The sequence below is a fragment of the Rosa chinensis genome, chromosome 1 (genome assembly GCF_002994745.2).
Source record: "Rosa chinensis cultivar Old Blush chromosome 1, RchiOBHm-V2, whole genome shotgun sequence".
In the NCBI taxonomy this organism is placed as follows: domain Eukaryota; kingdom Viridiplantae; phylum Streptophyta; class Magnoliopsida; order Rosales; family Rosaceae; genus Rosa; species Rosa chinensis.
In genome coordinates, this window is record NC_037088.1 from 16,216,705 (window position 1) to 16,288,793 (window position 72,089).

At 39.8% G+C, this 72,089-nt stretch overlaps 2 protein-coding genes, 1 long non-coding RNA gene and 1 pseudogene across 6 annotated transcripts; all 4 read right to left on the reverse strand.

The window, feature by feature from the left end:
* Window positions 1-14,175: 14,175 nt before the first annotated feature.
* LOC112182935 lies at window positions 14,176-15,351 on the reverse strand (annotated as a pseudogene).
* Window positions 15,352-38,666: 23,315 nt separating this feature from the next.
* On the reverse strand, window positions 38,667-45,259 carry LOC121051597. Its single transcript, XR_005806180.1, has 3 exons — window positions 44,739-45,259; window positions 44,652-44,655; window positions 38,667-38,679 (listed from the first exon to the last, which is right to left on the reverse strand). It is a non-coding gene; the product is annotated as an uncharacterized LOC121051597 (long non-coding RNA).
* LOC112177630 (F-actin-capping protein subunit alpha) lies at window positions 40,096-43,889 on the reverse strand. Of its 3 annotated transcripts, XM_040512275.1 has the most exons (9): window positions 43,660-43,889; window positions 43,385-43,463; window positions 43,151-43,228; window positions 42,550-42,624; window positions 42,430-42,465; window positions 41,739-42,284; window positions 41,573-41,626; window positions 40,603-41,347; window positions 40,096-40,501 (listed from the first exon to the last, which is right to left on the reverse strand). In XM_040512275.1, exons 1-6 carry the CDS (start codon window positions 43,872-43,874, stop codon window positions 42,177-42,179), a joined length of 591 nt encoding a protein of 196 aa, XP_040368209.1. In that variant the 5' UTR covers window positions 43,875-43,889; the 3' UTR covers window positions 40,096-40,501; window positions 40,603-41,347; window positions 41,573-41,626; window positions 41,739-42,176. The 3 variants fall into 3 exon arrangements, with proteins under 3 accessions (XP_040368209.1, XP_040368206.1, XP_040368204.1); XM_040512272.1 differs by lacking the exon at window positions 40,603-41,347 and having other exon boundaries at window positions 40,117-40,501; XM_040512270.1 differs by lacking the exons at window positions 40,096-40,501; window positions 40,603-41,347 and having other exon boundaries at window positions 41,466-41,626.
* Window positions 45,260-53,913: 8,654 nt separating the features above from the next.
* LOC112174563 (cytosolic sulfotransferase 15) lies at window positions 53,914-56,195 on the reverse strand. 2 transcript variants are annotated; one of them, XM_024312363.2, is made up of 2 exons: window positions 55,938-56,195; window positions 53,914-55,080 (listed from the first exon to the last, which is right to left on the reverse strand). In XM_024312363.2, the coding sequence occupies exons 1-2, from the start codon at window positions 56,046-56,048 to the stop codon at window positions 54,202-54,204; spliced, it is 990 nt and encodes a 329-aa protein (XP_024168131.1). In that variant the 5' UTR covers window positions 56,049-56,195; the 3' UTR covers window positions 53,914-54,201. The 2 variants fall into 2 exon arrangements, with proteins under 2 accessions (XP_024168131.1, XP_024168123.1); XM_024312355.2 differs by lacking the exon at window positions 55,938-56,195 and having other exon boundaries at window positions 53,914-55,334.
* Window positions 56,196-72,089: the final 15,894 nt, after the last annotated feature.

A 72,089-nucleotide genomic window follows, 5' to 3' on the forward strand; every position in this document is an offset into this window, starting at 1 on the left:
CAGTCCCCAGCTTCTAGAGCTTCTGATGTTGTCTTGGCGCGGCGCATGGCGGCGCGTCAACAGTGATCTGGGGGCAAGCCGGGGCTCATATGGTAGCCTGCTTGGCTGTGTTCCCGTAGGTCACTCCTTTGGCGGGAGTTGGTACCGCTAGTGGTAGCATGAGCGTGGTTCATTATAGCTAATTATGCTTGCACATGTCTATGTAAGTACAGTTACATTCCCCAACAATCAAATTCCAAGTCCATATCCGATCTCTATGAGATGTGAAGCTATATATCCTAGTAAACCTCCAAATCTCCGATGAACCTAATAACCCTACCTCTACGTCAATGTGATGAGTAGAATAGTTGCACAACCTTAGTGGAGTATCATTCTTCCAAAACAGAGCCAGACCACTAGAATCGCGATCCTTTGGCGAGCAGATGCAGCCATCAAATCCCATGCGAGTACACAATTCCTCAAGTAAACTCGGATCAGTAAGTGTCTACGAGAGGAACACTATGCTGGGTTTTTCTTCCTGACCAAAGTAACCAGAGCCTCTCGTGTTTTAAAGTTCACCAACCCCCTACAATTCCATGCAATGATCTTAAATTTGAGCATCGATATGATTCAGATAAACTAAACTTTAGATCAGTCAAAGACGGCGAGGAATGACGCATGCATGACTTAGGGTTTCTCAAAGGAGAGAACTTTTTAAGAAGCATCAAATATAGTACATCTTTTTGGATGATGAACCTCCATTCTCTAATATCTAGTTTTGTTGTTCGGCTGTTTGTACCAATTTTAGGGAAATTGGCTTGTAAACCCTTAGCCGATAGATGAGGAAAATATGGTGCTTTTATTGTTGGTATTTTTTTTTTCTTTTATCGTTGGTATTTCAATAAAATTTAATTTTTTATTAGATTTTATGAGATATTAATTTTCGGAAAAGAAATTGAAAGGGAAGGAAACAACAAACAATAACTAATTCTTCAAGTAATTAATGCCGATATTCAATTGATTTTGAAGTCATTAGAGAAAATATTGCATAATTAAAAGCAAATTAATTATGATTGCGCCGCAAGAAGAAGGTAATTATGGTGCCATTAAGGAATGAGGTAATTATGGTGTCATTAAGTCTGAATTTCTTTTATATTTAATTGTAATTCCTTTCCTAAACCTTATGTTTGTAATTGTATAAATACGACCCTCTAGCTCCTTGTAAAAGGTCCATGCCAGCACAACAAACTTCAACACATCTACAACTTTCAGCAATACCATTTGTTGTAGCTTACTCGAAATTTATCTACTTTATTACTCTCTTACATTCCGCATTTTTTTCTCACACGTCACGATAAATGAATGTTTGATAAATTAAAAAGCTTGATTAAATAATAAATTTCTCCGTTCCTAACTCAGGACCAGTGTACGTTACTAAAAACCTAGCTAAATTCATAAGATAAATAATTTTTCTAGACATCCTTAAGGATGCAGTGAATATATAATGTAATAATCGATAAAATAAATGAAAAAAAATGTCAAAAAATTAATAATTGATGAAGTATGTAAAAAAATAAAATACATAATAAGTAAATGTTAATGCTCAGATATCGCCATATGATGTCGGCTTCCGATAACGTGGACAATGGTCCAATCTTCCGATATATGTGTAGTTCACGAAATCCTACTAATCTGTCAAGAGAAATACAACAGCGTCAAGAGGGGAGACCGCAGTTGGCGGTCTTCGCTCCTCCGATGCTAAAGTTAAATGATGTACTTGTATTGACAAATCTAGCGGTAAATAGCTATTGAACGTGTAATCAATGAAGAGAGGGAAGTGGACCTTTTATAGTGAAATAGTGAGTTACCCCACTCTTTTTTTCGATGTGGGACTGATATCCTTCAGTTTGCTGAGTTTTGGTTCTTTCTGCAGAGACAACTTTGGGTGGCACGTGTCAGCGCGTCAAGGCATATTTCGGCCTAGACCTGGCTTGCCGATGAAGGTTGTCTTGCTGTGTTTCCGGAGATTACTCCATTGAAGTTACTCCTCCAAGGTGACATGGTTAAGTATGAGTGCAGATTATGGCAGGTAATTGCTATCTATATACAAGTCCCCCAAGTCCCCAGTCAAGGAGGGATTTCTTGGTTGGGGAGTTACCACAACTAAGGCGGAACCTTTAGTTATATGGCGGGCATAATCAGTGCGAGTGCGTCATCAACCATGGATTTTGTCTGAGCGAGCGCTTTTTTGCCCTTTCGGGTGGGCCCCTGCTAGGCCCTCTAGGGAGTCCCCCACTCTCCGGCTAAGAAAGACCTCCGTTTGGTCGGATGATTGTTTGTTGAGGGGAGCTGTGTGATAGCATGAGGTGGTGGGTAGCTATCCCACTCTTTCATAGCCTTAGTGTCGGGAAGTTAACTGCCAGATCAGTGGTTGCCGTAGGCTGTGTTTAACTGTTCCCTTACTCTTTCTCGGAGGATAAGAACTTGACTGCACCGCCTCGTTATGGTCGGTGTACTGATGATAAATGGGATATCCCTGGTTGGGAATGTTCCGCTAAGTGTAAATTGTGTCGGGTGAGTGACCGTCGACTATTATAGGAAGTCACGATGTCTGAGACATGTTGTCCAGTAGTTGTCGGTTGATGAGTGATGGTATGATTGCCTTGCAAGTTTGTTGGAGCAAGGTAAATGTTAGCTGTGAAATGACATTGTTGGTGGTAACACTTGTGTTGTGGCGGATTGTTGACTCGTTGCTTGATGATTCATAGCGGAGGATGGGGATATTTAGCAGAGAATAAAGCTAAGTAGCGGAGGAGAAGGCCAAATAGCGGGAGAATGAGGCTATTTAGCGGAAGAGAGGTGTCTACTGAGGCGTCGTCTTGGTTAGTGGGGGTACGTGGCGTGATCATGGCAGGAGGTTACTTTTCAGAGATGGGTGGGATTTGTCGTCAAAGTTTGTATTTAAGGGGGGAACGAAATCGAGTTTTACTCACTTAAATCTATTATGTTCCTTTGTACTCTTTCTGAGTGAGAGAGAATCAGAGAAAACAAAAATCTGCAAACCGCGTTGATCGAGTGGAGAATAGAAAGAAGAAAAGAATTTGAAGGAGAGAAGAGGTGGTCGAGCTAATTTTACGGTTGGTCTGCTTCGTCGCTCGTCGGCGTTTGTTTCTTCGAATTTGAGGAATGCTCTGTTTCTGGGTATTTTGTTTTTTTGTGTTCTTGTTTTGGTTTGGTTTGTGTGAATGCATTTGCTTTGTTTGTTCGGGTTTTGTGTTGTTCTGTGTCTGAGGGTTTCTGGCTTGATCTGCTTGGTCTCTAACACCCTTGTCGCTTTTGCTAACCATGGTAGGTTGAATGGGAAATGACTCTTTGTTCAGAGATTCCCACAGACAGCGCCAATGCTAATGCTCATAATATCGCCATATGATGTCGGCTTCCGATAACGTAGACAATGGTCCAATCTTCCGATATGTGTGTAGTTCAAAAAATCCTGCTAATCTATCAAGAGAAATACAACGGCGTCAAGAAGGGAGACCGCGGTTGGTGGTCTTCGCTCCTCCGATGCTAAAGTTAAACGATGTACTTGTATTGACAAATCTAGCGGTAAATAGTTATTGAACGTGTAATCAATGAAGAGAGGGAAGTAGACCTTTTATAGGTGAAATAGTGAGTTACTTCACTCTTGTTTTCGATGTGGGACTGATATTCTTCAGTTTGCTGAGTTTTGGTTCTTTCTGCAGAGACAACTTTGGGTGGCGCGTGTCGGCGAGTCAAGGCATATTTCGGCCTAGAGCTAGCTTGCCGGTGAAGGTTGTCTTGATGTGTTTTCGGAGATTACTCCATTGAAGTTACTCCGCCAAGGTGACATGGTTAAGTATGAGTGCAGATTATGGCCGGTAATTGCTATGTATATACAGTAAAACACTTTTAACAATTTATATGTTCTTGTTCAAGTAAATCCGTATTTGTGTGTCTGGCCCAAACCCTAGGTTACTTGACCTAGAGGTAATAGGGTTTGATTAGAAGAATCTAGATATTCCTATTCAATGTATGCTTACCTTTCCTTGTATGATTTGGATTCTATGCATTGTAATCCTCTATATAAAGAGGCCTCTATCATCAATGAGAATATACAGCGATTTTCTCTCAAATATCAATTCCCTAAAATACGTTATTAGCACGAGTCCTAACCCTAACCTTAAAAAACCAAAAACCCTAAAAGCCGAAAAATACTTCACCGGATTAGCCTCGCCGGTGCTACCATTGCCCTGTCGCAACTCAACGCTAACCCCACTTGGTTAGCCTCGATGCCCCTACAGTGGCTACAAGCCCTGCTTGCCTTCTGTCCCCGCTAACACTCGTTTTTCCCCTCACACGCATGCATCCTCACGGCATCCCCGCTGCATCTCTATAACATCCTCACGGCATCTCTGTAGCGACCTCGCGGCATCCCCGTGGCATCTTTGCAGCATCCTCGCGACATTCCCGCAGCATCCCTGCGGCATCTCTGCAGCGGCCTCGCAACATCACCTCAGCGGCCTCGCGACATCCCCGCAGCAGCCCCTGCAACTACCTCTCAACATCCCTGCACAACCCAACCTAGCTCCTACCACCACCTTTGGTCACCAGATTTCGGCAACTTTTCAAGGTAAACTTTTCTAAAAGTTCCTATTTTTCATTCTTTTCTTCTTTCTCGGGGACTTGCAACCTCCCTTCTTCTACCCCCCTTTCTTCTTCATAGAGGTGACCAAAAAGCCGAATTATAGGGGTTCATGCTTACTCTAAGCTTGGAGCTTGTAGAGTCCTCCAAACTTAGAGTTTGTTGAGATAAAAACGATCGACCACAAACATCATTGTTTCGATCTAATCCAACCCCTCTTGGAATCGAATTCCTTGGAAGCAACTACGCTCAGAAATTTTTATTGTTTTCGTGGTAGCCTATTTCGCTCCGAAACTAACCCTATTTTCTTGTTGTTTTTCAGGATGAGTAACCTGAACAAGTTGAGCTTTGCTCTACTAGGGACAACAGGCACAGGATACCATAAGTGGGTCCGTGATGTGCGCCAACATCTTAAGGTTGATGGGATTCTGAGTACGATCCAAGAGCCAAGTCAGGACGTGCTTACTCCTCAACAAGCTGCTGCTTTTGAAGCAAATAGACCTACGAGAGAGGCCAATGAAGCTAAAGCCATCATTTTCATGACAAGGCACATGAATGACGTGCTCCAGAATGAGTACCACAATGAGGATGACCCAAGGAAACTATGGGTAGAGCTCGAGCAACATTTTGGCAACGTCCATGACTCCCTACTTCCAGACTTAGAAGTGAGATGGCACAGCCTTCGCTTATGTGATTTCAAGTCCGTACTTGTCTACAATTCGGAAGCACTTCGTATCAAGTCTTTGATGGAATTCTGTGGGCAGAAAATCAATGATACGATATTGATCGAGAAGACTCTCTGTACTTTCCCCATCTCTGCATTGATGGTAGCCAAGAACTATCGAATTGATGTCAATGCTAGATGCATCACAAGATTTCATGAGCTTATTGGTTCCATGAAGTGGCTGAAAACACGATAACATACTTATGAAGAACTATAACTCTAGACCCGTGGGAGCCAAGTCAATTCTGGAATCTAATTATAGTCGCGCCCCTAAGTGAGGTCACAAGGAGCGAAACCCTAAGGATAGGGATAATTCTCGCCCTAAAAAGGAAGGAAACTGCCAAGATAGGTGTGCACGGAACCGTGGTGGTAAACGTGTGAAGAGAGAGAGAGGCCAAGCCTCCGGTTATGGTAGTGATGCCACAAAGGAAAGAAACCATCCCCAAAACACTTCTAAAGCACCTCGATCAAGGGAACCTTACCATAAAGATGCTTGTCTTAGATGTGGACTACCTGGAAATTGGGCAAGAGCGTGTAAAGCATCCCAGAATGTTGCAAACGCATACAAGATATATCGTGAAGAAAGGGAGGCAAATTACATGGAACAAGAAGATCAAGATGGCGATTTCGATCTAAGGGTGGAAGACTTCAAGGATCAAGACCCAGAAATTGGCGATTTTGATTAAGTCTTTTTATTTTCCAAGAGATGTAGGCAATTGCCATATTATTTTTGTAGTACATGCCAATGGTTTAATCTTTCTTCAAAGTTGGCGTACTCAATACAAATGTGATGTCGACGAAGGTATTGAGATTAGTGGTACTTAAGAAAGCCTTGCTCCACCGATATCTCTCTCCTCACCTAGTCACATTTGCGTTGGAATTACCGAAAGAAGTTAGACAACTACCATTGTTTTGCATTAGCTAGTTTTTGGATTAGATTTTCTCTAGTGAAAGTGACAATGATGTAATACCATTGGCTTATTAATAAAAGTTGAGTTCTTTTCTTTATGAACCCTTTTTAATTACGAGCTTTTTCTTTTAGGAATGGATTCTAGAGAACTACAATGTCTTGTGGATAGTGCGACTACGCACACCATTCTACGCCATAGGCAATTATTCTTAGAGATGTTTCATACATATTCCTCTGTGACTACGATGGCTACGCCATCAGGTTTAGTTCAAGGACATGGAATTGCCCAATTCTTATTGCCAAATGGCACCTTGATTAAAGTCGCAGAAACTCTCTACGCTCCTAAGGCAAGTTGAACCTTATTGAGCTTCAAAGATATTTGAGCCAACAGATTCCATGCGGAAACGCATACTAAGAACGGAAAAGAGTTCCTTTGCATTATCTCTAATGATTGCGGATGAAAGTGCATCTTAGAGAAGCTTATGTGTCAATCCACTGGACTTTATGTCACTACAATTCGACCAATTGAATCCAATAATGTCATAAGAGAAGATCTCTTGGATTCTGACACATACTGGCTTTGGCATGACCGACTAGGACATCCTAGTCATGATATGATGCCTCGTATACTAAATACTTCACACTGACATCCATTCTTCAGAGTGAGAAGAAGCAAGAATCGAAAATTGATTCCCGGACTTAGCAAGACAGCAGCCACTGCAGCATATGGCGCTGCAGCTGTCTTGCAATGCCAAAGGGCGGCCCAAGTCCCTTGTTACAATGCCATAAATGGCGCTACCCATGGCCATGACGCCATGGATGGTTCTCCCCATGGTCAAGACGCCATGAATGCCACTTTCCATGTTTCCAACACCATGATGGGTGATGTAGTCACACATTTTGCTTGTAATAGCGCTACAAAAGCTCAGGCCCAACCAAAATCCTTGTTGGTTTCTTCTAAGTCCCCTCGCTCATTTTTCTAAGCCTGTTCATTAGGGAAATTAGGATCGAGACTGTCCTACGCAAAGGATCCCAAAATACTCATTTCATTTTTACAGAGAATCCAAAGGGATATCTGTGGACCAATTCAACCATCTTGCGGACCTTTTAAATATTTTATGGTATTGGTTGATGCGTCGACACGCTGGTCACATGTCGCGCTGTTGTCCACTCGAAATGCTGCTTATGCTAAACTCCTCGCCCAGATTATCCTTCTACGGGCTCACTACCCTGACCATCCTATTAAGTCCGTTCGACTTGATAATGCTGGGGACTTTACATTGAAAACATTCGATGACTATTGCATGTCACTGGGAATTGATGTAGAGCATCCAGCTCCCCATGTTCATACCCAAAATGGTCTCGTAGAAGCCGCTATCAAACGACTACAAATGATAGCACGAACATTGGTTATGCGCACCAATCTTTCTATTTCTGCTTGGGGATATGCAGTATTGCATGCAGCCACACTAATTCGTCTATGACCCACTGCAACCCAATCTTACTTTACGTTACAGCTAGTGACTAGTACGAGCCTGATATCTCGCACTTACGCATTTTTGGTTGTGCCATTTATGTGCCTATTACGCCGCCACAGTGTACTAAGATGGGTCCACAACGACGAATGGACATCTATGTTGGCTATGAATCTCCAACTATCATCCGCTATCTTGAACCCTTGACAGGCGATCTCTTTACCACTAGATTTGCGGACTGTCACTTTGATGAGACAGTCTTCCCATCGTGAGAGGGAGATAAGAACACAGATGTTCAACAGGAACGACAGGAATTGTCGTGGTCTGTCCCCACTATGTCTCATCTCAATCCCTCAACCACACAGTCCGAACTTGAAGTGTGAAGAATAATCGAGCTCCAAAACGTAGCAGACACTTTGCCTGATGCATTTTCTGATATTGCCAAAGTGACGAGATCACACATACCTGCTGCAAACGTGCCTGCAAGGATTGATGTCCCGAATAATGGACATAACACCACTCCTGTGACACCAGGAGATGACGTCATTGCCCAGAATGGTAATGATGTGGCATCTATGGCCGCAGGTCCCGCAAGGAAGCGCGGTAGATAGATTGGTTCGAAGGATACTCGCTCTAGAAAGAGAGCGAATGAGGCACAAACAAATCCTTTGATCATCGATACTCAAAATCCGTCCCATGAGAATGTTCCGGGTGTAATATCAATACAAACAGACAAGGATCACAATCACAAAGTCTATAGATACAAAACATGTTTATGTGAACTGAATGGTACTAACCTTGAGTATTCATGTTGATCAAGTCGTTCATGGCTAAGGTCTTCTGCTTTTCACCAAGAGCGAGTTCCTCTCTATGGGTCAAGGTTCCGTATACTCAGTGATAGTGAAAGCAGGGACCAGAGCCTTTATATAGAGAACCTGCAAAGATATCTCCCTTAAAGAATATCTAAAAAATATATTCTCTATAGATTTCCTTATGACATACCATATACTACTTACCATAAGTAAATAGCTATAGGATTCTCAAATATTCAACATTCCAGATTACATGTTGAAGTACAAGATTTGATTCATAATACAACCCCATTATTTGATCTCCAAGTAAAGCATACAATCAGTGTTAATTAACTCGATGATAGTGATGTGTTCACAAATTTTCCTTACATTCTCCCACTTGAACCATCACTGTCATTAACACTAAACTGCAGGCAATATCAGTAGAACAAATAATAAGCTTAGTGTGCACAGATGGATTGTAAAATTAATCAGCTCCTATTTCAAGACATGGTCAAAATGCAGCACATCATTCTGAGCAAAGGAAAGAACACATTTAAGTGAAATGTATCACTCCAGAACTACAAAAATGAGAACTGCATTCTACATATGTCACCAGCAAGATATGTCAACAATATGTGCATATACTCTGTAAAATCTGAAACCTATATGTATATGCAAGTTTTCCATTCTTGATGAGTTTGAATTTCAAAATCCTTTATTTTGCACAGTTTCTTGAGTTGACATCAAGAACATGTAGTGCAGATATCTGTAACTTTAATGCCGTGAATAACTTCACAACTTCCATCCACAAAACAAAATAGCTACTTTAACTGTAATGCATAATCAAAATAAGAATAGAACACTGCAAACTCAAACTGAACTGAATAATGCCATGGACTTTCATTAAAATATGTCAAAGATTACAAAACAAAATCTCATAAAACTGAAACTTTATTACAAGTGAAAACTGAAAATCAAACTTACAAAACTTCTTAAAATTCAATTTTGCTCCCACTGATTCTATGCATCTAATGTAGGTAGAACTCCTATATTAGCTACATGCTTTTGGAAAACTGCTATTCGCAATGCCTTAGTAAAGGGATTAGCAAGTTGTGAATCAGTGCCAATCTGCACAATATTGATTTCTCCATGTTTCACTTGTTCTCTCACGCTATAATACTTCAAATCAATATGTTTTAAATTTGTCGACCTCTTGTTCTTCTTGGTGAAGAACACAGCAGCAGAATTATCACAAAATATCACTAATGGTGTAGAGATAATGCTGTCAACAACTCTAGTCTGTGTGAGGAAGTTTTTAATCCACAGACCTTGACACACACCCTCATATATAGCTATGAATTATGCCTGCATGGTGGAAGTGGCTGTGAGAGTTTGTTTCATGGTTTTCCAAGCTATAGCACCTTGTGCCATCATGAACACATAGCCTGAAGTAGACTTGGAATTTTCCGGATAATTTCCAGCAAAATCTGAGTCTGTGTATCCCTGAATTTCAAGGTTCTTGCTTTGTCTGTATACTAGCAGGTAAGATTTTGTCTTTTGTAAGTACCTTAGTACTTTCTTTCCAGCAGTCCAGTGTCCATGGCCTGGATTTGATTGGAATCTGGATAACATGCCTATTGCATAAGACAAATCAGGTCTTGTACGCCTCAATGTCAGAACATATACCTGAGAATGCAGAGATCTATGTAAATTACACTAGTGTACATGGGACGTGGCAAAGAAACTCCATCATCATTGATGATGTATTTGCGTATTCAGTGGCGCGTGAGATTATTGAGACCAATGACATCGAACCACGCTCCGTTGATGAATGTCAACGTAGAGCCGATTGTCCTAAATGGAAAGATGTGATCCAGGCAGAACTTGATTCTCTAGTAAAAAGAAAGGTATTCAGACTAGTTGTGCCAATACCGCCCAACACCAAACCAGTTGGTCACAAATGGGTATTAGTTAGAGGGTGTAATGAGAAAAACAAGATTGTAAGGTACAAAGCTCGCCTTGTGGTGCAAGGCTTCTCACAACGCCCTGGAATCGACTACAAGGAGACCTATTCTTCCGTAATGGATGTCATAACGTTCCGCTACCTTGTCAGTTTGGTAGTTTCTGAAAAACTGAACATGCAGCTTATGGATGTGGTTACTACGTATCTATATGGGGATCTAGATACAGAAATATACATGAAGGTCCCAGATGGACTTCAGTTACCCAAATCAAGTGGCTCTAAACCACGGAGCACGTTTGCGATTAGATTGAAACGCTCACTATATGGATTGAAACAATCCGGACGGTTGTGGTATAACCGTCTAAGTGACTACTTGATTGGTGAGGGATATGTCGACAATGAACTATGCCCATGTGTATTCATAAAAAGGACAAGTTCAGGATTTGCAATAGTAGCGATTTATGTCGATGACATGAACATAATTGGCACCCTTAAAGAGATAAGGGAAACCGCTGAACACTTGAAATCCGAGTTTGAGATGAAAGATCTTGGGAAAACACGGTTTTGCCTCAATTTGGAACTTGAGCACCGTGAAGATGGTATCCTGATTCATCAATCAGCTTATACTCAAAAGATGTTTAGGCGTTTTAACACTGACAAAATTAAGCCTTCAAGCACCCTAATGGCAGTGCGTAGTCTTGATCCAAAGAAGGATCCATTCCGTCCAAAAGATGACGACGAAGAAGTGCTAAAGGCAGAAGTGCCATACCTAAGTGCAATAGATGCATTATTGTACTTAGCACAATGCACAAGACCGGACATCTCATTCGCTGTGAAATTGTTAGCTAGATATAGCTCTGTGCCAACATGACGTCATTGGACTGGTGTTAAAAATATCTTTCGATACCTAAGTGTACGATTGATATGGGCTTGTTCTATCCCTACAGAGAGAAGATGGATTCGGACCCATCAACTGCTAGGGATGCCATACATGGTGGACTATGTTCCCTCTCCCCATCCCAAAATGATGTAAGTGTTTTGGAAGGCTTTGCGGATGCAGGGTACCTCTCTGACTAACACAAAGGTCGCTCCGAAACTGGCTATGTATTCACCATGGGAAAGACCGTGATATCCTGGAGGTCTACAAAATAGACCTTAGTCGCTACCTCTTCCAATCATGCAGAGATTATTACTCTTCACGAAGCAGTTCATCATGAATATATATGGCTACGATCCATAGTTACACATGTTTGAAGTAATTGTGGTCTGAAGTCTACCATAGATGAGCCTACTAGTATTTATGAGGATAATGCTGCTTGCATCGAATAAATGAAGCAATGCTACATCAAAGGCAACAACATCAAGCACATATCGCCTAAACTCTTCTACAATCAGCAACAACAGAAGCTCCTCAAGATCAAGGTAAACCAGGTTTGATTTGAGGACAATGTGGCAGACTTGTTTACTAAGTCATTGCCCCAAATCCACATTCGAGAAACATGTGGCAAGAATTGGCTTGCGGAAATTATCTGAACTCCCATGATCATAGTCATCAGGGGGAGACGCAGACATCAGGGGGAGATGTCTACATGTAAATCTTGAAATGTGAAGGGTGTGTTGTGCTCTTTTTCCTTTTCGACCGAGGTTTTTTTTGTCCCACTGGGTTTTTGTTACTCGGCAAGGTTTTCAGTGAGGCAACGAGAGAAGCACCACATTTGGGCTACACAAGGGGGAGTGTTCAAGTAAATCCCTATTTGTGTCTGGCCCAAACCTTAGGTTACTTGACCTAGAGATAATAGGGTTTGATTAGAAGAATCTAGATATTCCTATTCAATGTATGATTACCTTTTCTTGTATGATTCAGATTCTATGCATTGTAATCCTCTATATAAAGAGGCCCCTATTATTAATGAGAATACACAGCGATTTTCTCTCAAATATCAATTCCCTAAAACAGTTCTCAATTTAATTAATTGTCAAAATATATTTTTATAGTCCTTTGCTTTTTCCTTGCATGTGTCTTAACCGAACTGAACTTCATTCTTAATTTATTGCAATGCATGAACTAAATCTGGTAAATTGTTTTTCATTTTGTAGCAAGTAGTTATTTAAAGTTAAAACTTCTTGAAATGTCTCATTTGAATAAACATTTGGTATAGCATAATTGTCACCTAGATCTTGATATCTACAATAGACAACCTAATCAAGTTAGACTATAATTGAATTAGGAATAACATAGAACTCTCTCTAAAGTAATAAATATTCATTTATCACTATTCATTTAGTAATAATATAATAGCCCCTCTAAAGTAATAATTTTTTGTAGTCCCAACATTATTCATTTATAGAAGTTTTACTGTACTTTCCAGCCCTCTAGGTTAATTGTGCTTTAATTATGGCATTTACTTTGTTGCTTTTTTACTTCACACTCGAAGATTTTCTTGAATCTACATAAAAAATCACAAAAAAAAAAAAAGTAACATTGGTAAAAATGCCAAAAGTCCTTGTAACAAAAGCAAGAGAACCTAGTGGCTGAGAAGGTTCCTTGAAGTTAGAATTAAGTAGAATTCATATCAAAATCTCGCTTGGTCATTTGACTGCGAATTGGCATACTTGCGCAATCTAAAAGAACAATTGAACCGAAAATTCTTCGAGCTCTAATTTAAAGCGAGACGATTTTGAGGCAAACATTGGTTAGGTCTGATAAGTTCTTACTGTGTCGAGCTACGATTTGGTCTTATTGTTATGTCATGGTTATGGCATTATTCTCTGGGTGTAATTTTTTTATCATCAGTAGTGCTAACAAAAGACCCTTACACGACGTAGTCTGATACTTATAGGACATAGTATGAAAAAGGGTTCAACTTTCCTTATAGTAAACTATGAGGATTTATGAAAACTCTCAGAAATGTTTTCATTAACTTCTGGAAAGGGGCAGTTAGTGCGGTTGGAATTTAGGTCCATTTTGGATCATGGTGTTTGTAATCGTTGATTTTCTTAGGGTTTAGTTTATTTTCCTTCCTTCGAACGTATGATTTTGGTCCTTTATTCCTTCTCTGGATATTTATGCTTTGTGACTGAATGAAAATTATATTTGTCTATAAAAAGAAAACAAGAATTTGCTTCTTTGCTACGTTCATATTTGATATACTTCATTTTAAAACTATTGCACCACCAACCAATTTTAACACACTGTTTTGCAATGTAACTAGTTCCAACTGTTCACCACCAAACTGTTTTGCTTGTGATCCTGTTCACCACCAAAATTTGATGAAATAGATGTGGACATTTAGATGTCCACATCTATTTCATCAAATTTTGCGAAGTAGAGTAAATGCTCTATTATAAAGTTGTAAGACGCCTCACCCTAGAGTCATCAGAGCATTATATTTTGAAAGGTTGGTTTAATTCAACCTAGCTAACTTTATTTTCGATGGATTTGAGGTGCCGGTGCCTATTGTGTGCAAGAGGCTAGGAAAGAGATAGATAACTTTAATATGCTACTTCTATACCTAAAGACACCATGTATACATTAATACATTAAAGTATATATGTTACTTCTATACTTAACCCATACAATAACGTTAAAATGATATTTAAAAAATATTTAATGCAATAATACATATATAAAATGATACTACAACATTTTTGTAGTGGTAGCGAGAACATTCATGTGAAATGCATATATGTATTAATGTATACATACCTACATGATACATGTTATTGTTGAAATGCTCAATATAATACACCCAAATTTTACAAATAAGAATGAAAAGATATAGACAAACCATAATAGTGAAACCTTGAAATCTACCTTTGTTAACTCAGGGAAGCACATTGAATTTCAAACCTGAACCTCACAACTTTTCTTCAAGGACTTTGGACAACCTTTCAACCATATTAGGGGTCAAATAGTTCATCCAATCCCCCACCTCGGCTTTTCTAAATAGGTTCTTATTCTCAAAGTTCTTAATAGACTTGCCACTTCTATTGACCTCCAATTTCTTCATGTTCTGAAAACCACAAAGCTTTGCTATTTCCTCAATCTCACCACCTCTCTCCTCCTCCAAACTAAAAAGGAACCCCAGAAAATTTGCCAATTTCTTTAACTGAAACACACCATTTTCCTTCATGTCCTCATACTTCAAACACAAAACATTGTCAGGTCTGTTCAAGCTCTCTTTCCAGTACCCCAACATGTGCTCCCAAAGCGGACCAAACCCAACTATGCCCTTGCAATACATATCAAAGGCCTCATCGAGAGAGATCGGAGCTTGAGATTGTGGCTTCACTTTGTTAATGAAATGCCAAGAGGACACAAATGTATCAAATGGGTTTCTGCAAATGTAAACAATCTTACAGTTGGACTTTTTTATTGTACTCAGAGAAGGATAAGGAATGTGTGTCCCAAACAGTCTTGGCTCAGGAAATTTGGAGAGGTCAGGAAGTGGGTTGTTTGCATAGAGCTTGTACTCAAGGAAAGGCACAACATCATGAGGATTGGAAGTGAGTAAAGGATGGGACTTTGAGACTGCGAAATGGCGTCGGTTTACAATAGCGAAAGTCAAGGCTTTTAACCATGTGGTGCCTGATTTTGGAATGCTGGCCAAGACTATGTCTGAGTCACTAGTTTAGAAGTGGTTTTGGAAAGCGAGTATGGACTGGATTTCGGCTGATTGGCACCAGAAGCCTTGGAATTGAAAGAGGTGAAGGGTTCTCCAACCTTTCTCTTTTGGGAGAGAAAGAAGGAGTTTCTTGCACTCATCACTGAGTTTTTCCTCTTCATGATCTAATGGTGGGTTTTCAGTGATGGCCATTGATCCAACTGGTGGTGGTAGCTAGAACCATAGAAGATGGAGGAATTAGGTCATAAACATCCCCATATATGTAGTAGTCTAAGTATCTTAGAAGCTTCCACGTTTCCATTATGGTCCTGTTTAATTGAGTACGCGCGTTCCAACCAGCGCATGTTTATCTATAACTGTTATGTAGGGTACCGCGGCGCCAGCTTTCGAGAGTTAATTTATGTGGCCAACTATTGTCTATTCACGACTCAGTTTCAACATACCTATTGTCATTGTTGTTTTTCTCATCAACGGGGGCGTTTATTAACAAGTAATGACCAATTACTAATGAGAATGAAATTAAGGGGAGCCATTCTCATTCTCCTTGCATTATAAGGAGGAATCATGCTCGACTCTTGTTTCCTTCTCTCTCTGACCTAGAACGCGCTGCACACTTTATGTCCTGTCCAACGGCACGCCCTAGTGACCCAAGGAGATCGAGTGTTCATTGGTACATGGCTCAGCCGGTGTAGACGCTGCGAGGGGACGGAGACGCTGTCAGATCGTCGAGAGGGTCTAATAAGGATGGGCGGCGGAGGATAGATGGTCGGCAGGCAGGGCGGGATTCGTTTTACCCCTGAGAGGTGTGCATACTACTTGAACTACTTGAAGGGTGGTTTGAGTGGTTGTTGCTGGAGTGGAGGCCACCTGGTGGTAATTACAATGTGGCGACGGGGCTGGGATTCTTTGTGCTCAGATCAGATCCATTGGATCCCATCTGGGAGATGCCGGCATTTCTCACTGACGCAACGGGGATGATGGGAGGATTGTAGGATGGCGCTTGATTGCTTAGGGTGAAGTAGGTGGAGGCGGTGGCATTGCCCATGGTGGGAAGGTAGGGGTGATGCAGGTGGTATGAAGGCGTCATGCCTTCTGCAGCGGTCAAACTTGGCTTGGGCTTGGGCTCAAGACTCAGGGTATTTTTATAGGGAAAATATCCGTTTACCCAAACTTGAGCTACACTAAGCCTATGAGCACCCAAACATTTTATAAGATTGCCTACTTACCCAACAAATTACATATTTTTTGCCCTAATATCCAATTAAGTTATTTTTTTAATTATTTTTTGGGACAATTTTGTCCTCTCTCCCTTTGTCACATAGAGAGAGAGAGACTTTGCCAGACTTCGTTCGCCGGCTGCTAGAATCCTGTGACTGCTATCGGAATTCGATGACCGGTTACCGGAGTCTTATTTTATTGCCCCCTAATAATACCCAATAAACTTTCTATTGGGTTTTTTTTGGGGGGGGGTTGATAAAAGTCTCTGACAACCGTTTTGTCAATTTGTGGCAACCTCCGAGGGATTGTCTACAGTACATTAATGTACCGATACATCAAGTAGACTACGTTCAATACAGAGGTAGACTAGCTCAGTACATGGGTAGATATGCATGAAGTTAGTCTACCCTTGTACCGAGCTAGTCTACATCTGTATTGAATCTAGTCTACTTGATGTATCGGTACATCAATGTACTGAAGTATTTTCCAACCTCCGAACCCTTAATGGAGTCCGGCGTCCTGTTTTATTGCCCCCAATAGTACCCAATAAACATTTTATTTTCCCCAATAAACTTTATTGCCCCCCTAAAAAAATTTATTGGGGGGTAATAAAAGTCGTTGGGAACCTCCGGCAACCTTCGGCTGGTGACTGGATTCTGGCTACCAGTGACCCGTGTCTCGTGATAGGTGACCGGCGTCCGGCAAAGTCTCCAATGACTTTTTAATTATTTGAAGGGCACACTTGTCGTTTTACATTTAAATTGGGTAAGTGGTGTCACACCCCTGATTTTATACACAATAAAAATCAATATATAACTCCATAATTATATATGCGTGAATGTTCAGCCATTAATACAAAATACTTCAAAATTTTTTCCCTTTTAACCCAAGTACATATTGATGCCCTGAACGCACAATTCCAATATTGACTCGCTCCACAGAGTCACATAATACACGAGCTTACGAATTAAATTGTCAACAACAAAATAAAACGTAAATGCTCCTCAGAGCTCACTACAAGCGGAAGTCTTTATAACGGTAAAGTCACAAAATTGACTTCTTACCGTTAAGCTGCAAGCACGCTACCTTAGCATCAGCCACGATTAACCTGACCTGCAGAAATAACCCATACACCGTTGGAATGGTGTACCGGGTTGCCACATAACAAACCCGGTAAGGTTTTGCAAGCCCTTATGAGTAAACTCAAAACCACAAAGCAAAACACATTTCTTAAGTCGCCTAAGCCTAAACACGATATGCACATATCTCACACCTACGGCCATCAATTCCATAACCTTCCATATCGTGCCTACATAAGTCAACTGGTGACTAAACTACATGCTTAGATTCTCAACCTAGCATCCCATTATACAAATTCAATCAAACAAGACTTGCTCAAGCAATGTTTGACGTCATTCTAACGCACTACGGCGAATTCCAAATCACACTCATTCCCCCCCCCCTAGGAGCTTTTGTCATCAACATGACATCAAATGTGTAAAACAATGAATCACCTTCCTATCCTCACCACAGAGTACAATTCATCACCACTATGGCTCTTAAGATAAATCAAACCATCAATCAATACAATCAAGAAGAAACAAAGCAATCACAATTCAAAACAAGCAAAACAATTCATAGTAAACCGTGCATATAATTTAGTTCAGTAGGTCACATTAAGTCAAGCAATTCAAGTCAAAATAGTCATCGTAATCTCACACTCTGACGTCTGTAGGTAGCCTCGACCATCACAGCAGTCTTCTCGATTATTGTTTACTTAATAACAATTCAGCTCCATTACCGAGCAGTTATCATACTGATCATCGCACAGATTTCACCGATCATCACACAGATAGTCATCATCCTACTGATCATCACACAGATAGCGATCATCCAACTAATCATCACACAGATATCGCCAGTCATCACACAGATAGCGATCATCACGCATATTCATCACACAGATATCGCCGGTCATCACATAGATAGCGATCATCCAACTAATCATCACACAGATATCGCTGGTCATAACATAGATAGCGATCATCCAACTAATCATCACACAAATATCGCCAATCATCACATAGATTGCGATCATCACATAGATTCATTGCTAGTCATCACACAGATAGCAATCATCACACAAATATTCCTACACAAGCTACACAGATATTTCTACACAAGCTACCATATCTTAAATCTCACTTAAGACGGTCGGTCATATTAGACCCATGGTATCTCAACACATGATATCCTACAAACACAACTCAATACACAATTTGATCAGTCATCACACAGATAGCAATCATCCAACTCATCACACAGATTCCACCAATACATATATATATCACGCCAATATATATATACATGATCATCCACTCAAGAATGCCACTAATACGACTATTATCACAGTTAATCCCATAACTCCAAGACAATATGGTAAACCCGTTCGTGAATGAACCTCGTGCGATTACTCACCTCGAAACTCCTGCTGCGTCTTCAGTACAGAATAAAGCAGCAAACCCACAAAATGACCGTCAAGAATACTTCGTCAAGTACCTAATCACATACCTAAACACAATCGGTTTCCATTTAGTAACAATTCACAAACAATTTTAAAAAGTTCGAAACCCCTGTTTTGAACTAAAATCCCCAAAGTGACTCCAATCGAGGTGAAACCACATCCGAGACCACCCAATGTCTCCAGAATACATGTACGATCGATATGCCGAAACCACAAGTCGATCGAACGCTCGAATCCTCACGGATAGAAACATCGAATAGTCCGAAACTGTAAAAACCCTAACATGCTCATACGATCTCCAAAAATTACAAACAATATATCAAAATGCTCGTATCGACGAGTAGATCAAACTCGAGAACATAAACTATCCCTGAGGTGGCCGAAAACCGCCGGAAAACACAACCACAATGGCGGCACCGCCGGCTGCCCAAAGTCAAAATTTGACAAAACTGCCAACACCAAAGTTCTTCATCTCAACTCCAATTTAAACTTTCATAACTACACCAAAGTCCAATTATAAACCAATCGATTGAATTTTACCTTAGAACAAATCGGACCGATGGAAACCCTAGAATTTCAATTCCAAAATTCGACCTCCACGAGTTGAACGGATGCAAGCCACATTGGGGGAAGCATTTACGTCCTCCGAGCTCCAAAATACCTCAAGATTCACCGGCAAAGGTGGCTGGAATCTCCAGTTTCGACGAAGGCGATTTCGTCCCCGACAAGGCTTCTTCTCGGCCTTGCAGCGCCCACCACAGCTCGTCCCACGCTCGATGGTTACCATAGACGTGTAGAGGAGGTTGAGGCGAAGAAAGCCCACTTGGAATCGCGTCCGATGGTGGCCAGAGGAGGAAGAACGAAGCCGGCGAAAATGGAGGTTGCGCACGGGCTCGGGAGAGAAGAGGAAAGCTCGGGTTTCCTTTTGGGAAATCTGGGCTCTTTTGAAATTTTCGGAAATTTTCGTCATTTTATACCAAAATGGAAAGTTTTTCCGAAGCAATTAACTTCTTCATACGAACTCCGATTCTCGTTCCGCATGTCCACAAACTCGTATCGACGCGCTCTACAACTTTCGTGAAGGAAGTTTTCGGAGAATCCCAACGAATAAAAAGTCAACCCTTGCGCCCCCCCCCTCCCCCCTAAATGACGCTTCCTGAATAATTATTCGCCCGAAACACTTCCGCTCCATCCACGAGCCACGAAACCGTCCGATACCCACAATTTAAATTCTGGAAAATCCTTGGAAAATAAATACGAATTTCCGGGGCATCACAAGTGGACATATAAATCTTTCAGTGGAGTAAGCGTGCATTTGTTGGGCCCAAATTGGCTAAATGGTCAAGAGCCCTTTTATTTTATATGTTATTATTTTTTACTTGAAGTTAAACGTAGCTTCTTGCAGGCAATAAGTTTCTACAGTCATTTGGTAGGGCAAAGTGGGCTTTGTCCTGCCTTGCAAACTCAGTGTGCCTTGTCTGGTCTAGCGAGTTAGCGAGCAGTTTACTTGATCAAATGGATGCAACCTCTTATTAGAAGGATGGAGCAGAGTGTTGCCAGAATTATTTCTGTGCGACAACATAGTAGGAAAGCTGTGCTATTTGTAATGATGTTTCTTCATGATAGAGTTATCTTTCCGTTATGTCACCGCTTTGTTAAACCAAATGGAATAGTTAGTAGAGCACTCTTTGCTAATTAGTGCATGTTAGAATATATAAATTTAGTGGTGTTATTTTAGGACGTCCTCTTGATGGTTATTGTAATTTGGGTTTCAGGCTCTATGTCATTCCCTTGTATTCTATGGTTTCATTAATCAAGAGTTGAGGGCAGCCATACAGCCCTCTTTTCAAAAACAATAAGGAGGAATAAAATAATATGGGACTCATGCATGCCAAAATTTGGAATGATTCCTCTCTTTTTACTCCATAACAGGGGGTGATAGTAATTCCTCCTCTTTGGTGAATCAATTTTTTCATTCCAAAACTACCTGTACAAAATTCAATTTATATGATGGGAAAAGTTGTCTGTGTATGTCAATAGTGCATTCTTGCCATACGCAGGTGAATAGGTGATGGATTTGTATAATAATTCTAGTTTTAATGGTTTAACTGGTGGTAATAATTATGCTTGTTCCATGGGGTGGGTCTAACAAGTTGGTTAAATATGCAATTATCACCATAATATAATGTTTGTCCAATTTCATAATTCATTTTCCTTAGATGTAGTTGATTGTCTATTAGGATGCAATTGTTTTTCGAACATGTTTTTATGTTCTTTTTTTTTAATGAGTGATTGAATATGAGGGTATTATAGTAATCAACTTCATTACAATTCCTATTCCTACACTTTAGTAAACAGTTAAATGATAACCATTTCTATTTCTAACAAGTAAACACCGGAATGTGAATGACTCCTTGTCTCTCTCGTTCATTCTCTCTGCTATTCCTTCTCAATCTCATTCAAGTATAACGTAAACGCCCCCCCTAAGTTTTTCAACTTCCAAAGAAATTATGGTTAAGCTTAAAGTTTATTTTATTTTATCTTTTGTCAAATTTTTATTAGCCAAAAGATTATAAAATTATGAAATTACAAAGTCAACACACTCAAGGACTAAGCCAAAAGTTGATATAAGGCGGGGCATTCACTAGTTAACATTTAAAGATAGAATTTTAAAAAGGGTGTGGCTATTGCCACCAAATTATTTTCTGAGTTCACTCTACAAACATTTGAATTCTTGAAAGATTATAGTACCCAAGTGCAAAATGACTAATAAGTACACTAATTTTTTAAAATCTAAATCTGTAAGGAAAACTATATACATAACCAATTAATTAAATACAAATACTACTTAATTTCTCATTGAATAACATTAATCTTCATATTCTCCACCATCTTTAAGGATACCTAGTTGGTGTGTCTGGCCCAAAATCTAGTTGGTATGTCTGGCCCAAAATCTAGTTACTTGTCTAAGTTATAATAGGGTTAGTATTACAAATATTCTCTAAGATATCTTATTCATTGTATGATTCAGTTTCCTTGTAAGACTCGTATTCTCTGGTTGTAATCCTTTATATAAAGAGGCTCATATTATCAATGAAAGCACAACTCATTCTCTCCTAATTTCTGATTCCTTAAAACACGTTATCAGCACGAAACCGTAACCCTGAAACCCTAAAATCATAAACTTCAAAGCCTAGCTACCTCCATCGCATACCTTAAAGCCCTCGATCCCAGGAGTCCAGAACCGACCAAAAAAGCCCCGAACTTGCTGTGTTAGCCTCGCTAGCGCACCCCTATGTCTACCTCTGTGCGCGCCCCTCCACCCCTCCGCCTTGCCGATTGGTTTCGCTTCCCCCTCCTCCCCTAGCCTCGCCTATCGCACACCCTGCAAGTTAGCCTTGCCAGCCTCAGTCCCCTCCTTCACTAGCCTCGCTAGCCACAGCCCCCTCTTCCGTGCACCAATGTGCCTGTAGATTAGCCTCGCTGACCCCTCGGTTAACCTCACCAGCCACAACGCTCGCACACCCTTGCCGCTAGCCTTGCACACCCTAGAGATGACAACCAGCCTTGCCATCTGCCGAGCAAATTAGCCTCGCCAGCCTCACACCTGCACAGCCACAGTGCCCCCGTGACCCTGTAGCAACCAAGTACGCACACTTGCGATCAGCAGCCCCAGCCAAGCCTCCAGCCATGCACCTGCCTGCTCTGGCCAGTGACTATCACCTTCGGCCATCGGTGTCTTTTTTCGGCCACCTCCGGTAGCCTTCTTCCGGCCAATTTTCTGGCTAATTTTCAGGTGACCCCAAAACAAAGTAAATTTGCTTTCAGTACTTTCAATTCTTTTCTTTTCTACCTCCGTTCTTCTACCCCTACTTCTTCTTTTGTCGGGAGATCTAAGCCAAACTGTGGGAGTTCATGCTATCTCCAAGCTCGGAGCTTATTGAGATCTCCAAACTTAGATTTTTTTGAGAATATACGATCGACCACATACGCATCATTGTTTTGATCTAATCCAATACATATTGGAATCGAATTTCTTGGGAACGATTACTCTCATAAATTCCTAATTTCTTGGAAGTGACTATGCTCAGAAATTTTTATTGTTTTCGTGGTATCCTTTTCCGCTCCGAAACTAACCCCTCTTTTCTTATTGTTTTTCAGGATGAGTAACTTGAACAACTTGGACTTTGCTTCATTGGGGACAACAGGCTCTGGATATCACAAGTTGGTTAGTGATGTCCATCAGCATCTTAAGGCTCAAGAAATCCGGGAAACGATTCTTGAGCCTAGTCAGAACGTACTTACTGCTGCCCAAGTTGCCGCTTTGGAAGTGAATATAGAGCTGAGTTGGAGGCAAATAAGGCAAAAGCCGTCATCCTTATGACTCGTCACATGGATGACTCGCTCCAATGTGAGTACCTAAATGAAGAAGGCCCTAGATGGTTTTGGGTCCCACTCGAAGAGCGATTTAGCAATGTTCGTGGCTCCCTAGTTCCTAATTTAAAAGTGAGATGGCACAATCTCCGCTTCTGTGATTTCAAGACTGTTCTTGACTACAACTCGGAAGCCCTTCACATCAAATCTCTAATGGAATTCTGTGAAAAGAATATCACTGATGCGATGATCGAGAGGACTCTCTCTACCTTCCCCGTCTCTATAATGATGGTTGCTAAGAACTATTGGATAGATGTCAATGCAGGACGCATCACAAGGTTTCATGAGCTAATAGGAGCCATGAATGTAGCTGAGAAGCACGACAACATCCTTGTGAAGAACTATAACTCTACACTCGTGGGAACCAAGTATATTCCAGAGTCTAATTATAGTCGCGCCCCTAAGGGAGGGAGCTAGGAGCGAAATCCTAAACATAGGGATAATTCTGGACGTTCTGGTCCATATTCTCGCCCCAATGACGAAGGTAGCCGCCAAAACAAGCGGACATAGAACCATAGAGGTCAACGTGTAAAGAGAGAGGAAGGCAAAGCCTCTAGCTATGGTGGTGATGCCACCAAGGGTAATGGCCATCCAAAACGCTCCCCAAAGGCGCCTCGATTAAGGGAGCCCTATCATAAATATGCTTGTCTTCGATATGGAGCGTCCGAACATTGGGCAAAAGCTTGCACTACATCCCAGAAGGTTGCCAACGCATACTGAACATATCATGAAGCAAGGGAAGAAAACTATATGGAACAAGAAGATCAAGATGGTGATCTCGATATGAGGGTGGAAGACTTCAAAGGCCAAGATCAAGAGACTGGCGATTTTGTATAAGTCTTTTATTTTTTCCAAGAGATGTAATAGGCACTTGCCATATAATTTTTGTAGTAAATGCCAATGGTTTAGTTTTTCTTCAACTAGGCTCATCCAAAGTGTGGTGTCTAGGAAGGTTTTGAGATAAGTGGTACTTAAGTGAGCTTTGCTCCACTGGCATGTTTCTGCTTACCTGGTCACATTTTTTGGAGTTACCAATAGAAGTCAAACAACTACCATTGTTTTGTATTAGCTAGTATTTGAATTATATATTTTTTTGGTCAAAGAAATAATGATGTACTCCGTTGGCTTATGAATAAAATTTTGAGTTATTTTCATTATGACTCCATTTTAATTCTGAGCTTTTCTTTTAGGAATGGATTCGGGAGAATTGTAATGTCTTACGAATAGTGTTACTATGCACACCATTCTCCGTCATAGGTAATTATTCTTAGAGATGTTGCTTACATATTCCTCTGTGACTATGATGGCTGGGTCATTAGGATTAGTTCAAGGACATGGAATGGCTCAATTCCTCTTGCCAAATGGCACCTTGATTTCTATCACAAAAGCTCTCTACGCTCCTACAGCAATTCAAACCCTATTAAGGTTTAAAGATAGCAGAGCCAAAGGATTCCATGCGGAAACACATACAGAGAGCGGAAAAGAGTTCATTTGCATTACCTCTAATGATTGCTTATGGAAGGGCATCTTAAAGAAGCTTATGTATCTATCTAGTAGACTTTATGTCACAACAATTCGACCTATTGAATCCAGTAATGTAATAAGAGAAGATCTCTTGGATTCTGACATATATTGGCTTTGGCATAACTGATTAGGATATCCTTGTCGTGATATGATGATCTGTATACTAAAGACTTCATACAGACACCAATTCTTTCGAGTGAAATGAAGCAAGAATCAAAGGTTGATTCCTGGACTGAGTGTGACCGCCGCCGCCTCTGATTCTAGCATCACCGTGGTCCACTGTCGGCCTAGGACCAGCATCGTCCCCCTCCATGACTCCATAGGTTGCGTTCATCTCGGTGATCGTGCCCTAGGTGATATTGTAATCCCCAACTTTGCTTCCAATAGTGTTACAGATGCTCAGGCCCAACCAAAATCCTCATTGGTTGCTTCTAAGGCCCCTCGCTTATTTTGGAAAGCTTGTTCCTTAGGAAAATTAGGACCGAGATCGTCTTGTGCAGATGATTGGTATGCTGTAAGTAGCACGCAATTTCACCCTAAAAATGTCCTCATTAATATATGGTAAATAGGGATCGTTCAAGTTAGGGATTGAGGGTACACATGTAAGTGCATAAACAAATAAAAAATTAATAAAAAGTATAAAGTATTATTTACAAAAATAAACAAAATTACATGAGATCGAAATTTTGGGGGGTTTTAAGATTATAAAATCGAAAATTAAAATAAAGAAAATAAAGAAAATGTAAAGACATGTATAGAAGGGTGGAACTCAAGGAACAAAGATTAAAACCATGCACGAAATCTGATTACAAATCCTATAGTTGATTTTCTATGTCATGAGAAAGAAGTTGACCATGTGAAACGTTAAAAATCAAACAATTTCCCATTTTTTACTTTCCTTGAGTAATTAATCTAAGTGGAAGCATCTAAATTTGTGACGTCCCGAACCCGAATTTACCAGTTTACAAGTCTTTCGATGGGTAAACGACTTTTACATTTACTTTTTGGCTCCGTTTCGACATTTTAGGGGGCCCTAAAAGTTGACTTTTTGTTCAGATCAAAATTTGAGAAAATTTCCTTCATGAAAGTTGTAGAGGACGTTAAACCGAGCGCGTGCATATGTGGTACGTAAAAATCAGAGTTCGTATACGAAAGTTATAAGCGAAATGGTAAACTTACTGTTTATGGTAACTTTCTATAAATACGACGAGTTACTGTGGTAACTCGTCATTTTTCTCTCTCCCTGATTTTCTCCCCCTCTTCCCCCGCGTCGCCTTCTCTCCTTCTTTTTCCGATTTCTTCACCGTCCGGCGTCCGATTGACTTGATTCCAGTTGTCCTTGGACCGTCTCTTCCTCCTCTATACGATGGTACCAGTGGGTATCGGCAATTTGGCCGGAAAACCCCGAATTTATGCAAGCATTGTTCCTGTAGCAGTTTGCTTCCCCGGCGAAATTCCCCAGTTTCCGGCTATCTTCGGTGGTTAAATTGGCTCTATTAGGAGCGGCTCGAGTCACTAATCATCTTCCCTCAAGACTTCTAGTTGGAATTTCCACGTTTGGAAGGTGAATTTGAAGGATTTCCAAATTGGTGGGTTTGGAGATTTCCGGGTTTGTGTTCATCGGCAAAATTGGAGCATTTCAAGGTATTTTCTCACTTGGTCACAGTTATGAAAAGTGCTTAGAATGTTGAGATGATTATGTGGTTGAAATTTGGTGGCCGGAGGAGGAGTTGGGCGCCGCATGAACAGTGTCACGCATGAATAGTGCGACGGTGAATAGTGCAGTGTATGAACAGTGATTTATATTCTGTTTTTTTTTAGCTAGTTAAATCCTATATTTGTTGTAGAGGTTGTTTGTGAAGTTTGGTGAATTTTGGAGGAATTTGGAATTGTTTGTGATTTTCTGAAGTTTGGAGTTTTGTGATTGAATTATGGGAAATCCGGCCATCGGATTTCCCTCGTTTTCGTTGTGGAATATGTAAATCGATGAATTGGTAATAGTGGTAAAGTTTGGATTGAATCCAAGAAGTGGATAGGTGATTTATGAGGATATGATGTGGGAATGGTATTTAATTTCCGGATTGTTATTCACGAATTATACTTGTGTACAGGATGACGTACCGAGCTACTACTCGACGAAGGAAACCGTTTGTGTGGTCGCCTAAATAGTACTGTGAGTGGACATTTATTTTAAATTAATTGTGCATGCAGTATATTAGCATTTTTCGATTGAGATTTAATTTATAATTTGAATTATTGAGTTTTATGGTTTTATGAGATTTAGTTTATCGAGATTCCCGTGGGCTTTTAGTAGATTTTTGAGATAGTCATTCATGAGTTATTGAGTTGAGGAATGATTTTCGGGAAGTGACTGATTCAGAAAATATTATGAGAATTTTGGATTTTGAATATCGGTTTTTATGAGGATTCACGAGTACGAATGTTTCATCGAATATTTGAGCATGATTGATTTATCAAGATTTATTGAGCTTTGAGCTCCGTACTTATCAGCTTTGAAGTTAGATTGAGTTTTCTTTCTGAAAGCATTTATTGATTTACAGAGTATTTGATTTTATGCTTTCGAGGATGCTTTCGAAGATTTATTGAGATATTGAGGTTTGATTTAGTGAGTTAATCCTGAGTTATGCTTTCGGTGAATTATTATTGATTTATTGAAGTAATACCGAGTTTCTTTCCGAAAGCAAGTAATTGAAAGAGGTTATTTTCAGTTTCCTGAGGAGGCTATTCAGTTTATTAAGGAGGCCAGTTTTGGCGCATGCGTATCTTACCTAGTTGGCAGTCCCTTCTAGGTAATAGTCTGGTTGGCAGTCCCTTCCAGACTACAGCCCGGTTGGCAGTCCCATCCGATGCGTCACCTGGTTGGCAGTCCCTTCCAGATGACATGAGGTAGTTAGTCGGCAGTCCCATCTACTACTTGTGGTTAGTCGGCAGTCCCGTCTACTACATGTGGCTAGTTGGCAGTCCCATCTATCCACCGCCTCCTATTCCGGTTGGCAGTCCCTTCCGTTGCGTCATCTGGGTGGCAGTCCCTCCTAGATGGCATGAGATGACTAGACAGCAGTCCTTTCTAGTCATCAAACGAGCCTCATGAAAAGGATGTGTTTATAAGGATTGAGGATGAGATTTTAAGAGATTTCAAGATGTTCTTGTTACGTGATTGAGATTTCAGTAAAGAGGATGATTAAGAGTGTTTTCAAGATTGTTACTGCATGCGAGATTTTAGAGAATAACTTGGGAAAGCATTAAGTTTTACTTATACATTTGAAAGTACTTATTTTTCGTCCACTCACTCTAACGGATTTTAAATGTTTTCCCTTGGGCCCTTCGGTTTTAAATGCCCAGTTTGCAGGCCAGTTTAGCTTGAGGTCGAGCGTACTTGGGGTTGAGGCATAGCTGTCATAGCTTCCGCATTATAAAAGTATTGGTCGTTTATCTTGTATTCTACCTTCTTGTACGCTTAAGAAATAGATTGCTCTGATAACTCTTGAGATTATTATTCTTAAGTTTTAGAATTGTTTTGTGATATGGGAGATGTTGTAATATAGGGAGCAGGGTGGCTCTAGGAGAATAAGGATGGATGATTTAGAAGTATAAATGTTTTTCTACAGGAGGGGAAGTTCTGTCAAATTTTTGGTAGAATTTCTTCTAAGGTGGGCCCCGCAGGGCCTCTTCGGATTTCAGGGTGAAATCCGGGGCGGGTCCTGTCAATTGGTATCAAAGCATTAGGTTGTTAGGTTCTGTTGACTCGTTTCTATTCTAGTTACCTTACATGCTTGATGTTACTCAGTACCTCCCGAGTGATGGCCCGACTGCAGCGGTTCCCCATCGTTTACTCTTTGGTGCTGAAGTATTCATCAAGTATGTAAGGTACGTGGTTAGTTGATTTTCCTTCAGGTGCTATGCCTCTTATATGTCGACCTCATAGGGATTTCTTTGCGTATCAGATTAATTACGTGTCTTGCACCTTTTCCTGGTGATGGTGATGTTAGATTACTCTACAGGTTTGAGTTATGCTACGAAATGTGATCCGAGGGAATGTGGTGGTTATCTCTCCCTCGATGCCAACAAGTTTGTTGGGGCAAGGTTTAAGGTGCAAGACTGGAGTTCGATTTTGTGTTTGATTGTTAGAGTTGAGTGGACATAGCTTTGGGTTGTCTCTGTTTGCTATAAATTGCTTTGGAATCAGAATTGTTGATGGAAATGGAATTAGTAATATTAATGGTTCTGACGTTGAACCAAGTTCCAGGAGTTGTGATACATGATGTGATATGTCATGTAAGTGACATTTGGGATATCATTGACAGTTGTTGGAGATTACTTGGAAATCATGTCTGGTTATCTTGGCTCTTTGACCAAACCATGGTATTTGGATATAGTTTTGTCCGGATTGGAAGAAATTGATTTTAGATACATTGACTTATAATTGATCTTTTTGAAGTTTTGGATCGTATTGAGTAAGGAGATAGACAGAATTTAAGTTTTTGATATAGTTTTATGTTTGAAACTTGAATATTTAGTTGGACGCTTAGAGCTTTACAATCGAGTTACGATGTTTGGCAGTATTTAATTGAGAAGATGAGAAACAACTTTTATATATGAGATTGTGCCTATTGCGTGTACTTAATTGGTTATCCGTTTTGGTTGAAATGGTTGTACCTAAAAATTGGAGAATAGTGGTAGTGATCTCGTTGGGTATTCATAATGGTGCAAGTGGAATTACTTGTGATACAGAGTATGTTTCGAGTTGTAAATTGTGGAGCCTTGAAGATTAATTGTGATAGATTGTTGGTGAAGTTTTTGCTAGACAGTTAGATTGTGATATTGTAAGAGTGGTTAGTGGAATAACTTTGAGGAAATAAGTTTCTCAGTTGGCTCCGAAAATATTTCTAATTAAGGTTTGACCAGAATTCTTGTTATATGTGGGTCAAACGTAATGCGGTATGTCTGTACAGTGGCGTATGTCTATGGCGATTAAATGAAGGAATTGGATCGCCAGGTGGTTGGATTAATTTCAGATCCAGGTACCGCTTTGTGTGAAATGAGATGTTGGACAGGTGTCTGTTTTGCATCAAGGTTGTTGTTCGAGGAAAGACTCTGTGAACAACGTTTTGTCATCTAGGAAAATTGGTTGCTGCTTGAGTTGAATACGTATATTAACAGTTTGCTTTGAAGGAATTAAGTGAGTTTTATTACCTTGGTATCGTTACTTGTGGAATGGGTTAAACTGTTTGAGATTTAGTTCTCACATTAATTGATATTTCTACTGTATGGTGGCCCATATTTGGAGAAGTATAGGAAGTTGTAGGTACGATGACTTAGCAGGATGTTGGAGTTGAGTTTAAAAATTAATTGTTTGTTTGGACTTGGGTTTTATCAATGGTTTCAACCGACACTTGAAGTACTAACTATTGAGCGACTCTAATTGAGTTGTGTTGTTGGATTTATACTTAGCGAGATGAGGTTTGGGAAATTTTGGTGCAATCTTAGTTAGCGCAGATTAGTTTTTGGAATTGTTATTGTACCTTAAATATTATTGAATAAGTGTTGTTAGAGGGCGGATCTCCAGCTACTTCATCCTCAGTTTAGCGATGACAGTATCGTTTGGGGATATCGGCTTTGAGCCATGCAAGGAGAATTGACTATACTCAAATACTTGCAAGTTGGACGTTGATTATTGGAATATTATGGTTTGGAAACGCGGAGAAGAAAGAATGGACTACTTTGCTAGCAGTCTGGTACAAAAATTTTGAACATGAACAGGTATGCGAAATGTGTCGCCTTATGGCCAGCAGGGTATGTATCAAAGAAGTTTCTCTGGTTGACTTAGATGTCATCTCAAGGCTTTGATCAATGTTTTAGTTGGGTATCAAAGTAGCGCAAAGGAAGTGTAGTGACCCGTTAACCTTCATGATTAAGAACTTATAGGTTGGTTCGAGGCTACTCTTTGATATGCTTGACAACTGTGGGACCTCTACGTGCACGACATTCGATCAGAAATTTAAGCACAAACAGACAAAAAGCAAGTGCGGGTATGTGGTTACAAAAAAATTGGTTGTTTCAGACATGTGGGTTATCAGTGAACATCTTGTGGTGTTTTATTAACTGTTGGACTTTCCATAAACCCGTGTACGATTTGAAATTGTATTAAGTGTGGGTAGATGTATTATCATCATGTTGTTGGTGAACAAAGTGGATCATCACCATACGAGTTATATGAAAAAGGTATGAATGCTACTATTCAAACTGAGTAGTTTGTGATATTGATACCATGAGTTATATGGACTAGTATTTGACCTAAATTTCTTGACGTTGAAGTTGTGTATTTGTGAGTATGTACTACAACATAGTTTGGGGTTTTAAGTATATGTTTTTAGTTGCTTGTGTAATTGAGATTGTTGAAATTATCAGCTGCTCCAGTCGTTGACTTAAGATTGCAAAGGGAGAACTTAACCCAAAGAAGATTTGATTTTGTTATGCAGTTTCAAGGTGTAGTTCGTTCAAGTAACCGACCTTGATTTAGCCTTGAGTCTTTATTTAGGGAATTTTAGTAGGTGTTTCTGCTCATATAGTTGAACCATTTACAGGTTGCTTCAAACATAATGCTTTGACAATGATCTCCCTTAGTTGTTAAAGACTGTCAGTAATGAGTGGAAGTAAATCTACCTACTAAGACACTGAATTTAGTAAGAACGCTGTGGGAATTATTCAGATCGCAATAATTGGCTAGATTTCAGCTAGAGAATTGTTTCTTATAAGGGTTGATCTCCATGTTCTAATTGGTCAAGTTTTGGATCAGTTTTGAAGGTAATTTCTACATGATTTGAGCAGACTTGCACATCTTTTCTGTGCCTTATCATCGCCACGGCCGTACGATTGTTGTGCTATTCATCTTCGTGACTGTTTACTATGGATTGGCGTGTGCACCCATCTCTACTTCAACAGTATGGAATTTCGAGGACGAAATTTTTATAAGGTGGGGAGATTGTGACGTCCCGAACCCGAATTTACCAGTTTACAAGTCTTTCGATGGGTAAACGACTTTTACATTTACTTTTTGGCTCCGTTTCGACATTTTAGGGGGCCCTAAAAGTTGACTTTTTGTTCGGGTCAAAATTTGAGAAAATTTCCTTCATGAAAGTTGTAGAGGACATTAAACCGAGCGCGTGCATATGTGGAACGTAAATATCGGAGTTCGTATACGAAAGTTATAAGCGAAATGGTAAACTTACTGTTCATGGCAACTTTCTATAAATAGGACGAGTTACTGTGGTAACTCGTCATTTTTCTCTCTCCCTGATTTTCTCCCCCTCTTCCCCCGCGTCGCCTTCTCTCCTTCTTTTTCCGATTTCTTCACCGTCCGGCCTCCGATTGACTTGATTCTAGTTGTCCTTGGACCGTCTCTTCCTCCTCTATACGATGGTACCAGTGGGTATCGGCAATTTGGCCGGAAAACCCCGAATTTATGCAAGCATTGTTACTGTAGCAGTTTGCTTCCCCGGCGAAATTCCCCAGTTTCCGGCTATCTTCGGCGGTTAAATTGGCTCTATTAGGAGCGCCTCGAGTCACTGATCATCTTCCCTCAAGACTTCTAGTTGGAATTTCCACGTTTGGAAGGTGAATTTGAAGGATTTCCAAATTGGTGGGTTTGGAGATTTCCGGGTTTGTGTTCATCGGAAAAATTGGAGCATTTCAAGGTATTTTCTCACTTGGTCACAGTTATGAAAAGTGCTTAGAATGTTGAGATGATTATGTGGTTGAAATTTGGTGGCCGGAGGAGGAGTTGGGCGCCGTATGAACAGTGTCAAGCATGAATAGTGCGACGGTGAAATAGTGCAGTGTATGAACAGTGATTTATATTCTGTTTTTTTTTAGCTAGTTAAATCCTATATTTGTTGTAGAGGTTGTTTGTGAAGTTTGGTGAATTTTGGAGGAATTTGGAATTGTTTGTGATTTTCTGAAGTTTGGAGTTTTGTGATTGAATTGTGGGAAATCCGGCCATCGGATTTCCCTCGTTTTCGTTGTGGAATATGTAAATCGATGAATTGGTAATAGTGGTAAAGTTTGGATTGAATCCAAGAAGTGGATAGGTGATTTATGAGGATATGATGTGGGAATGGTATTTAATTTCCGGATTGTTATTCACGAATTATACTTGTGTACAGGATGACGTACCGAGCTACTGCTCGACGAAGGAAACCGTTTGTGTGGTCGCCTAAATAGTACTGTGAGTGGACATTTATTTTAAATTAATTGTGCATGCAGTATATTAGCATTTTCCGATTGAGATTTAATTTATAATTTGAATTATTGAGTTTTATGGTTTTATGAGATTTAGTTTATCGAGATTTATTTATGAATTACGAGATTAGTATTGAAATTCCTTCCCGTGGGCTTTTAGTAGATTTTTGAGATAGTCATTCATGAGTTATTGAGTTGAGGAATGATTTTCGGGAAGTGACTGATTCAGAAAATATTATGAGAATTTTGGATTTTGAATATCGGTTTTTATGAGGATTCACGAGTACGAATGTTTCATCGAATATTTGAGCATGATTGATTTATCAAGATTTATTGAGCTTTGAGCTCCGTACTTATCAGCTTTGAAGTTAGATTGAGTTTTCTTTCTGAAAGCATTTATTGATTTACAGAGTATTTGATTTTATGCTTTCGAGGATGCTTTCGAGGATTTATTGAGATATTGAGGTTTGATTTAGTGAGTTAATCCTGAGTTATGCTTTCGGTGAATTATTATTGATTTATTGAAGTAATACCAAGTTTCTTTCCGAAAGCAAGTAATTGAAAGAGGTTATTTTCAGTTTCCTGAGGAGGCTATTCAGTTTATTAAGGAGGCCAGTTTTGGCGCATGCGTATCTTACCTAGTTGGCAGTCCCTTCTAGGTAATAGTCTGGTTGGCAGTCCCTTCCAGACTACAGCCCGGTTGGCAGTCCCATCCGATGCGTCACCTGGTTGGCAGTCCCTTCCAGATGACATGAGGTAGTTAGTCGGCAGTCCCGTCTACTACTTGTGGTTAGTCGGCAGTCCCGTCTACTACATGTGGCTAGTTGGCAGTCCCATCTATCCACCGCCTCCTATTCCGGTTGGCAGTCCCTTCCGTTGCGTCATCTGGGTGGCAGTCCCTCCTAGATGACATGAGATGACTAGACAGCAGTCCTTTCTAGTCATCAAACGAGCCTCATGAAAAGGATGTGTTTATAAGGATTGAGGATGAGATTTTAAGAGATTTCAAGATGTTCTTGTTACGTGATTGAGATTTCAGTAAAGAGGATGATTAAGAGTGTTTTCAAGATTGTTACTGCATGCGAGATTTTAGAGAATAACTTGGGAAAGCATTAAGTTTTACTTATACATTTGAAAGTACTTATTTTTCGTCCACTCACTCTAACGGATTTTAAATGTTTTCCCCTGGGCCCTTCGGTTTTAAATGCCCAGTTTGCAGGCCAGTTTAGCTTGAGGTCGAGCGTACTTGGGGTTGAGGCATAGCTGTCATAGCTTCCGCATTATAAAAGTATTGGTCGTTTATCTTGTATTCTACCTTCTTGTACGCTTAAGAAATAGATTGCTCTGATAACTCTTGAGATTATTATTCTTAAGTTTTAGAATTGTTTTGTGATATGGGAGATGTTGTAATATAGGGAGCAGGGTGGCTCTAGGAGAATAAGGATGGATGATTTAGAAGTATAAATGTTTTTCTACAGGTTTTGGGTTGTCCATTTTTAGGGGAAGTTCTGTCAAATTTTTAGTAGAATTTCTTCTAAGGTGGGCCCCGCAGGGCCTCTTCGGATTTCAGGGTGAAATCCGGGGCGGGTCCTGTCAAAATTAGTCCTATTGAGCATGCAATCATAGTCTAAAAAGTTAGCTATTGAAGAACATATTCAATGCTTGAAGAACAAAGAAAGGATGTCAATTTGAGTGTACAATCTAGTATGAAAAAGTTCATCTACTTGTAAGCTTCCTCAATTGATTTCAACTTTTGTCCAAAGCCTTTACTACTTATGATTTAGGGTTACAAAACTATTAGGTAAATTTTTAATCGCAAATCTAGCACCAATTACATGCAAATCCTAAAAGTTTCGAACCAATTAAGATTAATTTATAAGAAATTTCAATATAGCAAAACTAATTGAGCAAACTCAAATAAGCAACATGAAAACCAACATATTGAAATAGCAAATTTCATTCAAGCATAAAGACGGACTTTAAACTTTGCCCTTAACTTTATATGTCAACTAGAAATCACTGTTCACAAATTCAAACAAAGAAAAATGAAAGAGTTTACAAGGAAAAAGATTGAATTACCTTGTGAAGGGATGGATGAGGAACACTTGAATCTTCAAAGCAAGACTTCAATGCTATGGCACAAGGGTGGATGATAGTGGCTAGGGCTTGCTCACGGCTTCTTCTTCTCCTCCTCTTTGCTTGAAAAACACAGAAATTTGAGAACTAGAGAATGGGGAGAGTTTTGGCGCATGAAAGAAAGAAAGAATGAATGAGACTTGACATTAGAATGGTGTATATTTATAGGGGATGGCAAGCCTTAGTCTCCAAGTCTTCTGGACCCTTCTTTTAATTTCTAGGAATTATCTGGTTGTTCCACATAGTTCCAACCAATCAAATAAATCTATGTAAGTTCATCTGCATCACCAACCAAGGAGAAGTGTCTAAAATCTTAGATAAGATATATTTGCCGAAGTAATAAGTGAATTTTTTTATTTTTATCTTCTAATTTTGTCCAAATAAGAGTGTGAGCAACAAGCAACGTATCTGGACTTGATTCCATCATTTCTGCATGTTGTAATCCCTTAAAACTCTCCAAGAATGACATCAAATCCTTCTAGAATCCTCTATGGACAGCACATGTGCAATATTATTTGAAATATGAAGCATAAATTTGTCCGTGGGCTTCCCGATGTGATTTGGGCCTCAAAACATAAATTCTCGTCAAATGTCAAATTCACGCGCAGCTTGACCTTCCTGTACTAAATCAGCCATAACTCCTAGTGCTCTAAGGTTCCTAGCCCCATCAGGACTCCTTGTGTCTTCAAAACTCCTAGTCAAACAATGACTCTTCACATGAAATATTCTTGAATCTTTCAGAATCTTCTTTTGCTCTCCTAATTTAACTGAGACTCCTTATGTCATTAAGATTCCTTTTCCTGGCAGGAGTATGTTTCTTAGTCCAACTAGAACTCTGCATTTTTCACTTTCTCCGAACATGTTTCCTAGTTCACCTAGGATTCCTACTTTGACTGAGATTCCTAGTTAGACCAGGAATACTCCATGTCTTCATTTCAACTCATTTCTGCATCCCTTGTGCCTTGCCTTTGTCATTTCCAAGGTTTCCTTTGCTTCGCATGCTCTTTTAAGCTCATTTCTTCTTGATCTGCTCCAGTGAACCTAAAAATAGAAACTAAGTTAAAAACCGATTTAGTTAACTATATTGGTGTCACTTTCAAAAGAAAACCTAGAGAGAAAAGTCAAGATCGGTGCTAACCTAAACCTCCAACTGCGGGACGCCTTGATAAAATTCCTGAGGCTAACCAACTAGTGTTCGCCTGGTCATACGCCGACATGCCAGGTGTCTTACCATAACTAATTACACACAAGCTCAGTATCCTTCCATCACAAACAGCTGTACATCAAAAAAGAAGAGCTTAAAATATGGAAAAGTACAAGGCAATGCAGGCCGAGGTAAGGAGATAGCATGATATACATTTCATCTCTGAAGTCTCATATCCCACCTGGCTCTCCAACATGGTGATGGTGAAGAAGGCAACGGGAAGTGGTGAATGTGTGTTAACTGCACAAACCTTAACCAAGTCTGCCTTAAGGGTAGCTTCCCATTACCTCATATCGATCACCTTATCGACTCTACCGCTAGGCGTAAGCTACTGAGCTTCATAGATGACTATTCTGGATATAACCAGATAAAAATAAATCTCACCGAAAGAACACATTGCTTTCACCACCAACAAAGGCTTATATTGCTACGGGTCATGCCATTTGGGCTTAAGAATGCTGGTGCCAACTAGCAATGACTGGTCAACTCAATCTTTGCTGATCATATTGATAAGATAATAGAGGTGTATGTCAACAAAATATTGGTCAAAAGCCTGATCGCTAAGGGACACATTCACAACCTGGATATCATTTTCCAAGTTATTATATACCGTTGTAAGTGCCTTAGCCATAAGAAATGTCTTTTCATTGTTGGAGGTAGAAAATTTTAAGGCTTAGTAGTCAAAGCTAGAGGAATTGAGGAAAACCTAGAAAAAGTGCGAGCCATTCTAGACATGCAAACACCAAGCACCATGAATGAGGTACAGTGCCTAACGGGGCATATTGTTGCTCTCCTCGGTTCATTGCTTAACTCACTGACAAGTGTGCACCTTTCTTCAAATTCCTAAAAACTTAACATGTCAAGCACATAACGTGGGGCCCAAAGCATGAGACAACATTTTTGGCGATAAAGAATTACTTGGCAGTGGTACCATTGCTCTCAAAACCCGTCCTGGGTTAAACCTTGTACCTATACCTCACTATGTCCAGAACATCTATAAGCTTTGCATTGATAAGAAGGGAAAATGAATCAAAGCTACCAGTATACTACTCAGGTAAGGGTTTCGCTAATGCCGAGACTCAATAGCTCGACATAGAAAAGCTAGCATTGGCACTAATTGTCGCTGCAAGATGCCTATACCTTATTTCCAAGCACACACAGTCCATGTATTCACAGATCAACCCCTTAAGCAAATTCTCTAAAATTCAGAAACCTCCGATAAATAGTGTAGCTCAAATTTGGGTAAATGGATATTTTTCTTATAATTTTCATAAATTATTGCTTGTCAAAGATAGGGTTAAATATTGTTTACTCCCTGAACTTTCAGGGAAAAAACAGTTCAGTCCCTCCCTTTTTAATTTCACACGTTTACTCCCTCATCTCTCAATTTTGGACCAATAGGTCCATTCCGTCCAATTTCTCAGTTAAGTCACTGATGTGGTTATCCCTTCCATGTCAAAATGTCTCATATACCCCTCAATTCTTTTTTTTTAATTAATTTATTTTTTTCCTCTCTCTCTCTCTCTTCCCTTCTGCTTTTCTCTCTCTCTTCTTCCTCTTCCACCACCGATCTCTCTCTCTTTTCTTCTGCTTTTCTCTCTATCTTCTTCCTCTTCCACCACTGATCTCTCTCTCTTCCCTTCTGCTTTTCTCTCTCTCTTCTTCCTCTTCCACCACCGATCTCTCTCTCTTCCCTTATGCTTTTCTCTCTCTCTTCTTCCTCTTCCACCACCGATCTCTCTCTCTTCCCTTATGCTTTTCTCTCTCTCTTCTTCCTCTTCCACCACCTATCTCTCTCTCTCCTCCCTTCTGCCCACTGATAGGATTGGGTGGATCCTAAACCACAACTCCATCCTCCAGCTCCCCTCCCAACTTCTCCTTCAACTCCTTGTAAAGCCAAAACACCCCATCTGAATCCGAATTCCTCACACACCCTACCATCAGAATATCAAATATCGCCTTGCCTCCGAGTCGACACCCATATCGATCTTCTCCAGCGTTCTCCATGACTTTTTGGCAGGCCAAAGTAGACAATTTCTCCGTCTCGCCTCCTGCCTCGATACCCAGATCGAGACCCACACCGTCTCCTCCGCTCGATCAGGTCACTTCTGCCAGGTGGCAGTTGCATCTACCTCGTCCCCTCCAGCCAGTTGGAATTTGCTTTCTCGTCTTGCCGGTTACATCTACGGCAGCATCTGTACCTTCATTCTCCACCGGAACAGGGAAACTGTTCTTCTCTGCTTGATTCTTGCTTGGCAGCAGAGCTTCAAAGCCAAGACCATATACGCCAATCTCTCCCATGTGTATTCGATTTGAGTGGTCAAGTTTTGGTCTTGGTCAGAAATTTGGTTTTTTTTTTTTTTTTGTCAATTCTGGAATTAGATTTTTTCTTTGTTGATTTTGGAAGTTTAATTTGAAGGTTCTGTGATGGCCATTAGAGAAGTGGGGAATTAAGGTTTTGGGCGGCGGATCGGAGCAGTGGCATTGGTGATGGCGGTGTGAATTGGGCATGGAGCTGTTTGGCCTGGGATTGGGATTCGATGGTAATGGGGTTTTTTAAGACGGTTTTGAGCAGGGTTTGCAGGGAGCTCATGGGTTGTTGATGGAATTGTTTTAGTTTTCTTTTCTTTTGTCTAATCTATCTGGGTTTAGAGAAGACTTGTTGCAGTTTTCCGGGTTGGGTTTTCCGGTGTGGGAATGATTGCTGGTTTTGGGGTTTTGATTTTGGGGGCATGGTGGTGGCGGATGGAGTGGCGGGTGTAGAGGGCGGCTTCTGCGAGGTCGTTGAGGCAGATGAAGAACTTACAAGCACTACTAGAATTATGGCCTCAGACATCGGCCAAAAACCGATGAGAAAAAGAATTCCGACCGATGTCTTAGTGCCTGATGAGAAAGATCCGGAAAATGCAGACATCGGTTTTTAGCCGATGTCTGGTATAATTATATACATCGGTTCTTCATTATAAATCGATGTAAATACGTTTAAATTCAGACAAATTTGTATGTTTATATATTGTTAAACCCTCATATTTTTGCCTTTAATGCTTATAGAAATATAGATCCTACAGCCCAACTATACATTTTAACATCGTTATTTACTTAAAAACGATGACTGATATTGCTTCACACATCAGTCACCATGAACGTTTCTTGTTGTTCATGATTTAGACGTGTAATTTAGCTCATATCCTACCATTCCTAATTCAATATACACAGTTGAATATTATATGAACCGATTTATTTACTTACATTAACATCAGATTCTAGGAAAAAACGATGTTAATCATCTTATACTACATCGGTTCCAGTAAAAGAACGATGTCTAATGCTATGTAATATATCGAATCACTATAAAAAACGATGTCCATATATTTTCATAACATCGGTTTTCTTGTCCTCATCGATGGCAATACTTATATTGGACATCGATCTTTTTCTAAAAGACGATGTGCAGTAGCTTATGGCACATCGATTCCAACATAATAATTCAATTTCCTATGGTTAATGGGACATCGATTTTGATTTTGGAACTGATGTATCTCTCTTACTGGACATCAGTTCTTATAGCTATAACTGATTTAAACTTTATACATAGACATCAGTTTGAAATAAGAGGATTGATGTCCACAAAATATGTAGCTGCTGCTATACAATATTGCAATATCCACAGTTGACCAAAGTGATTTCAATATATATTGGGGTATTTTGTCCAAAATCATCATCATTGACAGTTCACAAAACAGGCAAAACAAAACCCCAATTAACCTACTACAAAGCTAGCCTAACAATGCCTATATACAGCAATTTTGTTCATAATTGCTGCATTCACTTCATCTACTACAAAAAAAGTGAACCAAAAGCTATGTAGCCTGACTCAAAATCCTCATCCTAGTCAGAATCTACAACAAGGTCTGTAAGTAGTCAAAGTGAACCAAAATAGCAATCTAGCCTTACTCAAAATCCCCATCCTAGTCAGAATCTACAACAAGGTCTGCAAGTAGTCGGCCACCTCCATGCGCACCTCGTCAAGTTGTTGTTGGGTATATCCTTTCCGAGTCTTTACCGCCCACTACAAATATATATATACACAACAAACATATATCAATGTAAGTCATAATGAAATGCGCTAATATTTAAACCAAAGTTTATGTTAATTCCTAATACGTATACCTTGGTCGAAAAGGAAAGTGTGTCATCATTAATAATGATTGGTGCTCCCTGTTTTCTGATTAATCAAGCAAAATCACGACCACAGATACTTTTTGCCACACTACACCTACTAGAGTTTGGCTTCCATCACAGTTTCAAGTTTCGAAAAGAATTTGGAAACAATAAGAATGAGATGAGACATAATGATGTAAGTACTAGCCCAACAAATGGAATACTGCTGCCTCCTAACCAAAATATTCTAAGGAGGATAATAACAAGCAAGCCTCTAATTGGATAGGGAAATTAGAGGTAGCCAACCGCAGCTTTCAATAAGGCCTGCACGATTTAACAAACTGATGAAATGTAGATCTCGTCTTTTCATATATATATCTGCTTCTGATGTGTTGTGGTAGCTGATTTAGAAAATTAAGGTCATTTGAATGACCACAAAAGCATTCATACTCGACATCTCACAGGCTAAACAAATATGTCATGAATTAAGGTGAGAAAACACGTTGAGTTAAATATTAACCTTGTTTAATTTCCTGAATCTTCACTATGATTTAACTTATTCAAGTACATATTAATTATGGTATGCAGTCAACTTGAGCAGAATCCTAACAACTTGCACCTCAAACATACCTTGTTGGTGAATCTTAGCACATTGTTGCACAACACATATTCCAAGCTCCTGAAATGTCTTAGAAACTTCACCTAGAGGATCAGCTACCACTTCAGGTACTCCACTATCTCCAGACGCAGATAGCTACCAGATAAATGTAATCAAGGTTTTAGACAATTTCTGCCCGCAGCAAATATACCATATTGAGATGATAAATTGATAAGAAGCAAAATCGTGACAATGTGTGCTCTGAAACAAAAACTTGAACTATATAGAAATTGTATGGCCCTTGTTGTCAACCAAGCTAGTCTCAAGCATGCACTAGAGCAATTTCGAATGATAAGTGAACTGAAAAAACATAGGACTTACAGTTGGTCTAATGGGAAAATCAAATAGATTAGGGATACCAAACTGCTTTACAACCTGCAAACATGTGAATTAAACTTTTTCAAATACATGGTAATGCATGAACTGTAATACTAAGATTAATTAAGATATTATGTGAAGCAAGAAAGTAAATTATATATGTACATACCTCTGAGCCTAAGCCTTTACCAAATGGGTAATGACGCTTCCCATCAGCATCAAAATGGCTCATATTCTCAATTGCAGCAACACATGGTGCACCTAAATAGATGAAAATGACAATAGGGAATGGTTATATGAGAAACCTTAAATGAACTCAGCATAAACATGACTGAGTAAACTTTACTTCCCATTATTCCTACAGTATAAACAATGCACACTTCTATGAAAAGTAATAAGAATATTATATCTACACAAACATAGATATCAATTATATTACAATGCACAAAACTGAGGGAGAAGCTCCAATGGCTGAGGACATCACTCGAGAGAAAGGGAATGATAAATAGGCAAACCCTCTATGCATGACCAGCATACTCATGAAATGGGTCTACATGGGAGAAAATTCGTTCTCTGAGTCGAACACCTTCCAGTTGAAAGGGTGAATTCACTTTCCAATGCCAAGTTCTTTTGTGATATCTCTTGTCAATATAAACTGTAAAGTATTCTGCCATGGAAATAGGGTGCGAGTAACTAGAAGCTTTCTACGAAGATCCTGCAGAACATTCATTCATTAAGTTTTGAAGGTTCTGTTACTGACATGAATCGAATTAGATATTTAATAATGAATAATGGAAGGATTTTCAGGTAAGGAACTCATAAAGAAACATTGTTCGGGGAAGGGGAAGTTTGAATGGTACCTTAAAAGTGGTATCGGGCAAGTTTGAATAGGATGCCTGCAGAAGTAAATCTGTTGGTAAAAATCTCAAAATGTAAAACAACACCATATATTAACTTGAGAAATCAACAAATGGTTGGACCTCAAGAGATGCCAAGTATTCTGCCTCATGTTGCCTTATAATGTTGCCTATGGTAATTGCAGAATCTTCAGAGGACTGCAATGAGGGTGGGAGAAGAGGGCATCAATGCGTGAGAGTCACATGTTTAAGTTATAAGAAAAAAAATTAAATAAAGAAAAGCAGCCACAGGAAATGTTCTGTCAATAATTGTATAATAAGGTCAGATGAATTGTATTCTTTTCAGACTTTAAATTGCTTAGGAGGTTAAGAACATCATCTCCAAGAGTTATGTCAACTTAATTAAGAAGATTTGCAGTCTACTGATAAGTACTAGCAACTGATTACAATCATCCTAGTAGGGACCAGACTAAATGACCCAGCCAACCAATAAAAACTCTTTACCATTTACTAACTTAGCAACACCAACCGGCATGTTTATAGCATAAAGTTCATTTAGTAAGTACTGCCTACCACTCATAAAGGTTTATTCCCTTGCAAGCCTTGATTAGAATTGACGTAGAAAGTGATATGATACCTAATGCATTAAGTTTCATAGACCTTGGATGGTACATCTTCCCAAGCTATAGCAAGATAAAATGGCAATAGTCAATTTAAAGTCCACCTGAAAAATTGTTGAATCTTTGCATTCATGTTTTGCATCTAACTGCACATTCCCCTCCTCAAAATAGTGGGCACCCACCTGAAAGAACGAGAAGATGTGAACATGGAAAAGTAACAGTTTATTCTTGGTTAGGCCTTTATGCTAGGAATCAAGCATATCATAATATATATTTGCAAAGAGATACATGAACCAGGTTGCACATCCATCATGCACCAAGTACAAAACAAATAATACCTGCAGTTTGCCTTTTAATTCCAGCATTTGTACTTCATCTTTGAACTCAATGCTCCACACTGAACGCCAACTACCATTGCTAATTATTTAAAAAAAAAAAAGGAAATCCACATTATCTTCCTTATATTTGTAACTAAGAAAGTACCTGGTATAACAACATGACACAGTTTAAATTTGCAATAACTGGTGTTGGTGCAGACTACGTGCATAATGAAATCTAATGTTAAAGAGAAATAAAGCATTTGTGGTTGGGTGGTTAAACTAGTTTGACACACCAGAAATTTTGTGGGCTATGTCTAGCAGCTGAAATCACTACCACGAGCTCAAAGTCAGATCCTGGGCCCTCTGCATCTTTACCATTCCCACAATACACTGAGCAGACCCCTTTTGGATAAGCTTCACCCACATATCTAAGTATTTCTCCATCCAAAGCACACCTGAAACAAAAAAGTAAGGAATTACACAACCCTACCCAAATACACAGAAACATACATGAGCCAGCATGCACCAACAAATGAAATAAAGACAAGTATTGTCCATTGTATGTTACTTAAAAGCCACCAATAGTTGTTTATTCTTGTATGGTTATTAAAAGAGCACTCTTAAAAGTTAGAGAAAAAGATTTATTGGATAGCTCTCTCTCAGTCCATTTAGAAACTACATTTCAAATCTTAAGTTACCAAATGAAGTAAAAACATAGTTTGATGTATCGAAGTAGACACGAAAGAAGAAGCTAATTTGAAACACTGGCTACATAAAAGTACATGGATTAAGCGCATGACTGTAAATGCCTCTGATAAAGCTGAGCAGTAGAGTCACTAATATTAAGTCAAATATTCTGGAGCATAATGCTCAATTTGGCTTTTAAAGATATTGAAAAAACATACTTGCAGAAATGCTTGCCATAGAACTTATAACATGTACCTGTATTCCTCAACATATGCGGATGGAAGTTCCTTATCCAATGCAGGTCTCACGTCTGTACAAACCTGAACCAATTTTAGCATTAAATAATTGGTAAATGAAAAGATCCAACCAAAAAAAAAAGGTGACACAAACAAAACAAGGACAATAGAAGGCACATGCATGATGTGATAATGCTTCAACAAGTCCACAAGTTGTTCTGTAACATACGATATACTTACAATGGAGGGTAAAAAAACACAGGTAAAGCTTTTAGAACAGAACATCTTATCTTTGATAAAAGGTATCATATATAGACTCGACAAATATTGATAAATCAATCTCAGCAAGCAGTAAACCTAACTGCTCTACACAAGCAAAAACCCCAAGATCGATTTCATGAAAAACAAACAGATTTCTCAAATTAGCAGTCTCAAGATTAGAGCAGTACCGGGACGCCGGAATCAGAGGCTCCATGGGCGGAGTTCTCAGGAAGCATCTCAAGCTTCCGTTTGAGAGGATTTAATGGCCGTGGCCATGGCGGCAACAGACTATTCAACTTGGCCGCCGACGAAGGCTTCGAATCCAGGGCCGTAAAGATGAGATCTGAAGATGGAGAAGCGTTCTCGTTGGAGGCTTTATGCTTTCACCGAGGCCTGCCGGACTAGGGTTTGGCAACTGGGGCGGCTCCATCGTCTCCCCTAAGAAATTTTGGCGCAGCTACAGAGACTTCATCTTCGTCAATTTTAGATAGAGACGGAGAGCATTTTAGAGAGAGAGAGAGAGTAGGGTTTGGAAAGACAAGGGAGCAAGAGAGAAGGAGAAGAGAGAGAGGTGATGGTCGGAGGTGGAGATGGAGGGGAAGGAGGGTCAGGTTGGAGAATGAGGTCGACGCGAAGAAGGAGGCGCGCTGGAGTTGAAGTGAGAGTTAGTAATTAGGGTTCAAAAGTTTCAGACAAGTGAAAAAAAGTCTAAGTGTTGGGGGAATGAATATTTTGGTCCTCCCGCGTTTCTGAAATTTTCAACTTAGTCCCTCCGCGTTTTTTCAAAATTTTTGAACGAGACTTTACACATCGGTTAATTTAACGACCGATGTTTATAATTACAATAGAAATCGATTTTTCACAAACTGATGTTAGGATGTATTTTTTACATCGCGTGCAATTCCGACCGATTTAATAGTGGTGATGTCTATTGACATAATTCTAGTAGTGAAGTCTTCTGTGCCATAAGTGGCTGAGGAAGACAATGAAGAGCACAACTCCGCCACCATTGAACTCACCGAGGTGGGATCATACCCTAAAAAAGAAAAAGAAAAAAAAAAGGGAATTTGTTTATGGAGAGAGAGAAGAGAGGAAAAAGACATTTTTACCCTTGATTTAACGTCAAAATTGGACGGAGACTTAACGGAGGGACCTATTGGTCCAAAATTGAGAGATAAGGGAGTAAACGTGTGAAAGGAAGGGACTGAACTGTTTTTTCCCTGAAAGTTCAGGGGGTAAACAGTATTTAACCCTTAAATATATGGGCTGTTGGCATTGTTGGTTGGAAAATATATGGACTAGCATATATATCAAATAGCTATTGGCTTTAGACAAAAAAAATGTCACACAAATTATTGGCTTTAAATCAGGTGATCGAATTGCAATTGTAAATTTTTGTGAAGGGTTAATTAATGAATTGCAGTCCAAAATATTATCATCCTGTTTTAGGGAATCAGAAATTGAGAGAAAATTGATGTGTTCTCATTGATAATAGGGGCCTCTTTATATAAAGGATTACAATGCATAGAATCTGAATTGTACAAGGAAAGTTAATCATACAATGAATGGATATCTCTAAGATATTCTTCAAGATTCTCTCTAATTAAAACCCTATTACCACTAGGTCAAGTAACCTAGAGTTTAGGCCAGACACACAAATAGGGATTTACTTGAACACTCCCCCTTGTGTCACCCAAATGTGGTGCTCCTCTCGTTGCCTCATTAAAAACCTTGCCGAGTAACAAAAACCCAGTGGGACAAAAATAACCTCGGTCGAAGGGGAAAAAAAGCACAACACACACTTTACGTTTTGAGACCATACATGTAGACACCTCCCCCTGATGTCTGCATCTCCCCCTGACGACTACGGTCATTGGAGTTTGGATAACTTCCTCAAACGATGCTACCAACATGTTTCTCGAAAGTGGAATTTAGGCAATGACTTAGTGAGCAAGTCTGCCATACTGTTCTTAGATCGAACCTAGTTCACTTTGATCTTGAGAAGAGTTTGTTATTGCTGATTATACTTGGTGTTGTCGCTTTTGATGTAGCATTTGCTTCATTTGTTCAAAGCAAGCAACGTTATCCTAAATGCTCGTAGGCTCATCTGTGGTAGACTTCAAACCACAATTGTTCGAACATGCGTAATTATGGATCCAATCCATATACATTCACAAACCACTTCGTGAAGAGCAAGAATCTCTGCATTATTCGAAGATATAGCGACTAAGGTCTGTTCTGTAGACCTCCAAGATATCACGGTCTTTTCCCATGGTGAACACTTAACCAGTTTGGGAATGACCTTTGTATGGGTCAGAGAGATACCCAACATCAGCAAAACCTTCCAAAACACTTATGTCATTTTGGGATGGGATAGTGGACGCATGCCAGTGTTGGCGGCGTTCCTGGTGTGTGATGGGTCTAAATCCATCATCTCGCTATAGGGATAGAACGAGCTCATATCAATCGTACATCTCAAGTACCGAAAGATATCTTTTACACCAATCAAATGGCGTCGCGTTGGCGCAGAGCTATAACTTAGCTAACAAGTTCACTGAAAATGAGATGTCCAGTCTTGTGCATTGAGCTAAGTACAATAATGCGCCTATTGTACTCAAGTGAGGCACTTCTGCCTCTAGCACATCTTCGTCATCATCCTTCAGACGAAGAGGATCCTTTTCAGGATTAAGACTAAGGACGATCATGGGGGTGCTTGAAGGTTTGACCTTGTCAAAATGCCTAAGCATCTATCAACATGATGCTCAAATTCCAAACAGAGGCATAATCGTGTTCTCCCAAAATCCTTCATCTCAAACTCGGATTTGAAGTGTTCAGCAGTTTCCCTTAACTCTTTAAGGGCTTCTAATGAAGATCATGTCCAACATGAACCGCGATGGAATCTGTAACTTGTTATGGAAATGCATGGGCATATCCCTTCCCAATCAAGTAATCATCTTAGTGAGCGTTTCAAACTTATTGCAAACACGCTCCGTGGTCTAGAGCCACTTGACTTGGATAAATGAAGTTCATCATGAACCTTCATGTATATTCCATATCTAGATCCCCATATAGATACGTAATGACCACTTTTGTAAGCTGCATGTTCAGTTATTCAGAAACTACCAAACTAACAGGGCAGTAGAGTGCAATGACATCCATTACTAGAGAATATGTCTCATAGTAGTCAATTCCAGGGCGTTTTGTGAGAAGCCTTGCGCCATAAGGCGAGATTGCCATCTCTTTTTCTCATCATGCTTTCTAATGAAGACACATTAGTCACTAGGTTTTATGTTAGGAGATGTTGGCATCACTGGCTCAAAGACCTTTCCTCTTCGTTAGAGAATCTAACTTAACCTAGTTCGCATCTTTCCAATTAGGCCAAATCTCTCTATGTTGGCATTCATTCATCAACAAAGCATGGTTCGATATCATCGGACCCAGCAAACTCATGCGCAACTACATCAACAATTATGATGGAGTTTCTATCCCACGTCTCATGTACACTAGTGTAATTTTCATATAGCTCTATATTCTTAGGAATAGGTTCTAACGTTGAGGCGTCCCCCAACGATAACCCTAACCCGAAAGATTCTCATGAGACAGATTTTGAGTCTTGATGATCAAAGGATTGAAATGTACCAAAGTATCCTTCGAACTCACGGGCCTCCCACGCATCCTAGCTGGGGCCATGGCTGTAACGCCAGAGTGCCACTCTCTTTGGCATTGGCGCCATGCCTACCTCCGTGTAGGGTGGCGCTACGTCCTCTCGTAGGGACGTCCTTCCTTGCAGCCTTGTTTGCAGCATATTTGTGTGATCTCATCACTTTAACAGGGATCGAGATGAGACATTGTGGGGACAGACCACGACAATTCCTGTCGTTCCTGCTGAACATCTGTGTTCTTATCTCCCCCTAACGACGGGAAGACTGTCTCATCAAAGTGACAACCTGCAAATCTAGCTGTAATGAGATCGCTTAGCAAGGGCCTGAAGTGGCGGACGATTGTTGGAGTCTCAAATCCAACTGAGTTGCCCATTCGTCTATAAAGACCCATTATAGAGCGTTGTAGCGGTGCAATGGGCACATAAAAGGGCTCACTCAAATATGCAGAAGTGAAAAATACTTGTACCCAGTCACTAGCTGTAACGCAGATATACATTGAGTGGCGGTAGGTCGTAGACGAATTAGCAGAGTTGCATGCGATATTGCATCACCCCAAGCGGATATAAGGAGATTGGTGCACATTACCAATGTCTAGGCTACCATCGTAGTCGTTTCCGAGAGACCATTTGGGTGTGTTCATGGGAATATGATGTCCAACATCAGTCCCAATGCAATAACCATTGAAAGTCTTCAATATAAACTCTCTAGCAATATCAAATCCAATTGAATGAATAGGATGATCCGGGGAGTGAGCCCGTTGTCATATGGTATGTGCTAGGAGTGTAGCATAAGCAGCAGTACAAGTGGACAATGGCACAACACGTGACCAGTGTGTTTGCGTGTCAACCAACATCATGAGATATTTAAACGTCCGCAAGTTGGTTGAATCATTCCACAGAATTCCCACGGATTCTATGTAAGAACAAAATGAGTATTTTCATATCCTTTGCATACGACAGTCTCAGTCCTAATTTTCCTAAGGAACGGCTTTTGTAAAACGAGCGAGAGGCTTTTGAAGCAACCAATGAGAATTTTGGTTAGGCTTGAGAGTCTGAAACGCTATTTGAAGCAAGTTGGTGATTGTAGCATCACCTGGGGCGCTATTACCATGATGGACTCTATCCATGGTGTTTGGATAGGGACTGTGCCAGCCCTGTGCTGGTGGTGGATGGAGGCGGTGCCCTAGGCAGCAACATCGGTCATACTTAGTCCAGAGATCAACTTTTGATTCATGCTTCATTTCGCTCGATAGAAAAGATATCCATGTGAAGTCTTTAGTAGACGGATCATCATATCATGACCAGAATGATCTATCCTGTCGTGACAAAGCCAATATGTGTCTAAATCCAAGAGATCTTCTCTCGTAACTTTATTGGATTTAATAGCTCAAATAGTGACATAAAGTCCACTAGAGAGACACATAAACTTCTCTAAGATGCGCCTTTGTTTGCAATCATTAGAGGTATTGCAAAGGAACTCATCTCCGTTCTCTACATGCGTACGTTTTCGCATGGAATCCGTTGGCTATTCATAGGTGCGATTGGCCCTAGGAGCGTAGAGAGTTTCTACGACAGTAATCAAGGTGCCATTTGGCAAGGGGAACTTAGGCTATTCCATGTCCTTGAATTAATATTGATGACCCAGCCATCGTGGTCACAAAAGTAATATGCTCAAAATCAAAATTGAGTCATCATGAGAAGAACTCCAAATTTTATTCATAAGCCAACGTAGTTACAGCATTGTCTCTTTGACCAAAGAAAATCTAATCCAAAATGCTAGCTAATGCAAAACAATGGTAGTCGTCTAACTTCTTTCGGTAATTCCAAAATAAATGTGACCAGGTGAGTAGAGAGATGTCGGCGGAGCAAAGCTCACTTAAGTACCACTAATCTCATAACCTTCCTAGACATCACACTTACTTTGGGTGAGCTTACTTTGAAGAAAACCTAAACCATTGGCATTTACTACAACAATATATGGCAATTGCCTATTACATCTCTTGGAAAAATAAAGACCTAAACAGAATTGGCGATCTATTGATCCCAGCCAAATTTGTAGTCTTCACTCTAGATCATCTTCTTGATCTTCTTGTTCCACATAGTGAGCTTCTCTTGCTTCACAATATGCTTTGTAGGCGGTGACAATTTCTTCACGAGCTCTACAAATGTGTGCCCAATGATCAGACACTCCACATCGAGAACATACATCTTTTTGCTCAAACTCCATTGATTGAGGTGCTTTGAAAGCGCCATTTAGATGGCTCTTAGTGTTGGTGGCGCCACCAACATGGCCAGAGGCGTTGCTTCCCTCTCTCTTTCCACGTTGACCTCTTCAGTTCCGTGTTCGCCTATTTTGGCGGTTACCTTCCTAAGTAGAGCGATTATATGGACCAGAACATCCAGAAGTATCCCTAAGGTTAGGGTTTCGCTCTTAGCGCCTTCTCTTAGGGGCACGACTATAATTGGATTCCAGAATATGCTATATTTCCACGGATCTCGAATTATAATTCTTCACAAGGATGTTGTCATGCTTTTCAGCGGCATTCATAGCTCCAATGAGCTCATGAAACCTCGTGATCCGTCCTGCAGCAACATCGATTCGATAGTTCTTAGCAACCATCAATGCAGAGACGGGGAAGGTAGAGAGAGTCTTCTCAATCAACATCGCATGTGTGATCTCTTTATCACAGAATTCCATTAAGGATTTAATGCGAAGTGCTTCTAAGTTATAGTCAAGAACTGACTTGAAATCACAGAAGCGGAGGCTATGCCATCTCACTTCTAGGTCGGGAAGCAGGGAGTCACGGACGTTGCCAAATCTATCTTCGAGTGAGATCCACAGCCTTCTGGGGTCTTCTTCATTCATACACTCTTGCTGGAGTGAGTCATCCATATGACGAGTTATTAGGATGATGGCTTCCGCCTTATTTGCCTCTAAGGTTGCTCTATTTACTTCCAAAGCTTGAGCTTGCTCAACTGTTAGCACGTCCTGGCTAGGCTCGAGAATCATATCCAGGATTCCATCAGCCTTGAAATGCTGGCGGACATCACGAACCCACCTGTGATATCCAGAGCCAGTTGTTCCCAATAGAGCAAAGTCCAATTTGTTTAGGTTACTCATACTGAAAGTGAACAAGAAATTAGGGTTAGTTTCAGAACGAAACAGGCTACCACGAAAACATATAAAATTTCTGAGCGTAATCGCTTCCAAGAAATTAGGAATTTCCGAGTGTAGTCGCTTCTAAGAAATTCGATTCCAAGAGATATTGGATTAGATCGAAACAATGACATAAGTGGTCGATCATAAATTCTCTACAAACTCTAAGTTTGGAGATCTCAACAAGCTCTAAGCTTGGAGTGAGCACCAACCCCGCAGTTCGGCTTAATTTGGTCTCCCCTATGATGAAGAAAAGGGGGTATAAGAAGGGAGGTTGCAAGTCCCCGAAAAAGAAGAGAAATTAAATGTAAAAACTCTAAAAAACAGGAACTTTTAGAAAAAAAATACCTCGAAATAGGTCGCCGGAAAAGTTGGCAGGAAAAAATCGCCGGAAATGGTCTGAAAAGTCTCAAGAAAAGTTATCGGAATTGGCCGAAAAAGTGGTTGACCGGGCCTTGATCGGAGGGCTGACCGGCATTGATGGGATGCTGACGTGGCTCTAGTGCTGACGTGGCTCTAGTGCTGACGTGGCAGTGGGTCCAAATGCTGACGTGGCAGTGGGTCCAGATGCTGACGTGGCGGTTGCTGACTTGGCAGGCTGATGTCAGTGGGCTGGGCTTTGACTTCTTCCTTTTGGGCTGGGCTGCTTCTTTCTTCTTCTTTTCTTTTTCTTTTCTTTTCTTTTCTGTCGGTTTTTCTGCTGGATGATCAGGGGGCTGGTTCAACAAGTTTTAGTCCGGTTTTTGGATTTTTTATTCTTGTTCCTGAATCTTCAGATCAAGAGGCTTCTGCTACCAAAATTTTGTGAAAATTGGAGGTCCGGAAGATGGTGAACAGGTAGAATATTTGCTGCGAGTTGAATGGAGCTTCCGGTGGCCCGTTCGGTAGGTTTCCGACCAGTTCTTCGGATGGCACCGCCGGTTCTGGACTCCTGGGATCAAGTGCTTCAAATTGTGAGGTGGAGGCAGAAAAGGCTTCAAGGTTTTGTATTCGGATTCAAGGTTTTTAGTTTCTTGAATCAGGGTTTGGCTATTTGTTTCAGGGTTAAGGCTTCGTGCTGATAACGTGTTTTAGGGAATCAGAAATTGAGAGAAAATTGTTGTATTCTCATTAATAATATGGGCCTCTTTATATAGAGGATTACAATGCATACAATCTGAATTGTACAAGGAAATGTAATTATACAATGAATGGATATCTCTATGACATTCTTCGAGATTCTCTCTAATTAAAACCCTATTACCACTAGGTAAAGTAACCTAGAGTTTGAGTCAGACACACAAATAAGGATTTACTTGAACACATCCATAATTCATGGTGAAGAATTGTGAGTATGAGTTATCGGGAAAAAAAAAATCTTGAATTGTCATAAAAGAATATCGATTAGTACGAGATATTAAAATTCATAAGAATTGAGAGAAAACAAAATAATTTTTTGTGTGGTTGAGTTAATCACTTGATAGAGACATGCGAATTTCAGCCACCTATACACCAAAAAGGAAGTGAAGCATTTTCAATACGATTGATGAAATGATCATATGGAAATGAAGAGTGATGAGTTAATATCACATTCATGCATTGTCTTTCAATTTATTGCTTGAAACTTGTTTGTTACTTAGTTGATAGCAACCTAAAAAGGTATGACCCTACTTATGTAAGCTCACCCCTACAGATAATTTATTCAGGTATCAAGTATCGAAAAGACCAAGCAAGACAAATGACTAGCTTAGAATGAGGTGGCATTGTTTGGATTATGAGATTCCAAAAAATTTAGAGAAGAGGAAAGGAGGTTAGAACTAAGAAGCATGTGTAATTACCTATACTAAAGGGCTATCTCTCCGTGAACAGTATCAGCCATATTGATTTACTTATTTGCCCATCTTTTTTGTTTTATTACGTCTATGCCATGGTGATGTGTCGAAGGATCGAGAGAGCTAGGGTCACAGGGTGTTTCTTCGCCTCGCATAAATTTTAACGATTTCAGAAAAATATTTAATATTATTTTACTTTATGTTTCACTTTTATATGCATACTACAATCGAAATGTGGTTAAATTCCAGCGACTTCGAGTGTGAGGTGTGAAAAGCGAGTAGTATTGATATATTTATCACATACTAGACCTGACATATATACCTTATATGTTGTTTGGTAAGTCAGTTTATTTACGCACTTAGTTAAGAGTATATGAATATGGTCCTGAGATATTGAAGACTAAACGAGATAAATGATTGCAATTTGCTTCGATTGAAGGACTCATTTTTAATGGAGACAATGATGCAAATTTGGCGAGAGCTATCGAGAATATACGGATTGGGTAGTTTATCATTGTTCGAGGTAATTAGGTTACTTGGAGAAATGAAAAACAAAAAATTTCAAGTCCAGTACAAAGGCAGAGTTTTGAGGTCTAATGCGGAGTCAGGGTTTCAAGGTATGACGTTTATTGTATGTGGTCTATTATGAAATAAAAACGTGCTAAAAATCTTGGCCGAAAGATTATTTACTAATTGTTTGTTTAATAAAAAAAAAGTCCATTGACATATATTCATGTTTAATAACTCACTGAATAAGTGGAGCATGATTCATTTTGCACCAACTTTATGTCACTTTTGACCCTTGGATTTTGCATACAGTGACGATGAGAAAATTTTAAAGGAAATCTGGCAACATGACACCTTACATTTATTCTATTGAGATGCGCAAGCTACTAATTAACATTTTACAGGACAGTAAGCAGAGAAGCTAACACAAATCATATATAATTATATATATGATTAATAATGGAACCAGAGAGCTCCAATTAACGGACCCCAAGCTGCTGGACTGGATCTGCTAGCTAAGAAAACACATTGAATCTCAAACCAGAACCACCCAACCTTTCTTCTATGACTTTGGACAACCTCTCTGCCATCTTAGGGCTCAAATAGTTAACCCAATCTCCCACCTCAGCTTTTCTAAACAAGCTCTTAATCTCGAAGTTCTTGACAAACATGCCACTTTTATTCACCTCCAATTTCTTCATGGTCTCAAAAGAACAGAGCTTTTCTATATCTTGAATCACACCATTTCTCTCCTCCTCCAAAGTAAAAGGGTACTCCAGGAACTTTGCCAATCTTTTCAAGTGAAGTGCACTATCTTCCTTCATGTCCTCGTACTTTAAGAACAAGACCTTATCGGGTCTGTTCAAGCTCTCTTTCCAGTACCCCAACATGTGCTCCCAAAATGGACCAAACCCAACGATGCCCTTGCAATACATATCAAAGGCCTCCTCAAGGGACATTGGAGTTTCAGACTGTGGCTTCCCTTTGTTGATGAAATGCCAACTAGAAACAAATGTGTCGAATGGGTTTCTGCAGATATAAACCATCTTACAGTTCGACTTTTTGATTGTACCCAAAGAAGGATAAGGAATGTGTGTCCCAAACAGTCTTGGCTCAGGAAATTTGGAGAGATCAGGAAGTTGGTTGTTTGCATAGAGATTGTACTCGAAGAATGGCACAAGATGATGAGGGTTGGAAGTGAGCAAAGGATGGCTCTTGATTGAGAAGCGGTGTCGGTTCACGATAGCAAAAGCCAAGGCTTTTAACCATGTTGTGCCAGATTTTGGGATGGTGGCCAAGACTACGTCGGAGTCATTAGCTTGGAAGTGGTTTTGGAAAGCCATTATGGATTGGATTTCAGCAGATTGGCACCAGAAACCCTGGAATCGATATTGGTGCAGGGTTCTCCAGCCTTTCTCTTTGGGGAGAGAAAGAAGGAGTGCCTTGCACTCATCACTGAGCTTTTCTTCCTCCTGATCAGCCGGCTGGTTTTCTGTGATAGCCATTGAAGCTTTAGGGGGCAGTAAGAAATTAAAATTGGCATGAAAGTTAGCTCAGAGAGACACCCACATATATAGTACCTAAGCTAGTAGTACGTTCCTTCTCTCATGCATCTGCTACAAGCACACGGATTATTTGGTTCTAGTCTAGGCGAACACGTTTAAGCACGTTTTTAGCTTATTCCCCATCAAATTTGTGACATGACATTAACATGTGAAAATTCTTCTGTGCACCCAGGTAAAGATGTGGTGCGAATTGAAAGCTCTAACGTCATTATGTTACCATTAAGATAAATTCTTGCGTTGGGGCTGTCACGTGGTGGGGCCATGTGGCCCTCTAATTAAAAATCTCAAATTTTTTCCTCTTTTCTGAAACTGTCCTTGATTTTTAATATGTAATATTCAAAATATCCCCTGTTTGGACACTGATTGGCCCGCCCCACTGCCACTGCCACTTGGTGTGGGTGCCGTACGTAAGGCTCCCTCTACCATTAATCCCTGTCTACCTTTTTTGGGTATCTCAAAAGAGAGGGGTTTCCTATTTTGGGGTATCTGTATTGCGTGAATCTGCTCAATTATTTTTGTTTTCAACCTCTCATCAGAACAAGATTGGGCAGATGGGGTTAACGTTCAAATTTTTCTCTACTTTGTTTTTTTTTTTTTATGACAAATTTTTATCTACTTCTTCACTCTTTACTTGCATGCTTTTGGATTTCAGCAGATTGGCACCAGAAACCCTGGAATCGATATTGGTGCAGGGTTCTCCAGCCTTTCTCTTTGGGGAGAGAAAGAAGGAGTGCCTTGCACTCATCACTGAGCTTTTCTTCCTCCTGATCAGCCGGCTGGTTTTCTGTGATAGCCATTGAAGCTTTAGGGGGCAGTAAGAAATTAAAATTGGCATGAAAGTTAGCTCAGAGAGACACCCACATATATAGTACCTAAGCTAGTAGTACGTTCCTTCTCTCATGCATCTGCTACAAGCACACGGATTATTTGGTTCTAGTCTAGGCGAACACGTTTAAGCACGTTTTTAGCTTATTCCCCATCAAATTTGTGACATGACATTAACATGTGAAAATTCTTCTACGCACCCAGATAAAGATGTGGTGCGAATTGAAAGCTCTAACGTCATTATGTTACCATTAAGATAAATTCTTGCGTTGGGGGCCGTCACGTGGTGGGGCCATGTGGCCTTCCAATTAAAAATCTCAAATTTTTTGGTCTTTTCTGAAACTGTCCCTGATTTTTAATATGCAATACTCAAAATACCTCCCTGCTTAGGCACTGATTGGCCCGCTCCACTGCCACTGCCACTGCCACTTGATGTGGGTGCCGTACGTAAGACTCCCTCTACCATTAATCCCTGTCTACCTTTTTTGGGTATCTCAAAAGAGAGGGGTTTCCTATTTTGGGGTATCTGTATTGCGTGAATCTGCTCAATTATTTTTGTTTTCAACCTCTCATCAGAACAAGATTGGGCAGATGGGGTTAACGTTCAAATTTTTCTCTACTTTGTTTTTTTTTTTTTATGACAAATTTTTATCTACTTCTTCACTCTTTACTTGCATGCTTTTGTAGTTGATAACAGATAACAAAGACCTAAATTAAGATTTCCTTGTGTTTTTTTATATTTTTATTTTAATTGTTTTTATGATAGACTCTAATATGAGATATATGGATCCGGTATATGTGACGAAAGTCTATACCTCGCAATATTTTATTTGTTAGAAAGTTGTTTTATCCAATATTTGACAAAACATAATCAAGTGGAAGGGAATTCAGATCTGCTGATATTGACCTTTTTAGTACAGAGCTTTTCCTTAACTGCTCCAACTAGCAAAATTTCGCTAAAAGTAATCAGGAGAGTTGGAGAAGGAAAAAGAAGGTGATAAACGTATCTAGGAAAGGTGGTAGGAGGAGATGTTTCAATCGAATTGAAGGCTGTACGAAGAGCAAGTGATATAGGCGTTTGGTGGGTGATATAAATTAAAGGATATGCATGGACCATTTTGCCAGTGGATGTAATGGCGTTGACAGATTATCATTATCTTTGTCACAAGAAGCAGAGCACACACAGCACGTGGCAAGCAGCAACTTAAACATGCAAGATTAAGGTACCAGTTGGACGACAGCTTCCCAAGCTATTATGTTTGTAGGTCTTTGATTGCCGACAGAAAATGACAGTGAACAGTTACAATGTTATTTATCTTTTTACTCTGATTTCTGGGTCCATTAAATCTCTCCTCATGTCCTTTGGTGCCCCTTTTCCTGTTCCTGTTCCTGTTCCTGTTCCTTTGGTGCCTCACTTTGCTTCACCAAGTCATTGACCCATTTCATACTTCAGGAGCGCTTGGAATCTCTTCAATGGTGCTCAGGTTGTTTTTGTGGCAAATGTCCAATATATTTAGTTGCTCAAAGAACAATATTGGTACAAGGAGTTCACGCATCTAAGAGATAATTTTGTAGAGATTGTTATAGAGGGTGCGGTTAGGGTGAACAAAGAAAATGGTAGGGTAACAATAGTGATACGCTAAAATTAAGCACTCAACTTAACCCTGCAATGATGTAGTCGTCAGTAGTAAAGGATAAGCAAGGATCGTTCGATGCCAGAGATTGAGGGTAACTATATTAATCACACAAAAGAAAACAAAACAAAATAAAACTACACTTAAATAAGCATCACACAACAAAAAGAAAAGAGAGAAAGAAGGAGGGACAGAGAGGAGGATTGCAGAGGCGTTGCAATCCTGAAACACACTAAACTGGGGGTTTTTGGGTTTTCACGAAAATAAATAGAAAACGAAGAAAAGAAAAACGATTTTGAGTTTAAGGTTTTAAAAGATATGGATGAAGATGTTAGGAACTCGGAAATCCACCACCAAAATATGCTTGAGACAAATTTATCATCCTAGTTTCAATTACTAAGTCGTGAAAAAGGTTTCAATCAAGAACAAACCATGAACGCATGCATAAGGTCTTATTACTTCCATATATTACTTAAGCAAGATGAACGCACCATTACTAAGCCTTTAGAATAAACAATCAAGGTATAGAACGCTATCCTATCAACAATTTATTCTAAGCATTAATCACATGTGGAAGTTTGATCGAAACAAGTATGCAAAACTAGTGTGGAACGCCTACCTAGCATGCAATCCTTTTTATTTGGTTTCACCTATTGTCCTATAGGTTTTACTACCATTGAAACAAGCATTATTAACCGTTTAGGAGATTAAAATACCTATTTCTAGCCCCACTTACAAGTTCATAATGTTCTATACACGCGTTCATGAACATAAACAAGTAAGAGTTATCCATAAACCAAAACCAAATAAACAATTTCACAACAAAGCAATCACAAAACTAGGAATCACAATATTGTCAAAAACATATCTTAGGGGCTTCAAACCTCGCCCCTAACAAAAGTGAATTAGCCACACATTGTCTCAAAATTCACAACTAAAAACATATGAGTTTGAATTACAAGAAAGTAAAAACCGTAAAGGGAAGAAGATGAGAGCCACGAATTCACTTTTAGGCAGCCTTTGAACGCAAGAACCCCCCTCAAGATGGTACACGGCAAGGCTTGATGAAGATGGATGATGGTGTGCACGGTTTTTGCTCTTGGAGGACTTGGGAATTTTTGAGACTTTGTGTGCTAGGGTTTGGGACCAGAAGATGGCGCTGTAGGATGGTGCTTTCCAACGTGTTCAGAGCCTCTATATATATAGAATACACAGCCCAAGTTTCCTTTTCCAATTCCGCTTTGAAAGCCTCTCCTAGTTGCTTGAGGATTACTCTACTTGGTGCATAATTAAATGATTTTCAAGCTTTAATAATCTTCCCAAAATCTTGAGGAATCATTCTAGGACTCTCCTTCATATTTTCAGCAGCAATAACCTCCCAAAAATGCCCTGGAAATCCGTCCAAAGAAGAATTCTGCAAAACCGTCCTGTTTTGACTAGGATTCAATTTCTGACTCTGAAGCTTCCTTCTTGGACAAGGAACGACTTCGTCTTGACAAGTTTCTGGATGGTTCTTGACTCCCACGTGTTCTATGACATCATATAATCTAGAATGATCAATAACCTTCTGGAAAAACTCCAAGAAAATAGCCGGAAAAGATCTCCCAAAAAGCTTCATGAAAAGCTGACAGTTTCTGCCTTATCGGGAAGCATACTTCGACTTTGATTTCCTGCTGCCTTGTTGACACTTTTGACCAGTTCTTTAGCTCTTGTTGAATTATAACATTATTTCTTCAAGTATCGCTGGCCCTTTCTTCATAGGTGTAGATTTAATGATGCAAGAATTGCTCCTCAAAACCGTTCCCAGAAAGCTGATTCTGAAACTGCAGTTTCTGCTTTGCAGCAACTGTTTTGCACAATGAATTCCGTGGACTTCCCTTGTAATTTCTGGCCAAAAGGTTGATCAAACTTGGTCCTCTGCATCAATACTTCATGTTTCATGGCTTCGTTGCTCCCTTTCAGCTCTTATTTCTCTTGAATCACTCCATAAACTACCTAGAAGAAAAACAAAGTTAAAACAGACTTTTTAAAGGAATTAACCAAGAAAAGTGTAAGGGATTTCACACTATATTTATCACATTTATGCTCCTATCAAATAGCCTCACTCTAAATGAATCTGATGAATGAAAATTAATGCACAATTTTAATTAAATTGTTATAATTATAAATTATAAATTTAATACATGTGATAAAGATTTACTTGTCATTCACAATTCATTTAAATTTTTCCTTAGATGAGCATGACTGTTTGTATAAGTAAATTTTCAGTTACTGAAGGATTTCATTATTAGTGACAGGACCCGACCCAGGAATCACCCCAAATACCTGGATACGAGCCTGCGGGGCCCACGTTAAGCGAAATCCTACCGAAAATTCGGCAAAACCTCCCCTAAATATGGGCTACCCAAACGTTTCACAAACCTCGACATGATTACAACTTTAACTTCTACTCAACCTACAATAACATATTTACAATCCAAGCACATATATTACATTCGGAATTTCAAATCCCAACAAAACCTCCGTAAGCAACAACAATCCGAACAACAACATCCATCAAATTTAAAAGAAAAGGGTTATCAGAGCAACACTAAAACTAAGCCGATATCATACAAGGTAGGTTAAGTAATAACCTACGGACAAAAACTGAAGTGCTGATTTCCAAAGTCCTTTGAGCCTGGATGCGATCTCTGCTAATCTGAAATCTGGGCATTTGAAAACGAAGGGCCCAGGGGAAAACATATAAAATCCATTAGAGTGAGTGGACAAAACCGAAACGAGAATCAGAACAATTTATGGTATGCTTCCCCATTTCTCTTTTCAACAAAACAAACATGCAGCGAAACTCCATAAAAATTTCCAACTCAATCTTTTCCCAAGAAAACTCATTAGATGACTAAGAAGGACTGCTTCCTAGGCATCTCATGCCATCTGGGAGGGACTGCCACCAGATGACGCATCGGAATGGACTGCCAATCGGAATAGGAGGCGGTGGTTAGTTGGGACTGCCAACTAGCCACAGGTAGTAGACGGGACTGCCGACTAACTACCTCAAGTCATCTGGAAGGGACTGTCAACCAGATGACGCATCGGATGGGACTGCCAACCGAGCTGTAGTCTGGAAGGGACTGCCAACCAGACTATTACCTATAAGGGACTGCCAACTAGGTAAGATACGCATGCGCCAAAACTGGCCTCCTTGTCAACTGCTTTCTTTTTAAATCCTTTATTTTCCACAAAGTCACATTTACTCAAATAATATTCCAACTGAAAACTAAATACCATGCTGCATGTATTATTTAAACAAAATAAAAGTCCACTCACTAGTGAGTCCCGCAGCTAATCCTGCTGCCTGCCTGTGTCCTCCTCGCTCGAGGCTCAGTACGTCCTGTCACAATTGAATAAGATATAATTAACCATAAAAAGGAAATGCTCTCAAAATCAACTCATTCCCCTTGGAATAAGCATCCGTTATTCATAAATTGTTATAAAACTCCCACACTTCAATTTGGGATTAAATTTTATAATTCCTTACAATCTCAATGCCCTCCAACTCATAACACCTCAACCGATTTTTAATTCGATTCCTCAACCATTCAATGACCTCGCTTAATCTAAACCTTCACAAGGACCATTCGATAACTTAATCAATTTTAATTTCACTTCCTTCATCACAATTTACCACCAATTTATAATATAAATCCTTTTCCAAAATTTCCACATTCTTTCTTAATTTTTCCCTTTTTCTAATTCACAATTCCAACTCCAAAAATCTCAAATTCTCTCTACTTCCTAACAAATAATTCAACAATAGCCCTTTACCAAGAGATTTCACCCAAACACTACAAACATGACAATTCAAACAACCATGCTCAACAACAAAATCAAAAGAAAACTCAATATCCAACAATCTCAAGTTTAACACAAAACTCAAAGATTAAATCCAATTCCACTCAACCTATCTATTCCAAAATCAACTTCATAACACACACAACCATCTGTATACCTGCAACAGTCACACAAAAAAAAGCAGAAATAGCCGAAATTCAAACCCAAAAATATCAAGAACTCGGCAGCATTGTTCACTCTACTGTTCATTATCCCTAACACCTCCTCCGGCCAAAATAAACCACAAGGAGGTTGGAGAAGTGTTCAATCCTTCCCAGCGACCCGAAAGCACAAGGATTTCCGGCCGGAGACCGCCGGAAATTGAAAACCCAACCGGAAGTTATCAAACCCGACGGCAATCATCCCCCAAAATCAAACAAATCAAGGCTACCCAACTAAAATCACTTACCTGAGATGACAGAGGATGAGGAGAGGAAGCTGTGGTGGCCGGAGGCAAGCCCAATGACGTCCGGCTAAGATGAAACGCCCGGAAGACGAGTCCGGTTCGGGGAGAAGAAGAAAACGTAAGGGGGAGGGCGCGGGGGAGTTGGCTCGGTCCGATTCTCTCTCTCTCTCTGCTTTAAAAACTTAACGCCCCTTTTTTTTTATATAAAAAACCAATATTTTTAATAAGGGATAGTACCGTAACACTTGAATCACCACTTTCCCGTAAAAACTCCGACATAACAGACAAATTAAAAGTCAACTCCTCGGTCAAACCCGATAAAACGTACTTTATAAAAATATTAAGGTACGGGGCCTTACAATTAGTGGTTATTATAATTAACAAGGTGTTTTTAATTTTTCAACCAAAAAAAAAAATTGTTTTCAATTTTGTCTCTGTTACACATGTATTAATCAGTTCTCTTTTGTTTTTTTTCTTTAGGAACAATCATCTTTCATGAACAGAGATTATATTATGACAACAACAAACCTTACTACCCTAATAACATATATTTGAGAAGTTATTATATAATATCTGAATATTCCAGCGGCTAGTTATCTCATTACACGTGAGTTACCTATTTTTCAATCACTCTTCTTGATTCTATGCCGCTTCTTTACTTTTATGGTTTTCTTTTTGAACCGGGCTCATTCTTGTCCTACATCATATCTACTTTGGCCTTTATCTAAAATTATCATTTGTTAATCATTAAATATGAAATTGAGAATTTATTAATTTTATATTTGCCGTCGCCTTCATCATGTTCAAGCTTCTCTCAAAGGTTTTATTTTATTTTATTTTATTTATTTATTTATTTATTATTATTATTATTATTATTTTTTTTTTATTTTTTTTTTTATTTTTTTTTTTAAAAGAAGTGGGTAGAGCACTAACTCAACGTCCCCTCCCGAAATATTATTGATAGAAAAAGAGAATTACAAATAGGTCGGAGGACAAAACCAAAGCTGTGCCTGAAACAAACCCCATTACATGCATAAGAAGACTCTAGAAAGTTCCAAACCATTGCACTAGCAAACAACCTAAAACGTGAAATACAATCAACAAAACCTCTACAATCATGACAAGGAAAAACAAAGGCAAGACTCATCTGAACCTATAAACCATTCGTCCAAAGAAGTCCCATCCAAAGTCAAGGGCAAGGAATTGGGGTAAAATGTCTCACACATGACTACCATTATGCGAAGCACCATAATTAGCTAAAACATTAGCGGGAACGTTTCCTTCTCGAAAAATATGATGTGATGACCTGGATTTCTGTTATTTAATTTTGGTAATTAATAACGGACGAGTTGTATGAATAATTGTTATTATGCTTTATTCGTAGGTTGCATGTGAAGTGTAATGGTTTTCGTACGTATAATTATTCAAATTTCACAGTTTAGGGGGTCGTGTGATGTTTGACTTTTTATACATTCATATTCTTGGAAAACTTCCTTCACAAAAGTTGTAGAGCGCGTCGATACGAGTTCGTGGACATGTGGTTTGCATCAATCAAAGTTCGTATGAGAAAGTTAAGAATATCGGAAGAAGTTTCCATTTTAGTATAAATAGAGAAAATCAGAAAATGAATTCATAATTTCATATTTCCATTTCCGGAAATATTTTTTCTCTCACTTTTCTCTCTCGGTCGGCACCTTCAGAATCAAAGTTTTCCGCCTGACCCGACCCGACTTTTCCAACAATCTCTGGCCTTGAAACTTGGTCAACCGGTTCGTCTCCTCCGTCTGGTCGTCTCTGTGGCATCCTCTACCGGCGATATCCACCGTGTGCAGCGCAGTAAGGCGAAGCAGTTTGGTGTTTTTGGACCCGACAGGAAAACGTAGCTCCGGCGACGGTACCGCTTCAATTTTCCTTCCTTGGCTTCGTGGGGGCCATCTGAATCGATCTATGGTGTTTGTTTGGATCGATTTACGTGGAAATCGGTTCAACTCGGATTGAGCAATAATCCAAAGCTTGTGAGGTAGTTTTCAACCCTTTATGCTTGTTTTCTGACTTCGAGCTTGTTATGAAAATTCACAAGCATGCTTAGATGAACAACTTTGATGTTGGGAATTTTGTGAAATATTGAGTTTTGGTCGGTGGCGGTGCAGCACCGCCTGTGGCGGCGTTCTGGTGGATTTCTAGCCATGTAGAGAACTGTTTTTGGTATTATATATGTTCTACTCATTGATACGAGCGTTTCGATATATAATATGAATATTTTGGATTTCGTATGGAATTGTTATGGTTTTTACAGTTTCATACCGGTCGATTTATTCGATCTGTGAGGATTCGAGCGTCCGATCGACTTGTGGTTTGGTCATATCGATCGTGGAAGTATTTCGGAGACTTTGGGAGGTCTCGGATGTGGTTTTTCCTCGATTGGCACCACTTTGGGGATTTTAGTTCAAAACAGGGGTTTCGAACTTAAATCAAATGTGAATCGTTACTAAGTTGGAACCATATGTGTTAGGTACTTGACGAAGTATTTTGGACGGTTATTTTGTGGATTGGCTGCTTTGTGCTATATTGAAGACGTAGCGGGAGTGTCGAGGTGAGTAATCTCACAAGGTTCATGTACGAACGGAATTACCATTATTGTTTTGGCGTTATTTATTTAACTGCAAACTATAGTTGGTATTAGTAGGCATTGCTGAGCGAATGACTACGTATATATATATTTACGTGAAATATATATATATATATATATATATATATCATTGTGGATGATTGTGATGAATAATATGCATGATGGTGTTCATATTATTGTTGAATGTGACTTTTCAGGAAACAATATTGTGGAAAAAGATGTTTTCTATTGTTTGAAAAGTATTGAGCTTGATGTTACATTTTTGAGTCAAGTGTGACTCATTTTAGATGTATTGGTCTTTGTACCAAGGGTCACAGATGATGAGCAGGGATTGGGAAAACCGAAACTAGATGTTTGTAACGTTTCTAGGTCGGGTGTGACCTACTTAATGGTTGACTTTAAGACCAGACAGGGTCTAAAGATCATATGTCACAGATGATAACAAGTTGCAGACGGTGACCTTGATGTTTGATTTTATGACCAGACGGGGTCTGAAGATCTTAGGTTGCAGATGGTGACCTTAATGTTGATTCTGAGACCAGACGGGGTCTGAAAATTTCATGTCGCAAATGGTGACAGGTCGCAGATGGTAACCAAGGCAGGAATATCGTAATCACATTTGTGGTCGGACGAGTGGTTACGATTTCAATAGAGCTAAAGTCTGTCTACCATTATAGCTTATGGGGGCAACCCTTGTCTTCTTTGCTTACGACATAAAGCAAATTCAAGATTGAATAATGGACTAAATTCTGCTTACTACCCTGTACTTTTAAGGGTTCATCAGTTCAGTCCCTGTACTTATAATTTAATCAGAAAAGTCTTTGCACTCTCCAATTTCATCAAATCGATCCAATCCGTCACCACTTGGTCAATTTTCGGAGAAAATTTCCAAACTACCCATCTGCATTCACAATGCTAATGCATCGACGGACTGCCTAGCGATGGGTAGTTTGGGAATTTTCTCTGTGAGAAGGTCCCACATCAGCATTTTAACAGCTAAAATTGACGGAATAGTGATGGATTAGATTAATTTGATGAAATTGGAGAGTGCAAGGACTTTTCTGATTAAATTAGAAATGCAGGGACTGAACTGATGAACCCTTAAAAGTACAAGGTAGTAAGCAGAATTTAATCCTTGAATAATTAAAGCCATGCTTTTGGCTTCTTGTTAGCATGATTCCAGAAACAAAAAAATAAAAAAACAATTAAGTTTATGTTTGCTCCTAGCTTGCATCCATAGTTTCAAAGAAACCATATAATTAAACTTTGCCATCATTTGTCTTCTAGTTCATGCATGTTCAAGATTCAATGGTTATATAGACAATTAATATGGCCTCCATTATGTTTGGTCTCCACCGTTTCAAGAGAGCTTTGCCTCTAACCATGTATAGACAACAACTACAATTTTGACTTTATCTGATCACATTATGGCATCAAAATAGCTGCTCAATTAAGGCTCTGTCCTGTAGAGTGAGAAAGTCTCCCTTCTCTCTAAGAAACCCACCAGACTAAGTTTTCTCCTTCTCCCCCTTCTCTTGCCAGATCTAGATCCTTCTGATCTGGATCTTCGGCTTTAGAGTTGGGGGAGTCTCCAATTTTCCCTGTTTTCCCCTACCCTTCGTGGTAGCTCCCTGCCCCGGTGGTGGCAGATTTGCTTATCATCAGCTTTCGGTTTCCTTCGTTTTCCCAATTCCCCCATAACCTAAATCTTATTCATCTTTAAAGCCCAGATTACCCATCCCATCTATCCCCTTTTCTTCTTCATTCTCTTCGATTCTTATCCCTCTCATGTCCCCCATTCTTCTTCCTCTCCTTCTGCTTTTCAAATCCTAGATTCTTCACGTTTCAGGTGCACATGCTTCATACCCATCACTGTTTTAAACGAATGTTTGCCGATTCGATTCTCTGAACACAGCGTTCTATCGGATGTCTTACATAGGCACGTGGACGAATCCCCTGCTGCTTATCTCTCTATTCCTTTTTCTTTTTTCTATTTCTTTTGGTTACCCTCATGCCTGGAAATTGCTTGCTTGGCGATCTACTGATGGGTTTTGTTGATGTTTTGTATGGTTTTGGGATTTGGATTGTAGAGTTCTGTTGGGATCTGGTTTGGTATTCATGTGCTGGAAAGATTTGGCTGGCTTCTAAGTCCTTGCCTGCAACTACCGTGACGTTTCTGAGTCACGCGGTGGTGACGTTTCTGAGTCACGCGGTGGATCGCTTGTCGGCGACGACGACAAGATCGCTCTCCCCTTCTGCTGGCTTTGCTAGTGGGCTGTTTGTCATTGGGTTTGTTTGTTGTTGGGTTTTGTTATTTACTTCCTTGCTTATGTACCTTCGGCCCATGTTTGGGTCTTTGTCTGTAAGTTTGTGTTTGTGATTCAATAAAACTCTATTAACTGCCAAAAAAAAAATTGCTCAATTAACTAGACACACTGCCATTTCTGCCTTGGTTAATAACACTGCTTCACAAAGCATTCATTAACTGTTTCTTTTTCTTTATTTGTGAATATCAATTTAGCCCATTCATTTCAAAGCTTTTATGCTCTATATGCAGGCGTTGTTGTGTCTCTACCGCCAAGCCCAACTGTCAATTTTTGTGCTATTATGGGAAGATACAAAATTTACTTTGGCGGTGTCATTGTTTGTATCTTGTGTAAGAACATCTTGACCTCTTGCTTCCTCCTCAACACGGATGCGAGTGGTCAGGGTCTCCAAGGAAATCTTCTTTTGTTTGTAACGAATGGATTTTTGGAACTCTTCCATGAAGGTGGAAATTTATCAATGATACCAGCCACCACTAGATTTTCACCAATTTTGACACCTTCAAATGTAACTTCGGCTACAATCATTTGAAAGTCTTGGACTTGCCATCCACCATTTGATAGCGGAAAACGCGGCTTGCAGCATTTTTTTTCACACCAGCTTCCTCGGTGTCATATTTGCTCTATAATGCTTTCCAAATTTTATTCACAGAAGAATATGTTGTATCATAATAATCATAAAAATGATCAGCAAGACAATTCAAGAGATAGTACCGAAAATTATACTCATCATTTTGAAAAATTTCAACTTTTTCTTCATGAGCAAGGAGTTCATCATCCTTCATGCCTTGAATACTCTTCTTTGATAAATTCTTCTCTGTTAGGACACAAGCAACATTGAGAAGATTAAGGTAGAAGAGAACTTTTTCCTTCCATCTCTTGAAATGTGCAACTTTGAAGCGGAAAGGCTTGTTGAGATCTCCCACATTGTCAAATAGCTTCTCTTGAGTACGCTCCATCTTCTTTTGAATCTCCTTAAGATTGTTGGTGAAATTGCACTAAAAAATTATAATTTCTATTCGAGAAACTCGTTGACAAAAGGCTGAGGCGCGGGTATCCCACTCTCTTTAAGGAGATTCAAGGTTTTTGCGGAACAACGCCGGTGCACCAGAAATCTCTTGACTTGTCCCCTGCAGGAGACAATAGCCCAACAACAAATGGCTCACACCAATCTGCACAAATTGGAGAAACCCAAAACTCCACCAAAAGAACTGACAGGACCCACCCCGAATTTCACCCTGAAACCCGAGGTGGCCCTGTGGGGCCCACCTTAGGGATAACCCTACCAAAAATTCGGCAGAGTCACCTCTAAAATGGACTACCCAAAAACCTGTAAAACACACTAAACACTTCAAGCAAACCAACCTTATACTCCTGGAGCCACCCTGCTCCCAATTACCAACAACTCCACTTTCACAAAACACAAAACTCAAAAATACTAATCCCAAGGTTATGCAGAGCAATACTACAATACACAGGGATATAACAGAAGAGTAAAGGATCAAGTGATCCTACACTGCGGAAGTAGTGACAACTATGCCTCAAATATCATGTACGCCCGACCTCCACTAATTCGCCTGCAAACTGGGCATTAGAAACCGAAAGGCCCAGGGGAAAGTAGACGAAAAACGTTAGCGTGAGTGGACAAAAATAAACAATTTAAAGGAAAAAAAAATGATTTCCTACTTTCCCACAATTATTCTCTTTAATAACCGATGCACGCAACAATTAGAAAAATACATTTAGCTTTAAATCCAAGAATTCCAAAACGATAAATTGACTAGCCTCGCTAGTCGCCACATTCGAAAACTATATCGTAAAACCGAAATCTCATTTCTCAAGAAAGTAAGACCAGCCCCGCTGGCAACAGTGAAAAACGGACTAGCCCCGCTAGTCAAATAAAGATAAAATATGGGGAAGAAGTTTCACCATACAAAAGAAGGGAGCCTTATTGGCTCGGGTCGGAGTGTCCCACACTCTAGAGCATCCCATGCTCTCCTCTACTCACCTACAAACACATAGTAAGTAGGGAGGAGTACTAATAGGCTAGCCAGTAATATAATATATATATAACGACCCTGGGTATGGTGGTTAAAAACCGATAAATCAATAAAGCTTCCCCATGTCCCACGTATAAAGACAACACGGGTACGATTCCCAACCGTACCCGGAAATACTCAAAGAGTCGTATAAATTAACAGCGTGTCCCACACGCTAAAGAAATAAGTAGATTGTCAATGAGGCATTCCCAATGCCAAAAATCGAATAAATAAACAAGAATTTATTCCATCGAAATCCCATTTCGAAAATCTTTCAGAAATCTCAAATCGACGATTATAAAGATAATATAAACAGTATAAATCTCGAAAATTACCTCGAAAATCAATTCGTCGAAAATCAACATCATTTATAAATTCGAATCCGAGCATAACAACTTCATAACCAAAACTCACAACCGGTATAGAACTTAAATACTTCATGAGAATCATTATTTAAAAGTAAATCCATGAGATAATTCGCAATTAACTTTATATGCTCGGAAAATACGTTAATAAAATAGAACATGCTTTAATAAAATAAATGCATGCATCACTTATTTAAAACAAACGTCCACTCACAGTACTATTGGCAACCACGCAAACGAGTTCCTTCATCTAACCGTAGCTCGCGACATTGCCCTGTACACAATTATATTTCCGTAAACGGCAATCCGATAAAATAATTACGAACTTAAACGAAATCCGAAAATCCCTATCTCCAATACTTCTCAAATTCAACCCAAATCTCTTCCACAATTCTAATTCCTCAATTTACATATTCCATAATGAAAACGAGGGAAATCCGACGGCCGGATTTCCCATAATTCCACCACAAAACTCCAAACTTCGAAAATTCACAAACAATTCCAAACTCCTCCAAAATTCACCAAACTTCATATATAAGCTCTATGATAATTATAGAATTTAACTAGCTAAAAATTGAAATTTATAAACTACCCTAGCCGCCGCTACCGCCGCCCACAGTGGCGGCACCGCCGCCACCATCTCCGATGGCCACCAAAATTTGACAGTAGCACCTTCTCAACACACTGATTCAACTTCTCAACTACAACATTCCCAAATAACAATTAAAACGGCCGAAATCGATCAATGAACAAAAACCCAGAAATCCTCAAGAACCCTAGAATTTCAATTCGTCGATTCGGCATCTACACAACAAATCGTGATACAAGGCCATAGGGGAAATGATCAGTGATGAAAACCGAACCTTCGACGGCGAGATGGGGACCGGAGGTGGCCGGAATCGCCGGAAATCGGCAAAAGCTTCAAACTGCAGCCGGAGGGGTTTTGGCTTCGATCCGTGGTTTTCCGGCCAAATCGTGGAAAACCAAGGTTGCTAGGGTGCTCGGAGGGAGGAGGCGCTCCTCTGGTGACCGGTGGCACGCCCTGTGGTGGCCGGAATCGCCGGAAATCGGAGGGGGGAAGGAGGAGGCCGAACCGGAGAAGAGAGAGCTCGGGGGGGGAGGAGAGAGAAAGAGCTGGGGTGGTTTCCGGAAATGGAAACCTACCCGGGTAACTTTCCATTTTTATCAAAAGTTACCATGAACAGTAACTTTACAATTTTGGTCATAACTCTCACATACGAAGTCCGATTTTTACGTACCACATATGCACGCGCTCGGTTTAACGTCCCCTACAACTTTTGTGAAGAACATTTTCTCAAATTTTGACCCGAACAAAAAGTCAACTTTTAGGGCCACTAAAAGTACTAAACCGAAAGTAAACGTGAAAGTAAAGGTCGTTTACCGTCCAAATGACTAGTAAACACGTGGATTTAGGTTCGGGACGTTACAATCTCCCCTCCTTATAATAATTTCGTCCTCGAAATTTCATACTGTTAAAGTAGAGGTAGCACACATGTACTAATCTGCAATGCAACATCCTCAACGAAGGTAGTACTCAGATCATAACAAAGTGGGGATGATATCGCACGATCGATATGCAAGTCTGCTCAACTCATGCAGAAACTAACTTTAGATCTAGTCCAAGAGGTGGCCAAATAAAATAAGGGAATCGACATATAAAAAGGAACAGTCCTCAAGTAGAAATATGACCAGTCACTGTAATCTTGAATACTGCATAAGGAATAATCGTCTCGCCCGTCAAGAAAACCAAGATGTGGAAATAACGATATAACCCACAACCAGAATGAACTTCTTTTCATAGTCTCCCCAAAAGACTAATCAAAACAATATCTCATCCAATGTATCCAAAACCTTGAAGCTTGTCGACTTATCCTTGGTCAAATTTTTCTCTTACAATCACAAGTCAACTACTTTGACAACCCCAAAGATTTTCCTATAATTCCAACTACTCAAGCAAATCAAAACATGCTTATAGTTCAGATAGCACGAGGTATTGACATCACAAACCATTCGATTGAAATAGTAGCATTCATAACCTCTTCAATTACGTCACACAGTGAAGATCCACCCCGTTCTCCAATAATATTGTGATAGTATATCAATTCCATACTTAATACCTTTCCCTTCGTACGTGCGTTCATGGGGGTAACCCAACCGCTACTAATATGCCACAAAATAGTCACTGTTAACCAACAAGTCCAAAACAATTAACTTAGCTACCCCAAAACAACACTTCCTCTTTTGCCTGTTGTGCACAGATTATTGATCAAATATCATTCACATAAAGATCCCACAATTGTCAAATATAACAAAGGTAGCTTCGAACAACCTATAAGTTCTTAATCATGTAGTTATGGGGCCACTACACATCCACTGCGTTACCCTGATACCTGACTAAAAATCATTGATCCAGCCTTGAATTTATGTTCCAAGTCGACTACGAAAACTCAATTGATAGTTGCCCTGCTGGCCACACCTATAGTATCTCAAACTGGTTAACTAACATTGTCTCTTGAAAACTTCTTATAAAAATAATGTGGTGGAAAACTTTTCCGACTCAATGTGTTTCAAGGAATCTACTAATTACCAACGTCCCCAATCAAAACTGCTAAAATTCCTCACATGATAGTACTTACGGTACGCAACGAGTACCCAGTCGTTCGAAACTCGGTGCAAAGCAAAAACCATTACTACTCACTCTACTCCA

Bases quoted from the DNA above. Each gene is read 5' to 3' on its own strand.
- LOC112177630 (XM_040512275.1), bottom strand. From the start codon at position 43,874: ATGTTTCTGTGTATTTGGGTAGGGTTGTGTAATTCCTTACTTTTTTGT. The intron at 43,464-43,659 runs GTGTGTCAAACT...TTAAATAATTAG, and splicing joins CATAGCCCACAAAATTTCTG to CAATGGTAGTTGGCGTTCAG. The intron at 43,229-43,384 runs GTATTATTTGTT...TCGTTCTTTCAG, and splicing joins AATTAAAAGGCAAACTGCAG to GTGGGTGCCCACTATTTTGA.
- LOC112174563 (XM_024312363.2), bottom strand. From the start codon at position 56,048: ATGGCTATCACAGAAAACCAGCCGGCTGATCAGGAGGAAGAAAAGCTC. The intron at 55,081-55,937 runs CAATATCGATTC...AGAACCCTGCAC, and splicing joins AAGGCTGGAGAACCCTGCAC to CAATATCGATTCCAGGGTTT.